Source organism: Hoplias malabaricus, chromosome 5 (assembly GCF_029633855.1).
Source record: "Hoplias malabaricus isolate fHopMal1 chromosome 5, fHopMal1.hap1, whole genome shotgun sequence".
Classification (NCBI taxonomy): Eukaryota; Metazoa; Chordata; class Actinopteri; order Characiformes; family Erythrinidae; genus Hoplias; species Hoplias malabaricus.
The window spans coordinates 12,609,916-12,681,709 of record NC_089804.1 but is presented as its reverse complement, the minus strand read 5'-3'; the positions used below and the strand labels follow the sequence as shown (position 1 = coordinate 12,681,709).

At 38.9% G+C, this 71,794-nt stretch overlaps 4 protein-coding genes across 8 annotated transcripts in view; all 4 read right to left on the bottom strand.

Moving 5' to 3' along the window:
• Window positions 1-17,287, bottom strand: part of cc2d2a (coiled-coil and C2 domain containing 2A) — a 28,852-nt gene extending 11,565 nt beyond the window's left edge. For 3 of the 4 annotated variants that reach the window (XM_066671108.1, XM_066671111.1, XM_066671109.1), the window contains exons 1-20: window positions 17,198-17,287; window positions 16,290-16,395; window positions 15,779-15,854; window positions 15,345-15,401; window positions 11,851-11,931; window positions 11,378-11,513; window positions 9,817-9,908; window positions 9,406-9,498; window positions 8,754-8,843; window positions 7,967-8,194; window positions 7,703-7,862; window positions 6,928-7,064; window positions 6,292-6,423; window positions 3,924-4,133; window positions 3,439-3,545; window positions 2,978-3,118; window positions 2,436-2,592; window positions 1,146-1,405; window positions 843-1,020; window positions 118-271 (exon numbers count right to left, since the gene is read on the bottom strand). In XM_066671108.1, the coding sequence (XP_066527205.1) occupies window positions 118-271; window positions 843-1,020; window positions 1,146-1,405; window positions 2,436-2,592; window positions 2,978-3,118; window positions 3,439-3,545; window positions 3,924-4,133; window positions 6,292-6,423; window positions 6,928-7,064; window positions 7,703-7,862; window positions 7,967-8,194; window positions 8,754-8,843; window positions 9,406-9,498; window positions 9,817-9,908; window positions 11,378-11,513; window positions 11,851-11,931; window positions 15,345-15,401; window positions 15,779-15,854; window positions 16,290-16,303 (2,503 nt within the window). In that variant the 5' untranslated portion in view covers window positions 16,304-16,395; window positions 17,198-17,287. The remainder of the gene's footprint in view (window positions 1-117; window positions 272-842; window positions 1,021-1,145; window positions 1,406-2,435; window positions 2,593-2,977; window positions 3,119-3,438; window positions 3,546-3,923; window positions 4,134-6,291; window positions 6,424-6,927; window positions 7,065-7,702; window positions 7,863-7,966; window positions 8,195-8,753; window positions 8,844-9,405; window positions 9,499-9,816; window positions 9,909-11,377; window positions 11,514-11,850; window positions 11,932-15,344; window positions 15,402-15,778; window positions 15,855-16,289; window positions 16,396-17,197) is intronic. The other variant, XM_066671112.1, reaches the window with a different exon arrangement.
• A 4,407-nt stretch (window positions 17,288-21,694) lies between these two features.
• Window positions 21,695-24,116, bottom strand: LOC136697872 (complement C1q tumor necrosis factor-related protein 7). The gene is made up of 2 exons (XM_066673174.1): window positions 23,885-24,116; window positions 21,695-22,323 (listed from the first exon to the last, which is right to left on the bottom strand). The coding sequence occupies exons 1-2, from the start codon at window positions 24,114-24,116 to the stop codon at window positions 21,695-21,697; spliced, it is 861 nt and encodes a 286-aa protein (XP_066529271.1).
• Window positions 24,117-29,477: 5,361 nt separating this feature from the next.
• LOC136696982 (protein NLRC3-like) lies at window positions 29,478-40,701 on the bottom strand. The gene is made up of 11 exons (XM_066671817.1): window positions 40,612-40,701; window positions 40,325-40,394; window positions 39,981-40,182; window positions 37,873-39,649; window positions 36,226-36,399; window positions 35,289-35,456; window positions 33,568-33,741; window positions 32,991-33,158; window positions 32,694-32,867; window positions 32,175-32,345; window positions 29,478-31,949 (listed from the first exon to the last, which is right to left on the bottom strand). Exons 1-11 carry the CDS (start codon window positions 40,677-40,679, stop codon window positions 31,787-31,789), a joined length of 3,309 nt encoding a protein of 1,102 aa, XP_066527914.1. The 5' UTR covers window positions 40,680-40,701; the 3' UTR covers window positions 29,478-31,786.
• A 3,323-nt stretch (window positions 40,702-44,024) lies between these two features.
• Window positions 44,025-71,051, bottom strand: cpeb2 (cytoplasmic polyadenylation element binding protein 2). Of its 2 annotated transcripts, XM_066671042.1 has the most exons (11): window positions 68,678-71,051; window positions 65,205-65,474; window positions 59,626-59,716; window positions 55,945-55,995; window positions 52,849-52,872; window positions 51,033-51,203; window positions 50,777-50,866; window positions 50,277-50,395; window positions 49,467-49,581; window positions 49,104-49,285; window positions 44,025-48,574 (listed from the first exon to the last, which is right to left on the bottom strand). In XM_066671042.1, exons 1-11 carry the CDS (start codon window positions 69,599-69,601, stop codon window positions 48,347-48,349), a joined length of 2,265 nt encoding a protein of 754 aa, XP_066527139.1. In that variant the 5' UTR covers window positions 69,602-71,051; the 3' UTR covers window positions 44,025-48,346. The 2 variants fall into 2 exon arrangements, with proteins under 2 accessions (XP_066527139.1, XP_066527140.1); XM_066671043.1 differs by lacking the exon at window positions 52,849-52,872.
• Window positions 71,052-71,794: the final 743 nt, after the last annotated feature.

The following is a 71,794-nucleotide window of genomic DNA, read 5'->3' as shown; positions in this document are numbered from 1 at the left end:
TAGGAACTCTGAAAATAATTTTAGATATTCTGCTGCAATCTCTGCCAACATGTCACAAGATAGTAGAGAAGAAAGAGTATCATACACGGTTTTCATAATTTGTTTGTCTGTATTTACCACTGCCAACCCCTTCATGGTTGAAGGTGACTCTTTGGTTGCTGCTGAACTCCAGTTCCTCAAATGGAGCGCTGCCTGTTAAGACAGAAGGTTCCGGAACTGGCACGCACACCTCCGCTAGCAGAGATGATGAAGAGCTCACACTTTCATATATCTGAAGGGGAAAATACATGTAAGGTCAAAGCACATAGACTGGGAACATGTATTTCAGTCAAAATGGTAATCAATTTTTAAGGTCATTAATCAATTAATAATCAGAAGATTTTTCAGAAGGTAACAGGAGATTACCGACTACACAGAAAAATACATAATTCTAACAGACTAAACAATTCAAGTCGTGGGGCATCCCAGATGTCATATTGCTTGTCTTTGATTATGTTACAGTTCACAGCCCATTCCAGATATGAGGGAGAAAAAAAAAAAAAAAAACTTTCAAAAGCAGGCTGAATTTGTATCTACCAGTCAACAATTCTGCAATTTTTAAGACAGAATTTTGACATGGTCTGGGTTGTAGTGAGAATGAAGCCTGCTCTAGAAAACACTCTCTGATGTATTTATGAAAACTAGTAGTGATACAAAATTTTAGCGGAAGAAAAAGTTTGTGATTCCCCACATTTACTAAATGAGTTTCAAAATTTTCTTAATCAATCAAACTCTTAAACTATCCCTGATACAGACACAGGTTAAAACAAATTAAAATTAAAAAATTTATTAATTCTAACCACCTGTAATTTGATACTTTCTGGCCAGTTCACTATCTTCAAGTTGAAAATCTGTCCAAAGTGAACCCTGAAGTCAGAGTTGAGCGTACGGCTGTCTGTTCTGGAAACTTCTTTGTCATTGTACAAAACTTTGATGAAGAGAGTACGCTTGGCAACATCTTCTCTTCGTGAAAATTCACCTCTTAAAACACAATCCACATGCAGTATATTGATGTTAAAACTACAGACTTTCAGCAGTGCTCAGATGTCATTAACAATTAAACTACATCTGCGCTTACTAAAAGACAGCAGCCTCTGTGTACATACCGTTTACACTGCTCATTAGGAGTGACTGGACTGGATGCAGTAAGTTCTGGAATCAGAACAGGTTCTCCAGGTTTTCTACGGATCCTACTGGCTTTCTCACGCACTTGCTGGACCAGACTTGCTATGTCAGGTTTCTCTGGAGCTTCTGGCTTCACTGGCTCCTCAGCCAACTCTTCCTCACTGTGCTCATCCCCCTCTTCATCCTCATCCATATCCTGAGGCTGCTGTCTTTTCTTCTTTTGTTTCTTCTTTAAAGCTTTCTGAAGTCAGCAGAGACAAACACACAACATTTTGTCTTAGACAGCTCCCTGTACTGTAAAAGTACAGTATATATCCCCATATCATACATAACTCTTTGCATTTTCTTTTAATACTGCTTCCTAAAATCACACTTAAAGAATCAGTGGAAACTTTCAAAAAAAGTTCAAAACACTACCATTGACTTATAATTTAAATATCATTAAAAAATTGTGTCTTGGTATCTTGTTTTGCAGAAGAAAAATGAAAATGCAGTCTCAAGCACGTAAAAAGAGAATTTAAATTCAAGGAAAATTTAATGACAATGTTCACCATTTTTTTTATATAATTCAGAGGATGTTTCCTCACTATATGCTAGCTCTGCAATCTCTGTCTCGTAAGCTAGGCTTTTTCTCTCTGCTCATGGCAGAGAACATGCATCTGGAGTTTTTAGACAATGGTGAGAACGTTCCAAAAGTTCTCATTGGAAAAGCATGAGTGAGATGAGCATTGCTGTTTCTGATTATCCATCCATCCATCCATTATCTGTAACCGCTTATCCAATTTAGGGTCGCGGGGGGTCCAGAGCCTACCTGGAATCATCGGGCGCAAGGCGGGAATACACACCCTGGAGGGGACGCCAGTCCTTCACAGGGCAACACAGACACACACACATTCACACCTACGGACACTTTCGAGTCGCCAATCCACCTGCAACGTGTGTTTTTGGACTGTGGGAGGAAACCAGAGCACCCGGAGGAAACCCACGCGGACACGGGGAGAACACACCAACTCCTCACAGACAGTCACCCGGAGCGGGAATCGAACCCACAACCTCCAGGTTCCTGGAGCTGTGTGTTTCTGATTATATTTGATATAACTAACTAAGACTGGAGACAATTAACGATTGAGTAATGATTTGAAAGATCCAGGCTGAGGGCCAATTTACTAGCTTCTTCATACCAGACTGATAATTAAAATATATCTTTATATCTGTCAAAATGTTAATATATTCTTTCCACTGTCCTGGGATAAAAATTACAGCCATGATACCTGCTTCCTTCGCCAGGACTTCCACTCTTCCATCTTTCTCCTGTAATCAATCATCTTCCTCTCATAATCTTCCTCCATCTCTGCCTGTAGCTCTGCTAACTCAGACATTATCTCTGCCTCCTGCTGCTGCTCATCCAGCTCCCGGTGCACCTCCTCTCTGAGGAAAACAGAATGTCACATGTAATTGTTCTTTGTAGTGTGTTGGGTTGGTTTATCAATACTCTTTATAGAGCCATGGTTTAGTTTATAGAGGTTTGTTGGAGTTTTGTGTTGGTTTACTGAGGTTTGCAGAGAAGAACTGGGTGGATTTTTAAGTTTTTTGAGGAGTAAATGGCTTGGTTCATTCATGTTTCATGAGTGCTGGGTTGTCTTATTAATGATTGTTGTGCATTTTAATTGTTTATTTAAGTTTAATACAGAATGTTGGGTTAGTTCTTGTTTGTATATTATATATATTATAATATTCCATGTTAGGCTAGAATTTTAAAGTGTGCTAGATTAATGTATCTTGCTGGAGTTGTGTTATATTCAGCAATACTCACTTCCTGAGATAGAGTTTGTAGGGCGTGTTCGTGAACCCCTGGAACTCCCTCAGTGCTTTCAGCTCTTTCCAAACTTTGATTATGTTTTTCAGCAGAGTTCTGTCCTTTTCCTGCTCAGAGTCTCGCAGCTGACGTGTGTGTCTGTAAAACATAGCACAGACTCAACATAATCCTGAATTTAAAATTGAGAACACTATTTGTAATAGGCTTCTGTAGGAGTACAGCCTGAAAGCAAACTTGGCTCCTACAGATAAGATGAAGAAATTGGTCTTAGATGCCAGATTCTAGACAAATGCAGCAAAAATCATTCTGTCACCTCAGCAAGACAGAATCAAATCTGTTACGTGACAGTGTAAGTCACACTTGAACAGCATTGATTTTTACTGAATCCTGAATGTGTAGAGCCTTGTGCAAAATAAACATAGCTAAAACATATAAAACATCTGTTTTAGATCACTTACCTCACTTCCTGTTTATACTCTGCAATTCTTTGTTGGGTCACATGACTAATGCCTTCCCCACTATGCAGCTCCAGCATGTTCCGAATAGTGTTTCTCAAACCGTTCAGCTGTGCACACAGATTCACACAAACTAAATTAAAATTGTATAAGTTTATCAATATATTCTACTGAAAAACTAAATATTCTCAACAGCAACCCTCCACTTTTAAAGACTTGAGGCTTTAACATCAAATGCAGTTCAGACTGGGACTTTACATGTTCAGTGCTATTAGCTTATTAATATATGAAAACAATTAAAGTAACAATAAGCTTGGGACTGAAAGCTTGACAGTTAGATTCCTGGACCTGCAGGAAAAAGAAAATGGGGAAAATAGGAGTAAAGGAACAGTGCTTTCTCCTCATTCAACCTCCTCAAATTAAGTGCATCTAATCCTTAACAAATATTCTCTTCATATATCCCATGAGCCTAATTGGAGTTCGGTTACCTTGTCAGTGAGAAGGGAGGTAAGGTTTTTCTGCTGTCTGTTGAGGTACTGGTCATACAGCTGGGCCAGGCGAGCTCCAAGCACATGCTCCCTGCTGAACAGGGGATGATGGGAGAATATAAGCCCAGAAACATCCACATCCAGTTGGTAGTCTCCCTGTGTGTCCCCGATGCCAGCGATGTAGCAGTTCACATATTTTGATTTTAGAGCCTGCAAAAGGAGACTATAATTCATACATTCATTATCCGTAACCATTTATCCAGTTCAGGGTCACGGTGGGTCTGGAGCCTACCCAGAATCAATAGGTGCAAGGCAGGAAAACACCCTGGAGGGGGCGCCAGTGCTCGACACACACTCACATATTCACTCACACCTATGGACTGTGATTATTGTCTGTCTGTAAAAATAGGCAGTCAGTGAGGTTAGCACTGCTGTGTCTGGTCCACTTGTGCCAGCACAAAACACACCAACACATCACCACCATTGTGACTGCAGCAGTGAGAACCACTGAAATCATACCTGCTCTGTGCTGGTTCTGGCCATTTGAGTGACAGAGGAGGACAAGCAATGAATGCAGAGTCACAAATGGACTGATGTCTGTAATTGTTGAACTACAAAATGCTATCCTTTTTTTAATTATGTGCTATCCATTTCCATGCAGAAAATGTCCAGGGATTTATGGGGTGGATTTCTCAAAAGATTACATGAACTATTATAACATTTTTCACTTTAAGTCCTCCAATCCTTTTTTGAGATCTGAAAGAAATGATTCGTTAGAACGCAGAGCCAAATAATTTTTCTTGTCGCAGACAAAAGCACTTTTTTAAAGCTCTTGTGTTTATTATTAATACCACATGTGCCTTTAAGGCTAATTCCAAGAGTAATGTTTTTTCAAGGACATCTAGGCAACAAATTAATATATTAATTCATTTCTCCATATGTTGCAAAGTGTATCATATCCTTCCTCTTTGTTTGGTTAGTACAACTCCACACTCTGAACTCAACTTAAGTCCTCCTTCCATTAACGACATCACCACACATCTGGAGCCACTCTCATGTCTCACACCACTCATTTCTGCAAATCTTATTGGTGGCCGTTGCTGCTAAGCAATAGTCTGAATGCATGCACAAAAACTCAAGAGTCCTGACAACTCAGTCCTGAGAAGATTTTGGCATGAAATTATCATTCTTGGAAAAAATATGTTGCCATACACATGATTTCATCCATTATCTGTAACCGCTTATCCAATTTAGGGTCGCGGGGGGTCCTGGAATCATCGGGCGCAAGGCGGGAATACACCCTGGAGGGGACGGCAGTTCTTCACAGGGCAACACAGACACACACACACACACTCACTTTCGAGTCGCCAATCCACCTGCAACGTGTGTTTTTGGACTGTGGGAGGAAACCGGAGCAACCAGAGGAAACCCACGCGGACACGGGGAGAACACACCAACTCCTCACAGACAGTCACCCGGAGCGGGAATCGAACCCACAACCTCCAGGCCCCTGGAGCTGTGTGACTGCGACACTACCTGCTGCGCCACCGTGCCGCCCCACATGATTTCAAATTAAGTGATTTTTTTTGTAAATTAATATTATTCTTGTTATTTTGTTAGCTTTTAAATAATTGTGAAATATCACATTTCTATTGTTGAGCTCAGCTATTGGCTCTTTTAAGGGTATGACAGGAGTTCATGTAATGAGATATTACAGCAGTATTCATAACTACAACTGCTTATCATGTATTCAGGGATTAAAGCAAAAATATTTTTGTGACTTAAAAAAAAAAAAAAAAAAAAAAAAAGTTTTTTGAGGTTTTCAGGTAAAAAAATGTAGAGGCAGTGTGTTCACATCCTGAGCCCCCAACACCTGCTAAACAAGTCATATTTTTACACTGTGCCACATGTAACCATTTCTGCTGGTTTCCAAAGCAGACATCTTTTTGTTGCAAAAAGGCTTTAACCTACATTTTATCTAAATACTTGAATACCAATAATGTTTTAAGGGAACAGATTCTCTACTGTTGGCCTATATGTGATTTTAATGCTGTTTCTAATCCATGAAAGAAAACCATTTTGAAAAATAATTGTTTAAAAAGATTTTAAATGGATGTTTTTTCATCTTCTTATAAAACCAGACAAGAAAATAATACCACTGCTAACTGCAGCAGCATTAAATAACCTCTTCATTTAAGTTCCTCTTTTAAGTGCAAAAGTTTATTCACGTTTTTTTTTTTTTTTTTTTGGCAGCAAAACCATAAGCCTGCCACACAAATGTCTGCTACCTTCAAGTGTGCACAAAAATCAAAACCTTATGTTTAAAGTTCACCAGAAAACATGATCATTATACGGCAGCCCAATGTACCTTTCTGAAGACGGTCTGTAGTGCTGGGTCAAGCTCTTCCTCCAGATGGAAAAGTGGTGGTCTCGTGGAAGATTCCTTTACAGGATTGGACAAAGCCAGAATTCTCCCATCATCTCCAAACCACTTCCTGTCCTGATCAAAAAGAAAAAACTATTGCCTTTCAATACGCATAGTAAAGATGCCAATAAAAAAATGGACAACATGGAAAGCATTTTGAAAACACATTAGAACACTTGTCAAGCAGCCTAGACCAATTCCCAGCAAATTAATGAATAATATCCACACTGCTCCAAGTAAAATCAAGATTGTCACTGTTTATTCACTTACATTGAAATCTTTATCTCTTTTCTGACAGAATAAAGCAGGCATATGTACATGATTTGGACAATAGAGTTTGTGGGAAAACAATCACCAAATATAAAAAATAGTGTTTTATGAGAATAATTTTCACCATAACCGTTGATGACTGCTGACATCTGGCATTACAATTTCAATTCAAAATAGAATCAGTTGCCATTTAAAAACAGTACCATATGTAGGTAGTGTAGGTGCTACACTTTCAAGTTCCCTTTTCTTACAAAAGTTTCAGGGAGAAGTAAAAAAAAAACCACAAGACTATCTAATGATGTCAGTCACCTGATTTTGCTTCAAAATTCTATTTTCCAGTATGTTCTGATTGGAAAATGAAACAGGTGGTCTCTCCCCAACATAAAGCCCCTCCTCCTCCAAGTAACGAGGCTGGACATTCTCCGGTAGCTTACTGGAAGCTGGCACTGAGACACAAGCAAACACAGATATACAGGTAAACAGGTACACCTACACAGATTCGATAAAGGGTGAAATAAAAAAGGAACAAACCCTTTTCAAATTCCAAAATTAAATCTTAATTTTAAACATTATTAAAATATATAAATAAATGAACCACACTGTAGCCAACTTTAAAAATTATTTTGCATTTTTTATAGTAATTGATAACACATGGCACAAGAGAACTTGATGATCATGTTAACAATATATATTTATTGTTTTGTTCACACATTATCGCCTGAAACAGATATTTTGAAATATTATTATAATTCTAACCTATGCATAGTATCCTCTCGAATAAACATATTGACAACTTAAAAAAACAAAACAAATACTTTGATGTATCTAGATTGCTGGAGATCCTTATTTGTTAAAAAATCTAAATTAAAAATTGCTGACTATTAAAATGATTCAGAAATGTAAAAGATTATTTCATTTTTTAAGTGCATTTTAAAATGTTTTTCACTTTTGAAAATATTGAGATATTGCTGTCCACTTTTGCTCCCTGTGCCCTTTTAAAGCCCTGGATTGTACAGTAATATCAGTGGGAATGTTCTGTCTTGTTTAGATTAATTTATCAGTAGACGTCCTACATCTATTTTACCTGGCCTCATACTGGGAATGAACAGAATCTCGCTCTCTCTTTGGACACGCATCTTGTATCCTATATACTCTGCTTTCTTCACTTCCAGGAAGTCCTGTGCTGACTGATCAATGATAAACAGGTCCTCCTCTTCATCTCTGACTAGAGGTGCATCTTCATCCTGAGTTGCAACCATAAAAAGCAAATTTTAACTAATGCTCTTTATCTTTAACGCAAGCACAGTGAATGCCTCTGAACACTTTACGTTGGTTTTTAGACTTTTACCCTGGATTCCTCTACTTCATTATCTCTGGCCATCTCTTCTTCATCTTCATCTTCTTCCTGTTCCTCTTCCCCATCCCCTGCTTTTTCTTCATCTTCTTCCTCTTCCTTCTCTCTCCTCCTAGATCTTCTCTTTGACAGAGCCTTGTGTCGTGTTTCTTGGGGTTCAGGGTCAAAGTTGAAGGTAAAGAAGTTGTAAGCTTCCTCAGCAGTGGGCAAACCAGTTTCTGCCTACTTAGTGAACAAAAGACAAGAAATCTACAGAAACCCCAGGAAGTAACGCTTTTTAAGATTTGTCTTTGGCACACATTTACACAGTTACTTGTGGTCTTAACGAAATTTGCTTCGGTCAAAATACCTTAAGGATCGAAAAACACAGAAGCATTCAGTCTGAAAAGCTGTGTTAAGCATGGATGTTTTGAAAGCCATATGTGCCCGGTTCTCTTTTCTCTCAGCTCTCATTTTCACTTTTTTTGCACAGTTCTCTTATTTATTCACTCTCATTTTTACTTGGTTGCTTTCTTTCTCAGACTTGTTTTAAGCAGTTTAACCCTGCCTTTGTACTCTCAGATAAAAGTGTGTCTACAACTGTAATAGGAGATGCTTAGATGAGGTCATGGTTCAATTCTAATTACACGTTTGACATTCATTTACCAAATGTAATGTTTTGATAATTATACAAATTCTGCCCTGCATTGGACTAATATTCTGTCAAACTTAGGCTAAATTACTAGAGTCTGTAGTCTTGTGTTAGGAACATTGCCATTACAATAACACAATAATCCTTCACCCTGCTGTCCCTGGTGATGCGACTTGCTGCATCTCGGAATTTCACTCTGGCAGCAAAGGAGGAGGCTTCCTCACTGAGGTCTGGATCAGCCTGCAGGACCAAAACAATGATAGACCCTCTCAGAAACATACAGTAATGTCAATGTGCACAAAATTACTGTCAACTCTAAGAATAACAACATCACATAATCATTTCATATTTGTTATATCTCATTTATGGCTCAATTAAATCACACTGCATGTGTGGAATCTAAACTTATAATAAATTTAATATGATTTTTAAAATTGATCTACAACTCCTTTTCCAGAAAAAAATTGGGATATTTTGTGAAATGCAAACAGACTGGAATGACCATGGACTTCCTGGGAAAAGCTCGTCTTAAACACCTTAAACAGCACGTTGCTCTACACTCAATAGGCCATATCTTTTAAAAAAAAAAGGCCAAAAAAAAAGGCCTGAAATATTTGGGATGTGCCAACTGGATAAGAAAAGAGACAGAGCTAAGTGGAATGACGGTGAAATACTCACGCATCTCATTAAGTATTCGATATATTATAATCCACACAAACACATGGACAGAAACTCAGCTTGTGACCGTAAACAACAAGATGCTATTATAACACGGCAAATAACACAGAACAAGTGGGCATACCTCTCTGTCAAACATTGTGTTTCTGTCTCTGAGACTCAGATGACTGACCGGCTCCAGTGAAGCCTCTTGCTGCAACAGGCTGGCAGCTTTTGACTGATAGAAGAAAAGAAAATCATCAAGTCTGTGTGTGCATAGCCTTTACATTCCTCTCATACTCGACACAAACTAATCACTCTTTCTACAAGAAAATTCAACTCAGTTTGAGTTAAGTCAGCCAAGAAAAAAAAAAAACAGCACCTGAAAACAATCATGGCCCTAAAATAAAGCTTTGAACTCATTTTCATCTATTTTTTTTTACTGTACAAACTAGAAAATCTTCTACTATTTCTAAAACAAAAATGAACTTAATGCAGCATTGTTTCATACATGTGGCAATTCTGTGCAATGAATTTATTTGTGGAATGAATTTACCCTGGCCACTCTTAGCTTTTCCCTCATGCGTTTCCTCATTGAGCTCTCTGAGAGACTGGGGTCGGACCTCAAACCTGGGAGAGGAGGAAGATCTAAGAGACAGAGAGATCATTCATTCACTATCTGTAACTGCTTATCCAGTTCAGGGTCGCAGTGGGTCCGGAGCCTACTTGGAATCATTGGGTGCAAGGCAGGAATACACCCTTGAGGGGGCGCCATTCCTTCACAGGGCAACACGCGCACAAGAACACATGCACACATACACACACGTTTGAGTCGCCAATCCACCAACCAACGTGTGTTTTTGAACTGTGGGAGGAAACTGGAGCACCCGGAGGAAACCCATACAGACACGGAGAGAACACACCAAATTCCTCACAGAGAGTCACCTGGTCCTTGGAGCTGTGTGACTGCAACACTACCTATTGTGCCACTGTGCCGCCCATGAGACAGAGAGATGATTATCTAATAAAATTGCTCATTTTGCTTACTTTAGCCGGACCGCCACTAGGCTTATAGCCATTATCACAGAGGTGTTTCTGGCATTTCAAAAACAGGAAAGCCCAAAATACATAGCCATGTCATTGGAAGGTCTGGAGAAGCTTTGGTGCTTCATATCAATGTGTTGTTTACATGTGGTTTGTATTTTGTGATTGTGTTGTACAGAAAATATGGAGGGCAGGACTAATAGATTCAGAAACGATAAAAGGAGCACAATGTTGTTCATAATACATAACACCGGCATTAGTGTTTTTCTACCAGTAGTGATCTATCACCAAAGAACAAAGAAGACCAAGAACATTTTGATTTTAAGAATTACAATTAATTATTTATTCAATGTAACAGGTTAGAGTTAAACACGTGAAGTTTAATGTGGCTGGGCACAGCTGTATTAATGAAGCCACGGTTCACCCTGAAGAACCTACTCTACTTTGGTTCCAGCTGGGAACGATTTTTTCTGGTTCACGAACCAGTTTAGGTCAGCGGAAATGTGCTGAATGGTTCCAAGTTTAGTTCACAAACTTGAACCATTCCCTTGTTTGTGGAAAAGAGCTATGTGAAATATGGCTGAGCTAACAACATTCGTTGTAGTAGCACCACCTTAAAAATTATGGCTGAACTAACAGCTGAAGATGAAATATCGTTCCTAGTCGCGCATGCGCGTTTCAACATTAGGAGTCAGTCAGTCAGTCATTCAGTAAGCGAAAATGCTTCTCCTAGGCTGGCCCGTGTAGACGGTCTGGCAAAAATACAGACATGCTATGTAAGGGTCTAACAAAAGTCACTTACTGCTTTTTGTAATTTTCAGATTACAAAAAGTTTTACATTTTATTTATGATATAAAGTTAACAAAAAGTTAATATGGAATTTTAAATTGAAGATAATATTAGACCTTATATGCAAACACTAGGGCTGCAGTGGTACATATGATTCTTGTTGCTTCCAACACTAAAGACTTTTGCAAACCAACAACAAATAAAATCAATCTGTCATCTATAACAACTTATGCCAAAATAGTCTGATTTCTGTATTGATAATTATTTGAATATTTTTGATTCACCTCTTTGTATTCTGGCGGAATGATCACCCTCTGCTCTGGTGTCCTTAGAAAGTTCCTCTTGCAGCTCCTGTACAGGTGTGACCTCCTCCTTCACCACCTCCTCTGAAGGACCATCCATTGATATCTCTTCTAACAGCTAAAAAAACAGGTTGTAAAAGTCATCTTATTGTAAAAAGTGTCAAGGATATTAACTGAGAGGGTGATAACTACTATGGTTAGGATTAAGGTTAAAATCAGACACCAAAGCATTTAATATTTGTCATGTATGTGAAAATAGTCACTGGTCAGCTAAATATTATCAACTATGCTGAAAGTTACGTACATTTACAAATCCATGGAATAACTGCAACAGCTTAAATGAGGTTTGGGATTTGGAATTTAGAAAGGTAGCTTTGATACATGTCATATACAGTGATTAATATAAAAAGTTATATAGTCTTATAGAGGGGAAAAAAAGAAAAAGTCTGTTTTACCTTCTGTTTTCTCTTCATTCTTTGAGTTTTTAGTGTGCGTCGTAGGTTTTCGCCTGGATCATCCCCTATGCTGGTCAGTTCCTGATGTAATGTATTATCACACAATGAGAATAACATCTCAGAGCTACATCATATACAGTTTCACTGCACTGATACAGCTGTGTAAAAGTATAAACTACTTTTTCGTTTATTACATGTACACTATGGACAAAAGTATGGGGACACACCTCCTAATCATCAAATTCAGGCGTTTCACTCTGGTCCAGAAGTCAATACAATCAAGCACATAGAGACAGTCTGCTTGTACAAACATTTGTGAAGGAATGGGTCTTTCAAAAGAACTCACTGGATAAGAATGCATTACTGAAATCAGTTTAGGATATTTCTTCCCTCTAAGATATTCCATGATCCAGAGTGAGTAGTATTATTGAAACTGGTGTTTAAGGGTTTAGGAAACACAGCAAGACCACAAAGTTAGATAGGAGCTCACTAAGTGCTGAGGCGCACAGCATATAAAATTCACCAAAGCTCTGCTGACTTCGTAACTACAGCGTTCCCACCTCCTCTAGCATTAACATCAACAAAACCTAAGAGCACTGGTTTCCACATCAGAGCAGCTGCATCCAAGCCTTATATCACCATGCACAATGACAAGTGTTAGATGCAGTGGTGTACAGCATGCCATCACTTTCCTCTGGGGCAGTGGTAATATGTTCTGCCAACTTAGTTGAGGAGGTATAAATGCTATGGGGTTGCTTCTCACATGTTGACCTAGGCCCTTTTGTTCCCAGTGAAAGGAAATCTTAATGCTTTAGCACACAGAGACATTTTGGACAATTGTTTGCTTTCAACGTTGTTGAAGGCTGTTCTCTGGTCCAGTATGACTGTGCCTCAGTGCACAAAGCAATGTCCAAAATGACACGGTTGGGTGAATGTGTCATGGAAGAACTTGATGGGCCCAAACAGATCCCTTACCTTAACCTCATCAAAAGCTTTTGGGAGTAATATATTTTTGACCTACCAAAGGCTTTGAAAGGGAAAAAAACCCATCCCACAAACACACACTCAAAGATTTTGCAGAAATAATTCCATATTAATGGCTATGAATTAAGAACGGGATGCCAAAAAAGCTCCTAAATGTGTAATGTGTAAGTTTCCCTATACTTTTGTCCATATATTGTATGTATATATTCAGTCAAAACAGTAATTATTCTGGCCATTAAAACTGGCAAGTTATTCATTGCTTTCAGTGTCAGAAGAAATGCATTCAGAAAACATATTTAAAAGTGATTTATTATACCCATTTTAACCTGGCATTATTTCCCCTAAAGGGTGTGTTCTCTCTTTGAATGAATTAACCTCGCAATTTTGTCTCATGTGAGTCCAGTTAGTAGGTGGATTGGCGACTCAAAAGTATCCGTGGGGGGGGGGGGGGGTGTTGCCCTGTGAAGGACTAGCGCCCCCTCCAGGGTGTATTCCTGCCTTGCGCCCATTGATTCCAGATAGGCTCCTGACCGACCGCAAACCTGAACTGGATATGCGGTTACAGATAATGAATGGAAAATTACCCTGCTGTTTTTTTATATATTACCAGACTGAAGTGACTTAAATCTGACTTTTTCTCTTAAATGTTACACAAAATTATTTCACAGCTGTGTAGACATGTCAAATCAGATATTTCCAAATCAGATTTTACTTCATTTTATATGTGGTCCAAAATTGGGTATATATCCAAATCCTTGGTATGTGGTGGGTCAGGATTGAATTAATTATTTGCCTGTACTCATGAGTTTAGTGTTGTCATTTGCAGTCATTAACGGCAGCAACATGAAGGCTGTGTTGTAAATGGTTCTGTGGTTTCTACATAGCGCACTGTGCAGGTGATTAAACTAGAAATACTGTACAATACTTTGGTGTAGAGGCTATTATTTAAGGACATACATTATGCACTACACAGAGATAAGGGACCAATTTGTGATGGGGTGCACATGCATGCCATTTCAGGGAACTTACATTTATGAATATGAACTGTTAAGACAGCCCAATCTGATCTAAGCAAAACACTGGAATTGATTAATTAAGAGGAAAGGACCCAATAATAAAGGCCAAATAAATACTAAGAATAATTTAAAATTACATTCTATTGTTTGGGATTCGGGTGGCACGGTGGCGCAGCAGGTAGGTGTCGCAGTCACACAGCTCCAGGGGCCTGGAGGTTGTGGGTTCGATTCCCGCTCTGGGTGATTGTCTGTGAGGAGTTGGTGTGTTCTCCCTGTGTCCGTGTGGGTTTCCTCCCACAGTCCAAAAACACACGTTGGTAGGTGGATTGGCGACTCAAAAGTGTCCGTAGGTGTGAGTGTCTGTGTTGCCCTGTGAAGGACTAGCGCCCCCTCCAGGGTGTATTCCTGCCTTGCGCCCAAAGATTCCAGGTAGGCTCTGGACCCATCGTGACCCTGAACTGGATAAGCGCTTACAGATAATGAATGAATGAATGAATGAATGTTAGGGATTCTATGTACTTTTGTGTTATTGTAAATAGGTTTTCTGCTGTTTTCTGACACTGGAAAACAAATAACATATATTCAATAACTTTTTAGACTGTAAATTTACTGTAAAATCGAACAGTGATTCCTGAATTTTGCACTTTACTGTTTCTGTAAAATATACATCACATATCTTCACCATCCAAAGAAAAACATGTATTTCCTTTGTTTTGTAGATTTCCTTTAGTTTACTACATAATTAAAAAAGACGTCCTTTGTATTGTGTGAAAATTTCATGATGGTAACATAATATAAATGCCCCATAATTACTTATTTTAATATATAATATTATTTAATATATAATATTATATTATTTTAATATATAAAAGGAATTATATCTTTTTTGTTTGTTCCTTCTCCTATAAAGTTACTATTTTGGAGAACATGTTTTTCTCTGGAGAGCAACAATATACAAATCCTTGGCAAGGCACTGCAGAATGAGGATGTACTCTGCCTTTACTTCTTACACTAGACTAATACACATTTGGAAAATATTCATTATTAGTGTTTGTAATGAGTTTGTGTGTATATCAGTCTCACCAAGACAATGTGCAGTCAATTAATTTCATACTGGAAATATCAAATTCAGAGGGAATCAGCAGGCAGAGGACACAACACCTTATCAGTTTACTGTGTTACAGTTGTGTGTTAGTGCACAGCAATTAGAAATACTTTGTTTATTAATTTTAAACAAAGTCAGTTAAGAGCTTTTAATAACTTCACAATGAGTCTGAATCTAAGAAATAGAAAAACAAGGACAAAAAGTCTATAAGATGCACACAAAAAAGGAAGCCAGATGGCCTAACAATCCCACAAGAGCAATCAGACAAGAAGCAAAGAAAGCATAGGTTAGTCTAGAACAGTGAAAAAGCAAGGTTGAAATCTGCAGTCTAGAACAAAGCAACATTCTATCACGCAGTTAGAACACAGGTTCTACAGAACAGAACCAACCTCCACCGCAGTGTGATCACTCTCCTTAGCCACATCGGAGTCAGAGGGAACCAAAGCCTAACAGGCAGAAGACACGTCTTCTTATCAGCTTAGCTGTATGATTGCGTATCTGTGTGTGTGTGTTTATGTGTGTGTTCATGAAGGCCCAGCACAGCAATAGGCATGTTGAATCATGCTCTTTAAACTTCACCACAGACAAAATAGCTTTAGAAGAAAAATGTAAGTTGATCATGTAGATTTAAACTCATCAATAACTCCAGATAAAAAAATATCTCAGTTCTGATGAATATGGTCTTATATACAGACTAATACATTGTATATATACCGGCAGATAAATAGAAAAATACACATTTAAATATAAAGTTATATATTTTAGAGACTCTGCAGCAGGATTTTTAGTCACTAAGTCTAAAGTCCACTGTTGCAACACTTACCTGAGTGTCGTCCTTCACTTTCCCTAAAGTCTCCTGTAGTGCCCTCCGTTTCTTTCGCAGCTTTTCCCGCAGCTCACTAAGAACAGTTAATATTCAAATGAAAGTCTAAGAAGCAGCAGGATGTTTATCACAATGATCATTTTGCATATATAATTTGCCCCCTTTTTAACCTGTTCTTCAATGATCAAGATCAAGATCCATTTTTTGGTCAAATTTGGGTGGCGGCTCATTTTGAGCACTGCAGTGACACTGATGTGGTGGTGTATGAGTGAATCAGGCACAGCAGTGCTGGAGTTTATTAAATACTGTGTCCACTTACTGTCCACTCTATTGTGTCTTACTGTCCATATCTAGCTTGTTGGTCCACCTTGTCTGAGACAGTAGATCATCTGTCGCTGCACAGTTTATGATAATCATCATCTAGTCCTTCATCAGTTTTCATGATTAGGGTGGAAGGGTATATTGTATGTGAATTGAATAAAATGAAATATAATTGTAAAAAAACAGTCACCTGGATGAGGACATGACGAAAAATGGTCTGTTTGGCCACTTCAGAAATGGTAGTCTGTCAGTTATGTCATTTCAAAGAACAGGTGCAGGATCAACACTTTCTCCAACTTAAAAGATATAAAATGTCACAGACATGTTCATCATGGGTTTGTGAGTTGAATTAAATATCACAATATTTACAGAAACATACACAATATACAACATACATTAAGTTTGTCTCTACACCAACACAGGGTTAGTATTAGAGCCCCGTTTAAAATCTACAATCAAAAATACGGAGTACAATGGTTTTTTTCTACCCTTTTATTCACTGCACTGTATTAATCCGGTTAAACGGGACTCATTATATTTTCTGAATAATAAAACATAGTTGCTCATGCGAGTAAATTAATAAACATATAGCGACACATACAATAGTTCTTAATATATTCACCCATATTTTTTTTTTTTTTTCAGTATTTCTGTGTCTCATTTTCGAATAACGCTTCTGCACATTTTAAAGACGGAGATAGATTTCCTAGGGTTAAATAAATACGGAACACATGCTTTGTAAGACGGTATAACGAAACGAGGCAGTATGTATATATAACGTCAACTAGTGATAATAAACTCGAGAAATAGGTTGATATTAGCTAACTTCTATTACAATTCTCCGTTCCACCTTAAACAACACAGCGGCTACACACTGTCGACTGATGCTGTGAAGTTAACTGCTGTATCATTTAAGGTGGAACAGATCATTGCGACGGTTACTTCAGCCTCGTAAGAAAAAAACAAACGACCTAAAGAGAACGTATTTGGTAGAGAGGTGGCTATAAAGGACTCTTTCATTATGTTACATTACAGCGGAGACAGTCTGTTAGTTTGAAGCGCTTTAAAGAGTGTTTCTCGTCTTTCCGCCACACTTACTGAAACTCCGAGGCTAACGTTCTGCCGCCGCCGCGCTTCTCCGCTGCTTAGTAACGGAACACTCTGCTCCTCAACCGAGCACGACAGAGCAATGCTGGTTTAAAATAGGCTGGACCCTATTCTCAGTCTGTCTTCTCTTTGGCCAGCGTGTCTGTCAATCAACAAAAAACCTGTGCGGTGAGATACTGGGTGCTAATACACACAATCAGCCATAAAATAAAGCCAAACCTCTGTTTCTACGCCCATTTCCTTTTTTAATCAGCTCCACATACCACCTAAGTGCAATTTATACAGTTTGTTTGTTTATTATTGTTTTATTGTCCACAGGTATTGTTTAGTGATGTGTACTGACGTGGTGGTAGCGCGTTTGTTTGCACTGGTACCGTATTGAGTAAAAAAAAAAAGTGTCAAAAAGATTTTGAGCTTGTAAAACAATATTCACCGATGTAACGGAATTTGTAACTGAGTTTGAGCAACTGCATACAAGTAAATTTCAAATCCACAAATGTATTGGAATGCTCAAATTTAAAACAACAACAACAACAATAATAATAAATTAAATTCACAAATGTGGAAAAATATTTGTACTGTATAAAAGATTTGTATTTGTAAATCAAATGTGTGGTTTGTTTGTTTAACCAATCAGAAAACTGATTTGTTCTATTTGTAAAAAGAAACCTGAACTAGCATTGTTATTTACCTGACTCTCCACTGTATCTCTGGCTGGAAGAGCCATGATGGAGAATTTGAGGCATTTACAAACAGCGTGCCAAAGTTGAGTGACAGCAACAAATCAGTGTTCTGACTGGTTAAACAAACCTTGCAATCTGATTGCCAGCTAAAGCTTTCCTATTGGTCCATCAATTGACCGTCAAAACAGGGTCAAAAATCTGCAACTGCAAAATGAATTTCACACAAGCAGCAGAGAAAGTGAATGTGTGGATTTGCTCTGGCACATTTTAAGCCATTTGAGAGGTACTGATTCACACATTCACAACATTTAATTTACAAATTCATATATTTTCTACACATTTAAAAATTATTTCTATAAATTTCAAATATTTTTTCCTCATCTGTGATTTTAAATATTATTGTTGTTGTTGTTTTAAAATTGAGCATTCCAATACACTTAAATTTTACGTGTATGTAGTTGCTCAAACACAGTTACAAATTCCATTACATCTGTGAGTATTGTTTTACAAGCTCAAAATTTTTTTGGACCTTTTTTGAATCCATAATACAGACACATCAGTGCACTGTAGTTTTTAACCCCCTCAGTGTCACTGATGAAGGGCTAGATTCAGTGGATTATCACATAAACTGTGCAGCAACTGAGCCACTGCCTCTGTCTCTGCATCTGCGCCAACTAGCCTAAGACAGCAGCCAGTCAGTGCATTTACAATCTCTAACAAAGCATTTACAATCTCTAACAGTACTGATGTGTCTGACCCACCTATACCAGAACAACACACCAAATGCAAAACAAAAGCTAAAGTGTCACTGCAGTGCTAAGAATGTTCCACCACCCAAATCACACTTGCTCTGTGGTGGCCTTGCTGCCTGGGGGACCTGACCATTACAGAACAAGGTGAAAGGGGCCAACAAACCATGCAGAGCAACAGATGGACAGCAGTGAACTACAATATGCATGTATGAAATTAGTGTAAGTAGAGGTTATAAATGTAAAGTTTGCCTAGAAACAAGAAGAGAGCTGTAATATTATGGCTGATGGGTGATATATTCTTTTATACATGCTATTGATAAGGAATTGTGATTTTTTTTTTCCTGTTATGTCCCAAACATATTTTTCCTGCAACACAAATATATATGCCCTACAGTAATGAGAGTGACATAATGTATTCCACAGCTTTTGGAACTACAAAAACACACCTGCTGTGTTTTATTTGGCTTGAAAATGTACATTCCAGTTGATGCTGATCATGTATGGGTGGAATTTCCCCTCAAGTTATGTGAGTCTGTATAAGTGAAGCCCTGGTAAAAGGGCAGCCAAGGCCTAAGTGGGCTTGAGAATAGAAGGTTGCCAGTAGGGGCTATGAAGTAACAGTGCTGTCTCCGCCCTCAGTCCATGGCTAAATTTCCATTGAGCAATCACTAGGTGCTGGGATAGCTGCCCGCTGCTCTGGGTGTGTGGGTGTACTCACTGCCCCAAGTCTGTGTGTGCGTGTATATGTTCACTGCTATGAATGGGCTAAAGGCGGAAGAAACATTTTTGGTATACGTTGTACAATGGCTGTAAAAATAAATGCATGTTTGAGAGAAGCACATTTAGTTTATTGACATCATGAAAAAAACCAATGACTATTTACATGGCTTTAGTGTATACACATGTAAACCACTGCAGTGATACTTATTTGGCCATTTGTTTAAAAGTACCTGCAAACTGGCCCAAAAAATGTCACTTGCTTGCTAAACTTATCAAAGCTTTTAAAGATATTGCTTTTGTTTGTTTGTTTTGAAGTGTTGAATGTAGACTATGGTTCATTATGGGGATGGTTGCGAATTGTTTCTGGCCTTTTTCTGTGAAGAGGGGAAAAGTGTATCTGTATTTTCCTGTTTGTTTGGGGAAAAAAATGTGCGATATGATGCCCCTTCTGGAAGGGAGGTTGAAGTGCACCAAAAGAATAAAAGGAGAACTCCAAATGTGTAGTGGAACTCCACAGTGACCTGATGAAGCCTAAGGACGGGACATTGTCAGATTTGTGAGTCTGCTCTTTGTGAGCTTTCCTAGTTTTTTGTACAAAAATAAATCTTTAAAAACTAATATTTTGAGTGTGGATTATTTCTTGATTTTGAAGATAATTGCATAAATATAAAAAAAATCTATATTTATGTTTGTTTACATACACCTTATTTTTAAAATACATAATTTCAGATATAACACAGTAGAGACCAAGCAAAATAATATGTCCCAAACTTTACAAATAAAATTACCTTCTTGGTACAATGAGAATAATTTGATATTCAACAATATTAACCCAAATATCAAAATAAATAAAAACATATGTTCAGTGTGTCAGTATAACATATATACATACACAACCTACAAACCCTATTTCCAGAAAAAAAATAAATGGGACAGAGCAATTTGTCAATAAAAACAATGCAATCATTTAAACCCTATGTTTAAGTGTAAAAAGTAGAAAGAAAGTATTTCAGCTTTTCAAATTTAGAAATTTGAAAATCATTTTTATCATTTGCAATCATTTTGAAAGTTATCCACTTATATATATATATATATATATATATATATATATATATATATATATATATATATATATATATATATATATATATATGCCAAATTTGAATTTGGTGCCAGACACACATTAATAAAATACCATAGTAAAAGAAAGTGCTACAAAAATAATTAGAAATTTGCAATTAGTTAAATGTTCAGTGACATGAATGTGTTTAAAATATAGCATCTTTCAGAGACTTTTGGAATTAAAGTGTTCTTCACTCTTTAAAAAACAGTGAGAGCAAATATTCAAGCAATTCAAGAATCACGTTTCTCAATGTAACATAGCAAAGAACCTGGGGATTTCATCTAAAGTACATTATATTCTTTAAAATGTCAGATTTCAGAAAAAAATCCAGAGAGTTCCAGAGAAATCTCTTTATCTAAGGGACAAGGCCCAAAACCAGTATTGACTGTCTATGATCTTCAGGCCCTCAGGTGGCACTGCATTATAGACATGTTTCTATATTGGAAATGCATTGGCTCAGAATCTTGTCCCAAAACCACTGTGTGTGAACACCAATTGTTGCTGCATCCCAAAATGCAAGTTGGAAATCTATCATGAAGAAAGGTCTCTGGGCCCAAGCTCATTTAAGACATGCATTATTTCATGAGTGATTAATCATGAACTCCTACACCGTGAGTGATCATGAATATGTATGACATAGGTATGTCTCATGTGTGCCTTAATGAAGGAGCAATGTCTTCAAGGCTGGCTCCTGAGATGGTAGCAGTATGCGGACAAGCCTTGTTCTGTTGAAATAGCACACCAGAGTGTGTGTTCAGAAAAGGTAGGGCCATTGGTGGCAGAACCTCATTAGTATAAATTCTGGCCGTCAAAGTACTTGTAATGAAGATCAAACGTTATCTGGCACTGGACAAAACTGCAAGCTACACCGTGACCTCAACACATTGATTTGTTGGTTGTTCACAAGAGAGGGACTCATTGCTGAAGACTACCTGCAGCCAATCTGAAAGACTCCATGACAGTTTGGCATGACATCATTGCAGTCTATGGCAATGTTGACATGATTAAGGGCAGTCATCATAACAATCTGTGTGCATGTAGTATTATGTTGTGCAGGCATTATGGTGCTGTCATTAACAGGACAAGTCATGAAGAGCATCACTGATTGCTATATTATATTAACCTATATTAAGACATTATATTTTCATATTTGCATTGTTTATCGGCTACCCAAGGATAATCCTCATATAATGATGTATATTTCTTGCTACTAAGCGTAGTCTTCTGCCAGTGCATCCAGGTAATTAGTATCTGCATAGAGCAGAAACCCAGAAAAGAGGCTGTCTGCCCAGCCAGGGTCCGAGAACAAACCATTCTGGTCTTTGTAGAAGATCTCCAGCCACACCTCATCTTCCGGGTTAAGGTACATCACTGTGGATCCAGATGCCACATCATGGTTTCCAGTATTAGCATCAAAAGTTTTAATGCGGTACTGTCCGTTCTGGACCAGGCCAATAGCCAGGTGCTTATTGGCCAGGGTGATATCATAGCAGAAATAATAGATCCCTGGGTACGCGCAGACAAACTTGCCAGTCTGTGGGTTGTAATGGCCACCCTCATCAAAGAGAACCTTGTTGAATTTGATAGGCTTCTGCTCAGCTGGATAGCTGCTGGTGATGCCCACAGAGAAGGCAGATTTTGGCACCAAACTGCCACAGCGGCACACTCCAGGGATGCCACGCGGACCCCTTTGTCCTTTTTGTCCTCTCTTTCCTGAGGATCCCCGTGGTCCTGGTGGTCCTGTGTCTCCAGCCTCACCCTCAGGGCCTCGTTTCCCTACTTGGCCCCTCTCTCCATGCTCACCAAGTTTACCTGTTTGCCCCACTCTCCCTTTAATCCCTGAAAAGAGACAGACAGACCTGTTAGACTACTCCCATCATGCATCTCACCTGTTTTTGATTGCTATATTCCTAAAATTATGATCAAATTTGAGGCATACTTTAGGTCTTTAAATACTTTTCTATCCTTTTCTATGCTAAACACACGTGTTCTGTTGTAAAGTTGGACTAGACTTAGACGGTCTTATTAGGTTATTACATTAAAATATAACCCTTAGTAGGGGAGTGTTTGTAGGGTTTCAAATATTCTGTCCAGGCAGTGGGAGTTTTTCTACTCTTTTAAATGGAAAATATCCCTCTCTGGACTATTAGAGCATAACAGGTGAACATTCTTGTTTACAACAGATGATGATATGGTCACATTTTTCATTTTGGCTGAAATACTCTGAAATATACTCCTTTAACCAGAAGCTTGTCTATTCATTCTGGTCAGAATCATGGTGGGTGGGAGCCTGCTCAAAATTATTTGGTGTAAGACAAGGTCATAGCCTCTGGAGGGACTTTTAAAACGAATAGAAATGATGTGGTCCTGAATGGCTTTCTGTCATTAACATATATGCTTGAATATTTGTGTTAAGGGCTGCTTGGGCGGTGCTGAATAAACTCTTATGCCATGGTTGAAACTGAGTTATGGAAACTTTTACATGTTCCATCCTGCACGTGATCTCACCTGTCTGTATGTAATGTGTGTTTACTGAGGAAAGGTTTACTGGAGGCAGAATAATAATAAATATAATATTGCATTTTCAATAGGTTAACATGAGGTTAAACAACCTTCTATAATGCATCTATCTTTTTGCTCCAAACTATGCTAGCAGAAAAAAAATCGACCATCCCCAGGCCCATCTGTTAGAGGAATTTTGAGCTTTGCCAACAGATCTGGACGTAGAATAAAGAAAAAGCCCAGCAGTGATGGATTGTGGTTTCAAATGATGTGGTACATGTTTCATAATGATATAAATGAATATATCAATCTGTCTCAGTGAAATATGATCATCTTAGGGATAAAAAGGTCACTCAGAAAGTTTAGAGCCACAAATACGACTGTATTATTATTATTGGACCTTCTCCTCTCTGCCAATGTGTCAATCAAAAAGAGAGGCATAGTTTTAAATGTTGATGATTTCTGTGCCACAGCCAAAGCTGCTGTCACTGTAATGATAGAATATAAAAGACAGATGAAGCTAAATATTTAAGCAGTCAGATCAGTTTGAGTGAGCCTGTGCAGTTTTCTTAGCTCAGTCAAAAACACATTTGAACTTTAACAGCTAGACATTTATCTTAATATCTTATGCCCCTCTGTTTATTGTCTTGTTCTGTTTAGTTAGTGTCTCAGGTATATAATCACATGTGGGTTTATAATTAGGTCTCTCTCTCTCTTTTTTTTTTTTTTTTGTATTTTTACATTGCTCCTATTTAATGTGCTGCTGTACTGTGTTGCACCATGGACCTGAAGCACTGCATTTCACTCTGATATGTTTGGATTATATTGAGGAATGGCAATAAAGGCACTTGATTTAAGTACAAAATAAATGCATTGTTTAAAATGAAAACCACTGCACCTGCTTCCCCCTTCTCTCCTTTCTCTCCTTTCCTCCCATCCCTGCCATCTCTTCCTGGGATTCCAACATGACCGTCCATCCCTGCTGGTCCAGTAGACCCCGGCTTCCCTGGAGGCCCTGAGAGTCCCGGGATGCTACAGATGAATCGAGGCTGAGATCCCTTCACCTTGGTGTCCAGCAACTGACCAGTCACACACTGACACAGACACATCATGCACACAATCAACCTCATCCTCAGACCTGAGAAAATACACAGTCACATCACACCTAAATGTTAGAACAGACCTTTCAGGTGAAGTTAGTGCTAGTTTAAAGGACCCATGTTCAGTTATTTTAAACTTCCCTTGTTTAACTCTCAGTTGGTCCCAGGAAGTGTCGCCACTGTAGATCTTCCACACAGTCAAAGTAGCACAGGTTTTAATCTAAATGCAAACCTTCTATTCCACTAAGGCTTGGGACAGACACTGGGAGCATTTACCAGTACAACCCTAGTGGCTGGGTGAATATTGCCCTGGACCCTCAAAGCCCTGGAGTTGTGTGGCAGTGACATCACCATGGTGCAGGCATGCCACAAGGGCAATAACAAGGTGTTCTTCTAATACTGTTGTTTTCCAGGTTTGTAATGTATTGCAAGACCTATGTAAATTGCATATTGATATTATTACTATATTTTATATATTGTGCAGCCCTAAAACAAGAGAACAGTCAAAACTATTTTTGTCTGCACCACACTGAGCAAACTAAACTGAACAGATGAGATCACAAAACTCAAATATGTTGCTGTTGAGTAAGATCCCAGTTTACATTCCATTCCCTCCACAGTTGGACAGATATTCATTAGGCCTCAGCGCCCTAAAACACCAAACAAAGAGGTGAAATGTTGCTTTCCACAAATACGGTGTTCACTGACATTTTACAGCCCTGTGAAGGACTGGCGCCCCCTCCAGGGTGTATTCCTGCCTTGCGCCCAATGATTCCAGGTAGGCTCTGGACCCACCGCGACCCTGAATTGGATAAGTGAAAAAAAAGAGCCACTGTGTCTTAGCACTGTAGAAACTGCACTATGTAACTTTTGGAGACGTGTAGGAATTCAAGCAGTTAGTGCTCCCCTAAATTCAGTGTCTGTTTCATCTATATCAAGACTAAGTCAATATTACCCGCCTATGGAGCAGGAATAGAACAATATCCTCATCTCAGTTCATACTTTTCAATCTTTGGAGGTCTATACTTTGTCAAAAGCCTCCACATGCCATTTCTTTGTCATGAGCAGAGAGAGAAAGCCTAGCATAATGGACTGAGACACTGTTTTTTTTTTACCCATTTACAGACACTGGTGCTTTGTAAACACAGCTCAGTTTTGATCACGAAAACAAACTGGAGAGCAGCGAGTGGTGAGCACTACCAAGTGTGAAATAAAGGGGTATACAGGTCCCAAGGCATTGTAGTGGTGTTTTAATATCACACACTTTCTCCTGGCTAAATGCAATCCTCACAGCAATATTCCAGCATCTTGTGTAAATTATTCTATAAAGTAAACTGTAAATGCACTAAAGGTGCACTGGCTGACACAGGCCCCTAAGCCATGATCCCACTGTCCTTTTAGTACATCTTATAAAACAGCACATGGTTTTGGTGGGAAGATTTACTCCACTGGGACACAGTATGATTACACATCACACTTTGCTTGGCGAGTCACATCAAGACGGCCAGATGTGTGTTGTAGCGGACAAAACGATGATGTGTGCTGGAACATGTGTTTCGCCCATAAAACACAAACACACTCAGCTTCCCACACACACTCTGAGAAAATTCTCAGGGCTTTCCTTGTTGGTGAAACATGTTGGAGAAACATGTTCTTTCAAATGTTTGATCTCATAGCCCTCCCTTAACTGATGCTGTCGCATTTATAATTTCCAAAGGCTTGGCCTGTAATTCTGTACAGACTCAGACTGTTACAATAATTGTAATTCAGAAACATAGTTACAGGTCTTTTGCAAAGACTGACTCAAGTCCAGGTTGTGTCATGTGTAAAGACTCATAATTTAGGTTTAATGACATAGGAAATTGCCTATTGTATGCTTGGAACTTAGCCCTTACTTGTTTCATTATATGTTTTATTAATCAATATCATATGAGATAGAGTGCTGTTACAATGAATGTCATGTGGGTGGGTCATGCGGTATCATTTGGTGGGTTGAATGCAGAAAATAATCACATTTACGTTCGTATTCAGCAAAAATTGATTGCAACAGCTGTGTGATTGTAATAAGCCACAGCAAATTATGATTAGATCAATTGTTTAATAATTCTTTTGCCTTTGCCCATGGAAATAGTTCAGCAACTGGTTTGGGGCAGGACCGATGCCAAACAAAACATAAACATTTTCCTTGCTACTCTGGGTAAGCCAGCATTACCTCAGACCACAGGAAAGGAGCAGGTGTTTATGGGCATGTTTATGTGAGGATCATCAATGGAATAAACATGCTCTGCACCATAACATGCTGTGACAGTGGAATCTGCTTAATACAGGTGATGATTAAACCCTCTCTCATATGAAATTGCTAATCGTTAAAGCAGAGCAATATACATCCGTAATTAAAAATCCCAGTGCTGCTGCACTCTTCATCAGTGCTAATGGAATGTCTCTTACTCAGTCAGATTACTTGGTTGGAACTTCATTTCCTGGTGAATGGAAAGAGTTAAAGGGAAGAGATAATATATAGTTCTTTGTGCAGCACCTACACTCTGAGTCGACTTATTTTTGAGCAATAAAAAATGAACAGGAAGGGGGCAGAAAAAACTGATATTTATCATTAATTTCTTTTCTCAAATGAAAAGCATGTGTCGCCCTTCTCTTCTGTAAACAATATACTATATTTTGGAACATATGCTGCATTTAATTTCTTTCTGCCATAAGATCATTAGTGAGCACATTTTCTATCGCTGGGCGATCAGTTCTGGATAACAAACACCACTTCAAATCATCCCAAAGCCATTGTAGCTCCAAACATCTCATTCTAGTACATTCATTGCAGTACATTTCTACTTATCAGCGATGGGTGTATATTCAGAGAGATGATTCCATGTCTACAAATATATGGACACACTGCTAGAATTGCATACAAGACGAAATACAATTGAATAGACAACTTAGGAGCTAAGCAGTCTTGGAAATGAAGAAGATACCTGCTGCATGTCTTGTACCGAAGCAGTTTGATAAGAAAATTAGATGTATGAATGAATTAATTGGCAAACATGGGTCTTTCTGAGTAAATTACACAAACAAAGCCTTGGGACCATACGGAACAGAACATTGTCTTTGGGCGGTTCACTCAGTTACTCAATAATGAGAGTCTATTTGTGAAGGAGATTACGGGGGAAGATGACGGCAAGCAGCTGTAAGGAAAGAATGTAGCAGCAGAACATGGTCCTCAGAGAGAGAGACAGCATTTCCATGACAACTACACAAACAGATTGATCAGCTGTAACAGATGCTACACGTTTGACTGATTTGAAATTTGCTGTGATGTCACTAAAACCTTCATATTTACATATTAATTATACGATAGTAATTTAGCCCCGCCCACTCATGCTGAAGTTATACAGTATTTACGGTAAGAAAAAACGATATATACATACATAGAGAGACAGAGAGAGAGAGAGAGAGAGAGATGTTTTCAGAATGTTGATTTTTATTTTAATTACATGACAAAATAGTACCAGATCCAATATAAATAATGTGGAGGAAAAAAAACCTGCAAATGGTATGAAGTAATGAAATATAATCTTCTCAGTTGAAGGCACAACCCCATGGACCACTCTATAATGTCCTTTATGAATCAGTTCAGAGTAAGGTATGATGTTAATGTGATGATATGGAAGGACATCTTACCTTTTCAATGTGAGCAGTTGTCCAAGATGCTGCCGTTTTTCTGCTGCTGTTGGTTTTATTTTCTTTGCAGTTTCAGACGTTGCCTACTTGATCACCGGCGTTTCTTTCTTTTCCCTCTGTCTTTCCACTTTAACTTTTTTCTGTCTTCTACTATGTGCCGCATCTGATGGAACTGTTCACATTGTAAAGGCAGTGTCTCTGGAATTTTATCAGCTGCCACTTTCGCTGAGTTTGTTTAGAATACTTTTCCTCTGGTCTCTTTCCTTCTAATAGACTCTCCTTACGTCTCTGCATGTCTGAGCTTCAGCTTGTTGTTTTTGCCCTCCTTGCTCCATCTGTCCCCTCCCTTCATTATTTTCCAAGAAAGATGACAGACAGGCACTAAATCCATGATGTTAGCACCTATGAGGTCAGTCACAAGGAATCAATGAGCTCATAAAGGTACACTGCATTTCAGAAGTCTAGAATCAGTGTTTTTAAAAACTTAAGACCAGTTTGGTCATTCAGAAATTCCCCGATTTCAGTTCATTGCAGTTATTTACTGTGAGTGAAGTCTGATTAAGAACAGGTATTTGCAAATCGATGCCCTAAGGCAGTTGTTCCCAACCTTTTCTCCTTGGAGCACTGCACGAGTATCTGAAGGAAACTGATGTCTCCAAGCCCACAAACACAGCCCCAAGAAGACTTTAGACAGTAGAGCTGAATGGGAGTATATCTTTGCTAACTGCACTGAGATAGAGCCGTACATTATTTGGATACAGATGAATCATCGGCAAATTTTAAGCTTCTCAATCATCCTAATTCATAAAATAGTGATTCTCTGACTGCAAGAAACACAAGGCTGAGCTGCAGTAAAAGAATCGTTTGGCTGATCTGATGAAACTGAGAGCGCAGGTCACAAAGGTGTGGGTTACAATAAAGGCTATTTTGTATTTGTATTTTGATATAATTGTATTCAATGATACAATTATATGTCAATGAGCGGCACGGTGGTGTCGCAGGTAGTGTCGCAATCACACAGCTCCAGCGGCTGGAGGTTGTGGGTTTGAGTCCCGCTCCGGGTGACTGTCTGTGAGGAGTTGGCGTGTTCTCCCTGTGTAAGCGTGGGTTTCCTCTGGGTGCTCTGGTTTCCTCCCACAGTCCAAAAACACATGTTGGTAGGTGGATTGGCGACGGAAAAGTGTGAGTGAATGTGTGTGTGTGTTGCCCTGTGTGTGCCCCCTCCAGGGTGTATTCCCGCCTTGCGCCCTATGATTCCAGGTAGGCTCTGAACCCACCGCCACCCTGAACTGGATAAGCGCTTACAGATTATGAATGAATAATGAATGTATTCAGTGAAATATATGTTGGTGCCTATTGTGTAATATCTAAAGCTACATTAATTCACAATGTAAAACAACAAAGACAAACTCTCTGTGATGTGAGGCACAGCTCTTACAGAGCATTCGTCTCCTTAGACCTGATGTATATTTGTACGAAATGAACACATCTGGAGACAAGCTGTTTTGTTGTGCCTGTGTTTTGTTTTGTTCTAAAACCCACCCCAAAATTAATTTTATCCATCCTCTTTCGACATTGTCATGGAGATAAATTTCTTTTGACCTTGATCTGAACTTAGAAATAATAAAAAAATAAAAAAACAAAGAAAACAGCAAACAATTTCAAAACAAGACAGAAATTTATTGAAACAACAAGCAGACTACAAAGTTGATCAAACTGTACAAACGGCTACAGGATCTATGTACCATTTAACTGGCTTAATATCTACAATACATGTTGGAGGTGGGGCATCCAAATGTTTTCCCATTGGCTTGTTCTTTTTCTCCTGTTTCACTATGATTGGTCCACTAGTATGCGCCTTGCTTTAAAAGTATAGTTAGTATCGTTTTTATTGCCACTCGATCCTATATATTTCCTTCATTTCAAGTAATCAGTTTTCCTATCTGAATTTGACCATTTCACAAGTTTATATCTGGATCTATCAGACTAATGAAGCATTTTATACCTTATAGCGCCACACTGTGGTGAAAATACAGGTTGTTACATGTGAATGAGTGAGTGAGATGGTTACCAACAAAAATGAACATTTACTGTATTTTGTAACAGTAATCAAAATTTACTCTAAACATATTCATTATCTGGGACGTTTAACAGCTAGCCGTATGAAAACTCATGGGGGATATTAATCACAATGACTGTGAGATGTTGTATTTTATCTGGTTTTATGTAACTGGAACCTCCCTAGACACCTTTCCACAGTTATTACCAAGTCATTTTTTAACGTCATTTGGAAATCTTTTCTATGCATTGTGTCTTGGAATTCTTACAGGAATACTGACAGATATGAGCATTAGTAACCACACAACAGAAGATAATCTTGACAGATGTGACTGATGAGAGATGACCACAGTTATGGGAATATGGAGCTTTGCCTATTTTGGGCTTTCCCTCCTCCATCATACAAAGTTAAATCTGTCCATGTTCTTCATCCAGCATAATCTCTATTCACTGCATCCAAAGGATATTTTTATGACTTCCCTTAAGAGCAGAAATTCCAAAAACTAGATTTAACATTTTATTTGTTGTTATGTTGAATTCTGTTGTGCAGGGCTGTGTCCCTCAGCCTTACGGGTTTGGAGACAGTCCACAATTTTTTACTGTGCTGATGAGTCATCAGGGTTCTCAACACATCATGTTTTTTTTTTTTATAATTTTTGTTTTCATCAATATTTTCAAACTATAAAAATGTCAGCAAATCCTGTCTGCTAGTCAGGCCAATAAATGAACCTTTTTAAGTTGCTTAAACCTGCTTCTTTTAATTTTTCAAATGGCCCTCCAACAAAACCCAACCCCAAAATTAATGATCTTTTTCATACGTAAATGATACATGAAAAGAGAGGTGTTTTCTCTAGTTTCCAGAGACTAAAGTGGCACCACTATAGGTGATAATTAAATCACTTTTCCATTTTGGCCTAGTGTTTCTTTAATAAGAGGTTTGGACACGTGTTGAATCTCTTAATCAAAACCCCAAGCTTGCACAATCAATCAGGAATCTGTGAAAGTCACACCCACGCCACTAACCTACTCGAGCCCCCCACCCCCGATCTGGTCACCCTATTAAACTCGTTACTTGCTTGTTCATTCAGTTTTCCTCAAACTGGCAACCTGGCTTCACTTCTGAGGAGGAGGCAGAGAGCTCTCTCCACTGTTTTGAAACGGTATTATAGTTCCAATTTTAAACGCTGGGTGTCAATATTTGAGATTGCTCCTTTAAAAGTCGTTAAAAGGTGTTATATTATATCACGGCTGATTATAAACGTGTTCATATTAATATCAACGTTACCAAAGTGGGAATAAACGTACTGTCTGAGCTCGTCGTTCATAATCCCGACAAGCAGGTTTGTTTATCGTCAGTTACGTGGAATCAAACAACCTGTCTTCCTGTTCCGCTATTAACGCAACCACCTGGAATATTGGTCCCAGAACGTACCCGGAAGTTATCCTTCTCGTGCCTTCTCGTAAATTTCATTTAATTTAAAGTGTTATTTGGGGGAGGGAGGGAGGGAGGGAGTGAGTGAGTGAGTGAGTGGGCGGCACGGTGGCGCAGCGGGTAGCGTCACACAGCTCCAGGGACCTGTAGGTGTGAGTTCGATTCCCGCTCCAGGTGACTGTCTGTGTGGTGTGTTCTCCCCGTGTCCGCGTGGGTTTCCTCCCACAGTCCAGAAACACACGTTGGTAGGTGGATTGGCAACACAAAATTGTCCGGTTTAGTGTGTTGTCCTGTGAAGCACTGGCACCCCCTCCAGGGAGTATTCCTGCCTTGTGCCCAGTACGAAACAGATTGAAATCATCATTTGTGATAATCAAGTGCATGACACAGAGGCAGCAGATTATTCATTTGAGATGCAAATCTATCACTATAGTGATATGAATGGTGAACTACTTCTTCCATGACAAACACTGGTCCCTTATACTGACACCATAAAACAAATCTTGGCTAATGACTTTCCTCACAGTGTGAAATTGGTATTTGATACTGAGCAGAGAAAGATGGGTCCATTTTGGCCAAGGTTGTTTCTACTCAGGTCCAACTCTAACAGGCCAGTGGTGTTTGAACAGAGTGTTGAGGCCAAGATTTCACAACTGCTCTCTGTGAGGGCACAGTTGGAGAGCCTTGAGAGTAGAAAAGAGAAAGAAAGGAACATAGTTACTTGAAAATGATGTGAAAATTTGCATTACTGGTGTATTTTTGATAATGATTAAGTCTTCTGTTCCAGCAAAGGTTTGAGTTACACTGTAGGTCACAGTAATATGGAAATATTTCATATGGAAATTTATTGCAGATATTTCATAGCTTGTCTGGATTATAAACAATTATGCAGATGTGTGTGACTATACCTCAGAGTCTTCAGGGCAGACAGCCCACTTTGTAGTCCAATTGAGAGAGCCCTTACTCCCTCGTCTCCAATCTCATTATTACTCAGACTCAGCTCTTTCAGACTCCAGTTCTGGCTGAATGTTGTGGAGAAGGCAGTGCATACGTCGGAGCCAAGGTTACAACTTTCCAGGCTGGATAGAAAAAGCCATCATTATAATCATGTATAGATATAATTAATAATCTTTAAACGACTTATATTGAGAGACTGAGGTTTTCTAATGAAGAGTCCAATGTAGCTCACATGTACTAGGAGTTTTTTCCCTCTTTTTTAGTATCTAAATGTCTTAATCATCACACCATGCAGAATTTAAAAAAAAAACTTGTTTAATCGGTTACAGATACAGTATGACACACGTATCTGTAAAAAACATACTAAATAGGCTGAAGATGACTGCTACTGCTGCTGAAATCAAGTGTATTTTCTAAGCTGCACTTTTAGAATATTAGGATCTCTGATAACGCATGTGTTTAGTGCTTACCATAGACACTGAAGGGCACAGCTGGACTGCTGCAGTGCTGAAAGCAGCTCCCACATCACTGCATGGCCAGGGAAATTTTTACTCACATCCAGCTCTCTCAAGCAGGTGGGATTTGATCTGAGAACTGAAGCTAATGCTGAAAATCCTTTCTCTGTGAATCCGCAATTAGACAGCCTGCAGAGGGAGACAAATCTCATTATAAATCGCATAAAGTTATTTTTTTTCATACACTTTAAAAACAAACAAACAGGATATTAAGTTGCACATAATATGATAAATAAGTTAATTTGTACAAACTTTAATTTCTGTAGCTGACACTTCTTCAGATCGAAAGCAAGCATTTTCACTCCTGTGTCCTCTAGGACATTGTCACTAAGGTCAAGAGAATTAAGACCCCACGACATAGAGGTGGCTGCACCTTCCAGAATTTTACAGCTCTTCCAAGTTATGTTACATTTTTCTAGGCTGAAAAAGAACACCACAAATCTTTGGAATTTTTGCAAATTTTATAATATTATTACTGTGAGTGGCAAAAAAAAGTATCTGATATATTTATTAGTTTGTTGTGAAGTATTACACTATAGCTTTTTGTCCAACATTTTGAGACTGTGTCTTTTAGTAAAGAACATTCTGGTTAACTAATCCATGTAAGACAGCATACTCAATATCTAGTAAATAGAGTGATAAATTGAGAGGACTGACAAGAGACAAGAGTTTTCAGGAGACACTTATGAACTCCAATTCCTAAGTGTCTCCTGAGCTACACTCTAAAAATAATTAAATGATGGCAGAAAACATCAATTTTTTGTACAATATAATAAACATTTAAGCATCCTTACGAGAGTAAACTAAAACTGGTGCCTCATGAACTTACCACAACTTTTCAATTTTACAGTTTTCTTTGCTCAGTAACTCAGAAAAGACTCTTACTCCCAAATCCCCTATGCTATTTTCACTCAGATCCAGATTTCGAAGGGGGCAGGGTTTGGCATTTATAGCTGATTCCAGAAAAACACAGCCTTCCTTTGTCATGTTACACCCCGAAATCCTGAAATGAATGATGAGACGAAAACACTGAAATCACAGACAGTATTTTTCTGATTTAAGTACATCACCCACAAGTAAACTGTAAATAATAAGTAATGAGAGAGAATACGTTTACAATATAGAATGTCGACCTAGAGTTAAGCTTCCCTCAAACAGCCCTTTGCTCCAAAGATTGTTAAAGGCTAAACACCAGCTATATGAAAGTGTTAAACAAATAAATACAGTGGAATAACTTGAGTTCCTAACTTGTGTTTATTGATAGTCAGAAAACATGTTATTTCTTACTAATTGAAGGAATAAGGTTTAAAAAACCATTGCCCCCCCAACAGTGTTCCGAAACTCTAATAGGCGTCGTGCCTGTGACGTAGATGGTGGACAACAACTTTAGATGTTGCACTTAATTTAATGCAAAATGACGAAAAGGTGTTGTTTATGGCTGCAATCATTCAATGTACAGTGGGACATCTGTGCACAAATGGCCCAAAGATCCCAAAATATCCAGAAAATTGACTAAATATGTCAACTTTAAACGGGCACTTTGGAAAGGACCATCCGCTCACTCCGTTATCTGTAGCTCATTTCACTGGCGCTTTTCCAACAATATGGGCATGTAAGGACACCAACGAAAGGTGTTCAAGAGCCTCTGTAACATGGAGGTAAACAGGGAAAGGACACTTACTTCGCCTGTTTTAGTTGGTGTTAATTAACGTTAGCTTGACTTGCTAAACTCGGTGGCTCAGATTATACTCGGCTACGTAGCTGCATTACGGAGGTTTATAGTGTCGGATGAATTCGAGTTTGACTTCGATCACATTTACAAGAATAACGGTACCTCTAAATTTGAGTTTAGCTTATTGCTAGGCTATTGTCATGAATAATGTTGGTTATTTAGCTAGATACTGTCATAACAGTCAGTCATAACAGTGTTTTACCGCGGTGTTGTTCAGTTGTTGTCCACCAGTGACGTCACGGTTGCGTTCAAGCGAGCTCTGGTTTTTCCGTCAATTTATTAAAATTGTCAGTTTTAAAGCAAATTAAGCTGCTATTTTCATTTTAATTCATACTTATATATGTCAGTAACTACAATAATGTGAAATATTCATGGAGGTCCATTAAGTGGTGCTTAGCCTTTAACTACTGACTTTAGCTACTGACCACAAATTCTCTTCAAGTGAGTCTATACTGAATAGTGGTCAACTTTTAGATATCATTTCGGAAGAAAAGAAACACACCTTGAGCTCAAAAAAGAACTACAGCTGCCCTCAAATGATACCACAGTTTCTGTCAGAGCTTAAAAAAAGCCCCGAGATGTGCTTCAGAAAATGTGTTTTCTGCTTTTTATGTTTTCCTGAGCCCAGCTGTCGAATATACATTCACATTATGTTAATTCTGACATAAACACATCTTCAGACAATAAGTGATCAGCTTACATCATTGCCCTCAGACTGCTAAATATGTGCAGAATGAAAATGTACTGATAGTGATTGAAATAAAACAATTATGTCATTATATAAAGAAGGAGCACGAGAAAATGTTCTCAGAAAGTACCTCAGTGTGTGAAGTCTACAGTCAGGCAGCAATGCTAAAAGCTTAGAAAGGGCCTCGTTTCCAATGGGATTGTAGCTCAGGTCCAGCTCCCTCAGATGGGTAGGGTTTGCTTTCAGAGCAGAAACAACGGCTGAACAGCCATCTTTTTTGATGTCACAAAACTGCAGTCTACAATAGGACACAGAAACAAACGATTAAGAAAATGCTATAACAATAGGGATCAGTCTGTTCTGTTGTGAAGATAGTTCCCGCTACCATACTTATACATTCTGTGACTTTTTGTTGTTGGTGTTGTTGTTTCTGCATATTCTGTCCTGCCTCCTGACACAGGACTAAGGGATTGTGGCCAGCCTGACCTCAATGAAACAGGAAATCAATAATGGCCTCTTTTCTTATGGCTCATTCATTCATTCATTACCTGTAACCTCTTATCCAATACAGGGTCGCGGTGGATCCAGAGCCTACCTGGAATCATTGGGCGCAAGGTGGGAATACACCCTGGAGGGGGCTCTTATGGCTCAGTTATGCTTAAAATAGGTGAAAGGCCTAAGAAATTATGACAATTATACATACATTTAATTTTATATATTCAGAGTGACATCCATGAATACAGGGCGGCACGGTCCAAAAACACACATTGGTAGGTGGATAGGCGACTCAAAATTGTCCATAGGTGTAAATGTAAATGTGTGTGTGTGTGTGTGTGTGTGTGTGTCGCACTGTGAAGGACTAGGGCGCCCCCTCTAGGGTGTATTCCTGCATTGCGCCCAATGATTCCAGGTAGGCTCCAGACCCACCGCGACCCTGAACTGGATAAGCAGTTATAGGCAATGAATGAATGAATGAATTTGAATAAATAATAATTTGATCCTTGAATAAATTTCAAAGACAGTTCTTTAAAAATGATAAAAGGTGCCCAGTAAAGATAGGATCTTACTTCAGTGTCTCCAGTAGACAGTGTTGATTCCTAAGTCCATTGCAAAGCCACTTCACTCCTGTGTCCTGCAGGTTATTATAACTCAAGTCCAGGACTCTAGTAAGACAAGATTTTGAAGCAATAACAGCAGCCACCGAAGTACAAATGGCTTTTGTAAGGTTACATGAGGACAATCTGTGGGGGAAAAAAAGTTTACTTTAAACATAAGTAATGAAACATTCAAGGAAAATGTAATCTGTCCTATGACTGGTTATACATCTTTAGTTGTGCACTGGAGCTATGAGGCTTGCAAGAAATGGGAGCTTTTATCCCAACAATTACTCCATATACTCAAATTAGGGCTGGGCAATAAATTAAAAAAATTCAGACATTCAGAACTTCTAATCGAGACAATCTTGCCTATATCGATTGTATCTATTTTTTTTGTTTTACTTTTTTTTGGGTAATTCTGTTATGTCCCCACTGTGTGTTCATGTACTGTCCCTTTAAAACCATGCTATCAGGCTATTGTCATGTGATTCTACCCCATCTGTAACCTAAACGCTGAGGCCGACCGATTGACTCGAGCAGCTCATACCAAAGAAATACACAGCATCTGTGGTTCGGATGTGCTGAGTTTTGACTATAACTAAGACGGCAGTGAACAATAAGTAAATGTAAATGCTGAGAAAAAACTGTTTCAGTGACCAAAGCACAATCACACACCAAATATAAACAGTGCTCAAAAAATAAGAGAGGAACAAGCTCTCAGCAACATTAGACAAAATAATCGTATCGCATATTCACAGTAAAAGCCTTGTCACTGAACTGTGAGGGTCAAAAATACAAAAACAAAATAATCGTTCATTAATCATAATCGTGGTAAAATGTATAATTAATCGTGATATTGATTTGCGCTTGTATCGCCCAGCACTACCTCAAACAGTAATGTGTTGTCTGACACTTTTTGGTATGCCATCTCTAAATATGGGCATAACATAGATGTACATAAACATACATCACATAGAGTATTTGTAGGCATCTTTAAGCCTGATTTAGTTCTCCATTGTTCTGTGTAGTTTTTATACACGGTTTGTATTAAACGTGTCATGTTTAGCCCCATAGCCCTAGATGCAAACACCAGCATATCTTAACTAATTACATTTTTTTTGACGACAGATCGGTGCAAAAGGCAGAAACCACCCTTTCATTTGCTTAGTTTATCAGTAAAATCTATACAACCCAATTTAATAATAAATTATATTTCTTCAGTATTTAACACATTGAAGTGTATATTGTCACCTGAGTACAAGTAGCATTGCCCATATATTGTGGCTGAGCAGATTGAGTTTCCTTCTATGCTCAGAATTTTTCAAAGAAATGTGCAGGTACAGTTTTCCAAATGTTTCTGGACAGTTCCGCATACTTTCACATCTCTAGTGTTATGTTTTCTCACAGTGGAAGGATGGACATAAACACTATTTTAAGGTGTAAAGCAAGTGTGGAGATTTTCTCTGTAGTTCCTGTTTTTAAACAAACTTTTAATAATGCTTTGAACCAATTTTGAAATCTCATTTTGTTTAAGTTTCCCTTTTTTGAAAGGGAAAGAGTGGTCTCTGACTAATGCAGAGTGCAGTATTCTTTTAATATAACGTTTGTGATACTGACATGACAGTTCGGGATGCTTTGGCCACAGGTGACAGCCTCCTGAATCCTTCCTCCGACGTGCAGTAATTTCTAAGCTCGAAAACATCCATTGCTCTATCGGTGGTCAGCAACACAAAGACCAGAGCCGACCACTGTCCAGGTGAAAGAGTCTCTGAGGAGAGATTTCTTGACTTTATGTAGCTTTGGATTTCCTGCACAAGAGAATGGTCATTGAGCTCATGCAGGCAATGGAAGAGGCTAATGGACATCTCAGGACTGAGATGATTTTCGAGCTGCAGTTTTATATACTTGACTGTTTCCTGGTGACTCTCTTTAGTTCTCACGTCTTGTGTCAGCAGATCCTGCAGCAGATTCTGATTGGTTTCCAGGGACAGGCCAAGAAGGAATTGCAGGAAGAGATCCAGTTGGCCGCGACGTGTTCTCAAAGCAAGGTCTACTGCGCTCTTATGCAGCTCAAAAAGTGTTGAATTCAAACAAAGCTCTTGAAAGTATGCATCTAGCTCCTGAGGCTGGCCTTTGCCGCTTACCCAGGTTAAGTACACAAACAAAGCTGCAAGGTACTCCTGAAAGCTCAAGTGCACAAAGCAGTAGACCTTACTTTGGTACAGTTCCTCTCTGAAGATTTGCGTGCACAGTCCAGAGTACACAGTTGCATCTTTCACATCAATGCCACATTCACGCAGGTCCTTTTCATAGAAGATCAAGTTTCCTGTGCGTAGCTGCTGAAAAGCTAGCTTTCCTAGAGAAAGAATGTTTTCTCTCATCAGGCCAGGATCCATTTCATTCCCTTCTATGTACTTATCATTCCTTTGCACTGTCTGGAAAATCAAGAAATGTGTGTACATTTCAGTAAGAGACTTGGGTATCGGACAGCTCTTTGCTTCACTCAGCAACCTCTCCAGCACTGTGGCTGAGATCCAGCAGAAGACTGGTATGTGGCACATGAGGTTGAAGCTCCTGGTTGACTTTACATGTTGTTTGATTCTAGTAGCCATACCCTGATCACTGATCTTTTTGTTGAAGTACTCTTCCTTTTCTGCATCGTTGAATCCTCTCACTTCTGTTACTTGATCAATACACCTAGCGGGTAACTGGTTAGCAGCTGCAGGTCGGGAAGTAATCCAGAGAAGTGCCGAAGGGAGCAGGTTGCCCCTGATGAGGTTTGTCAGAAGAGCATCCACTGACATTGGCATAGCTATGTCCGCACACCCTTTGTTGCTCCTGAAATTTAATGGAAACCGACATTCATCCAGACCATCAAACACAAAAATGACTTTATAGTCTTTAAGCACTGAGAGTTCTAAATCTTTCATTTCTGTGAAAAAGTAATGGAGAAGTTCCTCCAAGCTATACTGTTCCTCGCTCATCAGATTAAGCTCCCGGAAAGGCAAGGGGAAAATGAAGTGAACATCTTGATTGGCTTTTCCCTCTGCCCAGTCCAGGATGAACTTCTGCACTGAGACTGTCTTTCCAATACCAGCTATGCCTTTGGTGAGTACTGTCCTGATTGTTTTGTCCTGCCCAGGCAACGGTACAAAGATGTTGTCCAAAAGGATTGGTGTCTCTGCTGCCACTGAACTTCTATATGAAGCTTCAATTTGTCTCAATTCATGATCGCTGTTTAGAGCTCCACTTCCACCTTCTGTGATGTAGAGTTGGGTGTATATTTTGTTGAGAAGGGCTGGCTGTCCATGCTTAGAGATTCCTTCAAAAATTTGCTTAGTTTTGTTCTTCAGGCTGTGTTTTAGATTTTTCTGATGTGAGAAAACACGATCAGCTGAATAAGACAGAAAAAAAAAAACATTAAATAACACAAAATAGTCTGTTTTGCTTTAAATTTGTGGTATGAACATCACTGTGGGGAAAAACGCTAATTACAATATACCTAATTTACAGTCAAAACTAGTGGCTAAAATTGAAAGCTTCCCAAAATAAAAAAAATTAAAATACTTGATGCAAGGGTTGAACAACCCAAATACTAAAACATGTTATTACATTCATATAGATTGTTTTCAGATGTGAAGCTTTTATTAATAGTTATAACAAGATGAATAACATGTTCAAAATTCTGCATAGTACAGTATCTTAGACAAACATAATTGTCTTACTTTTGACCAGTTTTTCTATTAGGTCCGGCTCTTTCATGCCCTTTAAAATGTGGAGAGCAATCTTCATAGCTCCGTCTCTGGCATCTGTGCCATCGTCCTCTTCCTCTAAACTCTCTACACTTCCTGTGAAACTTGGGCTCAGAAATTGACCGATTCTCTTTATCTCTTCTTTTACAAAACCAATAAACCGCTCCTCGAATATCTATTATGAAGAAAAAATATATATTACATGGGAAATGATGCCAGAGCAAGTTCAATGGATATTTAAATGGCAAAAAAGATTTTGTAAATGTTCATCAGAAGTCTATAGCCATACGTACAGTTAAAGCAACTGCTAAACTCACCCTTAATGTGGCAGAGAAATATAGCTGTTGGTTTTGATCAGCCTGTGTGCTTGATCCCATAAGATGATCTCTACAAAAGCAAAACAAAGATTTTAAAGGGTAGGCTGGCTAATGTGCACCAGGTTTTATTATTTACAGTACAAAAAAAGGCTAACATGAGAAGTCTAATTTAATTATTGCTTGTACACTGGGCTATGGTTTGAGAAACAATTCTAATAAAATGACACCATGCTCATTGTATGGCAAGGTGCGTATAATGCAGGCGTATAAACAGTCCATTGCATAACCTCTGGTCAGCCAAGTAGCCTGCCTCCTTGATTGAACTAGGTGGACCCATCGATTGGTCACTCCTCATGGACAGACAGCTTGGAGTAGGGGAGTTTGTTCTTCTTCGCTGAAGGCTTAAGTGGAGACAACAGTATATTTCAGTAATGAAGAATAAACAAATAAGAAAAGGAGAAGCTTAAATTAAGTGAGGGAGATGAAACCCCAGTTTCTTAGACATGACTCACTCTTTAAATGTGACTGGTGGATCCATAGACTGGTCACTCTTCAGAGACACACAGCTAGGAGCAGATGAGCTTGTTCTCTCTTGGAGTACCCTTAAAAACAAAAAAATAATGATGTAAAATTTGAGACTTGAATGACAAGCACTCAGGGATAAAATATGCATTAAATGATTTTTAAAACTTTCCAAATAAATACAAGAAACAGACAGTTTTGAGACTTTACCAGAGCCCACAATTTGACGGTTTTTCTTTCAACGTAATTGGTGGATCCATTGAATGGTCAGATTTTAAGGACACACAGCTGGGCATGGATGCCTCTGATCCTAACTGCTTTTCACTGGACAAAGAAAACAAAACAAAACAAAAGTTGCTACATGAAAGATAACATCTTAGGAAATATGTCTAAAGAAAGATCTAGGTTAAACTGTTAAATAAATGTTAAATATGACTGAGCAAATCTATAAAAAATATATTAAATAAGCAGAGGTATTTCTCATATTAATTTTAGCTTCTCTTAATTATTAATATAATCATATATACGTTAGCAGCATTAGGCTAACATCACTGACAGAACAGTTCCTTTAAACGTAGCATTTGGCAAAAGCAAATACACTGACCCCAAATGTATTCAATAAGTGGAGTTAGGGGAGAAAAGGGCAAACGAGATGATGTGGAAATGTAATATATTTTTTTACCAGTGCTCAGGGGGAACGCCCCCATCCTTCAATGTGACTGGAAGCTCCATGGACCTGTCGCTCTTCATGGACACACAGCTGGGCACAGGAGAGTGGGCTCGCTCATGTTGAATCACCGCATCTCCACTAGATGACAACATTATGGTGTTTATTAAGTATGGGACATTGTTGATAAACATAAGTATCATTTAAATTGATTTTATGTTTTGTGGTGAACTAAGGTGATATTTCCTGTTGGATATTAGCTGGTTGTTAATCAACATGGAAGGGCATTTTCAATAAACTGGCATAGAAACAAATGGGGATCATATTAGCTGGTTCCTCACCAAAGACCTAGTACATTATCAACACACAATCATTGAGAGAATCACACTTCACCCTCAGTTCAGATCTGAACAAATCCCCCAACACTGGGACTGTAAGGATGAGGAGTTGTTAAATGTAAAGTGAGACATGGAGCAAGGCTAAAAACCTACTGGGAAAATGAAGTGGTCATTTCAAACGTTTATGTAATGAGAGTTTCAAATAACATTTTATATATTAAACTTGGTCTCTGATGTTTGCAGAGTGTATATTTTTACCTTTTGGCCCCTTGAAGGACATGTTTTATGGGTTTTTCATCCTCTTTGGGGCCCAAGTAAACCTTTGTTTCAGGGGTGTTTTCCTCCATTTTTTCTTCATGAAGATTACTACACTTCGCCTAAAAAAACCTGGAAGAATATGTACAAATGAAAATTACAGGTATTTGATGTAGTGTCACAGGTAATTTTACAGTCTGCTACAAAGATGGTAACCACACCATAATACACTAGTCCTTGGGCTAGACTCCTACATCAGTTGCAACAGGTCTACCTTTGGAACTAGAGCCTGTGCTGAATGTTATAAATGTAAATGTAATAATAATAATAATAGAAGAAGAAGAAGAAGAAAAACACTTCAATGCTTAAACACATATTCACTTAAATGCTCTTCACCTAAATGAGAACAAATATAAATTGAAAATTCCCTTGATCCAGTATTCCCTGTACAAAAAAGTTTTCAAGTCCTCCATTTTGGCAGCCACATACAAAACCTCCAAAACTCCACATACCTGTATAAAATTGTCTCCAATCAGAACTTACCTAAAGGGACATCAGTTTAAATATTTTCCAGCAGCAGGACGGACGGCTTGGTGAAAAGAAGTTCAAGCTAAGTACACAGTCTTGACGTAAACATTGAGTATGTAAGCTAGGCTAATGTTCATTTACCTCATATCTTCATCGCGAAATTCTAACACATTTTGTTTGTCGAAGAAAACGCTATTCGTCCATCAATTGATCCATTGTCTGTAACCGCTTGTTCATGTTCAGGGTCGCAGTGGTCAGGAGCCCACCATGGACGCTACACAGATTCTAACGTCAGCAACACGGACGGCTGCTTCTTGTTTCGGTTTCGGTTTCGTTTCTCGTTACAGCAAACAGCTCTGAACCGATTTTCCATATTAAATCACTCTTTAAACAAGGAGCTTGAGGCTGGTATATGGGACACGAGTCAAACGCTAATATTAAGATTTAAATCCCCGCCAAACACACACATTTTTTCTTGCATTGTCTCTATCGAATTTAATTAATTTTGAAAGTCGACTCCATACACACACAACACATTGTATTCCTGCTTTGTGGTGACATTTTGGGGGTCATAACCATGGAAAATGTTGGAAATGGGATTACAAATTCTAAACAGAATGATTACAGTTGATAATTTCAACCTACAATCTGTTAAATAGTTCTATTTAGGTGAGTGTATGATATCTGTTTTGTAATGTATTGTAGTGCCTTTTATATTGTAACCTTATCTCTAACCCTAACCTCGAAAAACATGGTAACAAACGACCCTAGTCTGTAATAAAAACACAATTTGATTGCAATATTGCCTCACTGTGATCCACTTGCACTAGCACATCACATACTAACACATGGCCACCACCTCGATCGCTGCAGTGCTTAGAATGATCCACCACGAAAATCACACCTACTTTGTGGTGGTCCTCTGGGGATCCTGACCACTGAGTATGCAGAGCTACAAATGGAATAGTTTGTAGTTGTATAGTCAGTAAAATGGACAGTTAGTGTAGAAATGAGGTGAGTGTAAGATCTGCATATATTGGCTTTTTTCAATATTTCAGTATACTTTACAGGATCAGTCATCGACTGATGTTCATTACAGGGCGCTGCAATCAGTTCATTACACTCAATTTTAAATTTAATAAAAAAATATGAGTATTGACAAAGCCAAGAGGTTTGTTTGATGGTGTTGTCCTGGTTCTTGGTATGTTTGTTCTTGGCAGGTTTTCCGTGGTTTTTATATTATTCGTATCAATATATAAATGATATTTTATCGACCAAAATTAAGACCATCAGATTACATCACGATATATATTTTGGCCGTATCGTCCATCCCTAAGAGACATAATAAATTAAGAAACAAGAAGTGCAGTCAGGACTCCAGCTGTGTCCAAACAGAACGGGTCTTTATTCAGGAAATGAAAGAAACAAGATTGTAATCAACACCCCATTTAAATACAAAACAAACCTAAATAAAAATCAACGTGATATTCATTTTGCATATCAAAGATCCATTCAGTAATAATTACAATCCGAACACTTCATAAACCACTTGAGGGAATCTATACACAAACTCTGATTTAGAAACTAGTAACATTAACAATATTACAAAGATTTTAGCTTTAAAAATAATTCAAATTAAAATAATATCTTAGCAATTAGCATCATAAAATTATATATTTATATATTTTCACATAAAAATACAAAATAATATTAATGACATATATGAAAAATTATTCCAAGTATTTTGCTACTATTAAAGTAAAATAAAAAAGAGTAAAATAAAGTGAAATGAAATAGAAATATGCATGAAAAAGTTTCTCCTTTTGTTAGCAAAATGCTATTTAAAATAACTACAATCATTTACATCAGTACAAAGATATCTGGATTTAAAAATAGTTGCAATGAAAAAAAGGGGTTTATCTTTTCTGACAGTAAAAAATGACACTGTGAATCAGAAATTTGCAAAATATGCAATGAAAAAAATAAATCTGCATTAAAAAGGTATACACTGTAATTCTCACTTTTTATACAAACATTAGAAACAGTATTGCACGTCACAACACAGATTCGAGGTTAGTCAGCCTTTCAAAATGTGTTATATTCAAGTTTCTGCGCATCAGTGAGGAGAGACCTGCTAGGACTCGATGCAACCGGGGGAGAGTCTCAAGTGTTTTCCATGAAAATAATTAATTATTAAAAAAAAAAAAACCCTCAATGTTTTCTTCGCAAAATAAAACTCAGAATGAACTTATATATTAATAATGTTAAAATGTTAAAACCAACTACGGTATATATTAATATATCGCTATACACAAAGTTGCATGGGTGTTTTTTTTTTAAAGAAAGCTTTCATTCAGGCTTTCTTTTTAAAGTATCTTTCATCAGAAACCCTGCTTGTGAACAGAATCATAAATAATTTTGGAAATGAAGGGTGTATAATAAGTAAAATAGAAAAATACAATCCAAATCAAAGAGTCGTCTACAAAAATAGTGAAATAAATATGATTTTGTACAAAAAACAAACAGCAAAGAATAAAACACATGTACAACAACAGTGTTCCACACGGAAAGAGGACACAGTACTGATCACAAACTCCACTGACAGTAAGAGTTAAAGGGATATGGTGACATAAGGGTGCTATTTCCTTCAGCCGTTTTTAGACAGGCTCAGTTCAGGAAAATGTTCCTTCATGTACTTTGGGGCACAGCTCACTAGTCCCAGTGCTACCATTTGTTCACCATTTTCACAAGAAAAAGCATTTCATCGCTGTCGGACAATAACCTTGTATCTTCACAATGGTAAATTTATAGAAGAAGGAAAATCTAAATGTTGAATGCAAGTTAATGTAAAAAATATTGAATTCAATTTTAAGGACCAATTCGTTTGGTCCATTCACCACGGAGATTTCACACAATGTAAAGGCCAGCTGGTGTTTCCATTTTATATCAAAAAATGAAAACGACATAAAATGAGATACAAGTTTTGCTCTGACAGCAAAGATTTAATCCACCCTTTCGAATGCCATTCAGTTCCACATATCAACTCAACTCTTTCAGAGTACACAACTGGATTAGTACTATCACCAGAATAAAATCTGGGCACACGGTCTTTGCATGATTTGATCAAATAAGTTAAATAAAACGATTATTAAATAATCTGATATAGTCATTAAAATCAGAATTACAATACGCTACAAATTAAAGACAAAAAAATGCTAACGACTTATTTTTGTTGTTAAAAGCTTTTTGGCTTTTAAAATTGGTCAACGGCTGGATGGGAGCGTACAGTAGAACAGATTTCTATCAGATAACATCGGTTTGCCAGGGGTTGTAGGATAGTAGTGCATGTTATAATGAGATTAGATCATTAAACTTTTAGGGATTGGTGACACGTCCACAAATAAATAGTTGAGTTAAATAAGAAAAGAAATAAATAAAACACACACGTCATCTCAATGTGGTAACAGTAGACACGTAAACAATCAAATCACAAATACTCAGGACAGCACACCAGGGCACTGAACGTTACCAAAGCCACAAACACAGGGATATACAGCCAAACAGAGAAGATAGCCAGACAGACAGATAGAGAACGAAAGATAGCTAGCAGCAAGTGAGCTAACTAGCGAGACTGAGAGATCTAAAGGGAGATTAGGGTGATATTGTTCAGCTAGGTAGCTGAGTAGCCAGTCTGGGAGACAGAGAAAGCAGAATAAATACAAGTGTAGTAATAAAGATAGCTAGCAACTAGATTGCTAACTAGCTAATTCCATAGAGAGCATAGAAAGACAGATAAAGACATAAACAAATACAGTACCAAACTGCTGCTAAACACAACAGCATCCATTGCTTAAAGAAAGATTGTCCCTAACACTGTCTACAGAGTTGCACTTGATTACAATAGGAGGGTACAGTACAATGAGACTTGTGCAGACTAAAATAAATTATTCACTACAAAAACATTTTACATAAAAAAATGTTATTTTTTCATTATTGATTGGGTTGCATTTCTCTTAACTCTCCTGGGTTTTAGGTCCATCTCCACCTATATAGTCTACGTCTACTGATTTTTACATTTACCACATAACCAACCACACAGTTGAAGGACAGCACGGTCCAGAGCGAAAGAGATGGAGTTTCCCTGAAGGAAAGCTGCCTTCGGGCACATAAAGGCAAAAATGCTTCCTTATAGGATCTTCTCCACACACTCATACCTACAGTAATGGATAACTAGATTAAAAATATTTTTTGAGTGGTTTAGTAAACCAGCAGCCTTTCAGCCAGCAAGGGCATATGATGAACAGTGGGGGGGTGGGGTGGTTAACTGGGGCAAAGTCTAGATGTTGAGATGTTCTAACTTTCCACTAAGTCGTAACTAAACTAAAACCTGAATCTAAAACTAGTCACACGACAAACAGAGACGAGACACACGAGCACTGGACAGCACACTGCTTCTTCACTAACCATTGATACACGAAATGGGGGAAATCACTAACCTAAGAACTAATGATGTTTTTTCAAAGAACGATGTATGTAAACAAATCATCACATCAATGCATGCAAAAGTTTTTAGTAAGAATTGAACTTTAGTATTCCTTAATATTCACCATTATTGATAGTATCTTATACTTGAGAGTCTAATTTTTTTTTGTCCTCTCATGCTACATAGTGTTGTGTTTACAGTAAAATTAATTTTATGTGTTTGTAATTTTTTTCTTTCCTATACATGTTGATAACCTCTATAGCCTACTGCATGCAAACAATGCAAAGACAACAAACATGCACTTATGTTTTTTCACATTCCATTCTTCCGCCCGTGCGAGAGTGCACACTGCATTTTGATTTCGATTTTTCACACGATTCTGTTAAAAGATGCCATCAGATATCACAACTATACATCTAGCAATTACATCAGAATTATAGCAGCAAAGCGTCTCATATAGCTTGTGATTAAATTGCCAAGAAGAGCAATAACAAACCAGATCCGCAGGTCTGAGGTATCGATCTGTTTTGCAGGACAAAAATGGAGAGCAAAATTTGAACTCTAATATTCTTTTAGAATTATCCTGTCGTAACTACTAAGAGCACATAAAAACAATACAGGGAAGAAAAATATTGTTTTCTATGGCAGAAACGCCTCGTTCTCATGCCTCCTATCGTTTTGCTACCTTTGGTTATAGACCCAGGGCAGGCATCAAAAGATTATGTCATCAAGGTTTTTCCAGAGACAATTGCGCACTTTGCCCACTAGAGGGGTGTGTGGAGGGGTTAGCAGCAGACAGACGGACAGACGGACAAACAGGCTGCCCCCCAAGCAAAAACATTCTCATATCTACTTTTTAAATCTCACATATAAAAATAATTTGAAAAACTACAAAAAATCAATCTCTTTTTTTGTTAATCTCCTTTTTTTTAAAAAAAAAAAAACATGAAAGTACCACAAAAACACTCCATTCTGAGCCTGAGATGTGTGGGTGGGGGAGAGGAGAAGCAAAAGGTGGGTGGGTGGATTGGTGAAAGAAAATGAGGCGTGTAGTGTGTCTGGCTGCTACAAAAGATAAAGATAAATATATTATAGATCTCTATATACTGTATACTGTTAGGTGCTCTATACTGATAGCTTGGGCTCAAAGCACTTTTTTCTTGCCGTACACACAGCGTTGTCTAGCCCCACCTCGGCCACCTCTCGGTTCTCAGATGCTCTGTAGCTCTTTAGTTCCAACGAAAGTGGATCTGGCGCGGACGGTCCGCTCCTTCCTTGACCAGTGGCTTATGGAACTCGCGGCCAGCGCGGGAGTGGATGTTGGCCCAGCAGAACTCACAGTAGTACTGCAGACAGGTGACATTAGCACAGAAGAATGGAGCAAACTTCCCTCCGCAGCGAGCCCCCTGACACTCATCACACAGCTGATCATCAAGAACATAGGGCTTCACCTCCACCTGCAGACAAGAGACTACAGCTTCAGCAGGGTTTGAAATGTACAGATCAGGTTTGAAATATAACCAAGCATCTGTATTCTAAGCCTCACTCTCAAGATCCTCATCATCATCTTATATTAACTTTTGTTATTTATCTTTTAGCTGATTAGGTCTGAAAATACACAAATGTTCTTTACTAATCTACTTTATTTTACATCCTGTAAATAATTATTTCATGATAAAGATATCTAGTTCATTGACTGAAATATCGATTTGCTACCATTGGTTATAGACCCAGGGCAGGCATCAAGAGATTACGTCATCAAGGTTTTTCCAGAGACAATTGCGCACTATGCCCACTAGAGGGGTGTGTGGATGGGTTAGCAGCAGACAGACAGGCTGCCCCCCAAGCAAAAACATTCTTATATCTACTTTTTAAATCTCACATATAAAATTGTGTAGTGATTGTACAAGACCAATCTGTTTCTATATAAAAATCCAGCTGGAAACATATAAAGAGTAATAATATCTGCATGTCTTGCTGCTGTACCCGCTTGTCAATGTCTCCATGCTGCAGTTGGACAAATCTGGCGCTGATGGCGGCGATGTAGCTCTGCTGATTGGAGAAGGCCACACGTCCCGCCCCCTTTGGGTATTTCAGCTCTGGGTCAGTGTCGATTCCTGCATAGCACACGCCCCCGTACAGGCGATCCATGATCATAGCCAGCTCAGCTGGACAAGAAAAGCCACATTTCAAATATTAGTCACGTCTAGGAAAATTTGAACAAAAAGTGATTGTAAAGCTGTAAACAACTTCTTTAATAATATCTTAATAATGAGCATGAAGCCTTGTAATAAACATACTAAATAAATGTAAAATTTGTACATTTTCAACATGTTTGACATGCTCTACCTGCTCTAAGAGGGCGTGGCACTCCACCCACAAAAATGGTCTTGCGGGGGTCAAGAGGCTGGGAACCGTCCATTACAAAGTCACTATCGCTCAGGTTCCAAGGGCGAATCTGAACCTGAAAAACACATCGAAAATATCCATAATTAATGAAATGCAAATCAAAACACAGCTAAACTGTCATTTCTTACTAGAAAATAAACACAGACATAGACATAGACATATAGCATTTTGTAATTTTATTGTCTACTGAAAGGAAAACTTGGCTTGTCTTAAAAGCATTTCAGCTTCAAACAGCAAGTTAAAAGAAAAAGTGTCATATTGTTCAGATTATTATTTGAAATTCAATAAAAGTGACCTCTTAAGGTTAAATTATTTTATTAAGAATTTTTTATATTACAGTACTGATGTCCTATTCATTCATTATCTGTAACCCTTATCCAGTTCAAGGTCACGGTGGGTCCAGAGCCTACCTGGAATCACTGGGCAAAAGGTGGGAATACACCCTGGAGGGGGCGCCAGTCCTTCACAGGGCAACACACACACATTCACTCACACACTCACACCTACGGACACTTTTGAGTCACCAATCCACCTACCAATGTGTGTTTTTGGACTGTGGGAGGAAACCGGAGCACCCGGAGGAAACCCACACAGACAGAGGGAGAACACACCAACTCCTCACAGACAGTCACCCGGAGTGGGAGTCAAACCCACAACCTCCAGGTCCCTGGAGCTGTGTGACCTGCTGCACCACCGTGCCGCCCTCTCACACAGGCATGTTCCTGGTATTTATTTGTTTAGTTGACTCACTGGTTTGTCTTTGATTGTGGGGCTGGACACACACAGATAGAGCTTTCCATCCTCCTCCAGACAGGCCTCGATCAGGGCCTGCACAGAGGTCTCCTCTTGGAACAGCAAAAAGGCATAACCTTGGTAACACAAAACAGACACTGACCGTCAGATGCTGAAAACAGAACAGCCTTCAATTATATGTATAGATATAAAAGAGATTCTGGGCCAGGTATCTGAGATTTGATATTTCTTTAAGCAGTATCCCTCACTTTTCTCTGCTTTTTAATTTTTGTCACAATGACATTTACAAACAAATACATATATACAGTCTAATTGTTAATGTCTGGGTGCCCACTGACAACAGGCATGTTTCACTGCTTTTTGCATAGTGAACAAAGGGTCATCCTCTAAAGGAACATCCCTGGATTAAGGGATTAATATTTATTTTATTAATAATATTTGGCTAATGCAAATGAGTATAATATGGAATTATGTTTGTGGGGGCAATGTATGAGCACCTTTTGGAGGGAAGTAAGATTTGCTCTCTGCTTTGTGTGGCCAATCAACCACCAGGTGTCCAAAACGCCGGAAACTCGAAGTGATCTCATCTACAAACGGAGATAGATAGAGTGATAGAATTGAGAGAGGGTATATAATAAATGCAAGGCTTGAAACACATAGTAAGAGATTTAAGGTTACTATGTTTTCCAATAGCTCAAGGCAAGGCATAAATGGCTGTAATTAAAAAAAATTCTTTCCCTCTTCTCAGCTCACCTTCATCTATGTCAGGGGGCAGACCACCTACAAACACTTTACGAGAAAACCTCTCAATCCGCTCCCCGTTCTGATGTGGGTAGTTGGGGGAACCCAAAACTCCTGGAACACCCTGGTTACCATGTCCATCGTCAAGGAAACCGTCTTCAATAGGAAACAGAGAGGAGCGTCCTGTAGAGAGATGAAAAAATAGAGACTGGTGAGGTCTAGGAACATGATTTTATATCATTTGACAAGCAGCCCCAAAACATATTAATGATCATTCTAGATGCTTAAAGTTGTATGCAAAAGTTTGGCCTGGTGAAAATCCAGAAGCTGGAACAGCAAATAAACAGTTTCAATGCAATAAAATGTGCAGAAATATGTTTTCTGTACTATTACTTTGAAAATCCTTCAGGGACTCTTAAACGTTGGCATACAACTGTCAGAGGACATGTCTGAAGTAAGCATGTGTGTTTGCGCACTTCATTAAAAACTGATTTACTAAAGCATCATGCATGGCTCATGCAAAACCTTGAAGACAGGAAGTGACTGGAAAAATCATTCCAGCTACTTGTGAAAACTGCTAGTGACGGATCAACAGAAAAATAATTTAAATTTAATAATTTAATAATTTATTTCGCTTTACACTCTATGTACTTGAACTGTTATGATGTGTGTTTGAAGTTCTAAAGCTTCTTTAGTTTTGGCACTGGAGGTAGGAGGCTCATGTAGCTATCAAGCAGTGGTAGTTTATGCTTCCATATCAGTGTATAAAATCACACGGTTGCCTTAAATTTTGCTAAGTTATTAAATAATCTTTAACAGGCTCAATGATATTTTGAGATAACAATATACAGCTATACAATGCCGAAACCACATGAAGTCTATAAGTGTATTCCAAGTCGATTCTTTAATGACTTGACATTATTTGAAGCCAATATGCGATGAATTTTGGTGCCTACGCACTAGAGGCTGACGGAGTGTCAAAAATTTACTCCCTCAGTGTATTTCTGTTAGGACGCTGTGTCAGCTCTCCACAAATGTGCCTGTTTGCAGAAAAAGAAGCTCAGTGGAGCGTCAGAAAGTTCAAACCATTTCAATTTAAGAATCGGATTCTGGATTGCAGGCACATTAACCAATAGAAACAAGGGAGGGTAGGCTAGGCAGATGCCAGATGCCAGGCAGAATACGGCACCCTGGCACATTGTGTATTTATATTCTGGTTTGTCAGGTTACTGTTAGTTTTCTTTCAAATGATCCAAATGTCTTGTTTCCTGCTCAATTTCGAACTGTACAAATTCCGCTCTGACTCCAACCATGTGCATACCTTCTAGATAGACAAGATCTGCATGTGTATGTGTATGCATCCTTGCATTGTCTAGTTGCATAGGCACCCTTAGGCATGCAAACAGCACAGTGCTTACAACTGGCTAAAGCAGCAAGTTTTGTAAGGACAAGCTATCCTCCAGTACAAAGGAAGATATATATTTAAAAAAATCACAGTCCGTCTGATGTCTAAACTTACCTGGTTATCTGACTTGTGATAAAGGGGACATTTTTAAATGATTCTTTGCTAAATAATTACTTTAAGAACAGTATGTTCTTGTAATTTAGGCTGTAATGGTTCTGCGTTCATTATCCCCCTTTTTCAAACTCAGACATACTACAATGGCTTTTTAATACACAAGGGATCTGCTGCAGGGCCACACAGTTAGATCTCACTCTCAGTTTTGAGCTGAAATTTGACACACTCACACAGAAAGACAAGTGCACATATTTGAACAACTTTGAGCCATGCTGACACACACAGCATGGCACAGGAAGTAGACTTTACCTCGTCGTCTCCCATAGCTCCTTGCTGCATGTAAACAGAACATAGTAGACATACCTATAACAAGCTTTACATGACCTTAATCATAACTTGAGCCTGAGATTACACACACAAACAATCATACAACATTGCTTAGGAGTTGCAGGTATCCCCAGTTATCGCCAGTGACAAATATGTTATTGTTTTGTTATTGTTTAGACTTGAACATGCGGATACTACAATTGGGCAACATTTTTAAAAGTGTCAATATGTAAATTCTGGTACTCTGACAACCTCAATGGATATAGAATAATACTTTAAAATGATTTACTTAATGACGCAAGGACAAAGAAAATATCTCAAAGGGGTTTAACATTACAACACAGAAACTTCCAGAAAACTGCCAACAGTGTGTGTTTGATATGAAACAAGCCAGCAGGCATTAGAAGTGACAGACCCCTGAATATGTCCCAAAATACAAAATATCTCCCAAAGTTGTAACTTTACAGGAGAGGGAAAAATCTTCTTAAATTTTTATGCAAGTGAATGTAAGAAGATTTTATTCCAAGTAATTCTGGAGCATTTCTATTGGTCCATTCATCATTAAAATGTGTTCAAATGATGAAAATGGAGATACATGTTTTTAATTGCACAACAGTGATACAGTGAGTAGGGAGCCAAGTATAGTGAGTAGGGAGACACTCGCCAATCTTAGTAGGCTTGCTCGAACTGGCTCTGTGCTGTGAATGCCAGTTAATACTTTTGCCTGACTTGCGTCATGATGACATGTGCTGATATAATCGCGAGTGCGGGGCGACTGAAATTTTTAGAGGCAGGCTCCTCCAATTACTCTTTATGAGCTGTAAAAGCTTAATCCTCATTGGATAGAATCTCTACTGAGGCCTTTGACGGTTGTTTCTTTAGTTTTTAAATGCAGATCTCTATAATCTATTTCATAGACCTTGTATGCACAGTAATAATGTCATGATCTCTCATAGCTCAAGTTTATTTATATTATTATTTTAATTATGATGTATTTCATGACATGGAATACAGTGAGATCTGCCAGAGCTCACGTGGGCTGCTACTGTGCGTCATATGGAGTGTCACTCTGTAGCGAACACTTGGGGAAAGGCCATCTCTCTCGTACTGGAGTCTGTAATGTTTGCATTCCAGCCAGTCACATGACCAACACTGAGTAATGATGATTCATGTGACTTTTACCAATAAGTTTGCTTAATCATGTGACTAAGCAAAGCAAACCAGCTTGTTTGGCATGAAACGCATGCTTTGTTTTTTGTGAATTTACATGTCATTTAGAAGTTGTACAAAACAAAACTCTATGTGTGTTTGGTGAAAGAAATAAAGCATTACATCTGAGAGCCAAATTAAATCCTAAAAATATATTTAAGCTTATGCTACACCAGATTTGTATTGTGCAAAGTGTAAGCCTAAATAGTCAGATTCCTGCCTAAAAACATGACAAATTAAGTGATTTGAATTATGAATTGTTACTATGTATGACATACTGTTATAGGTAAACCAGAAGAAAGCATGCTTTTCAAGATGGTTAATATTATTGTTTTTAGTTATCAGCTTCTCTTTGTGCTAACATGGTGACTATCAGTTTCAAAAAGCTAAAGAAAGGTTAAAGAAGCCTACAACAGACAAGAAACATGTCCTGCCTGACTGACTACATCTAGAGGTAGGAGGAAAATTATCTACCTATTTAAAGAGAGGATGCATTAGACGTATATGCATATCCTCTTTCAGTATGAAAGAAAGTAACCAGATGCTCCATACTCAACGCTCATACACAAGCACCATCAGTGTACAACACTAAAAATACAGGATCTGCAGTGAGTGAGGGATTATGGGGCCCAAAGTAAGTGCAGTCAATCCAGGCCTGACCGTGCACAGAGAGCAGATGTGTCCTTTGCGCTGCTATAAATGGACAAGAATTGTCTGAGCACGCGAACGCAGCTGCCAAGTGCTCCATCTGCACTTTCCTTAACCAGACACAAGTCAGGAGTAAATGCAGAACTGCTCTGCCTTCTCAAACACTTCCATTCCAGCATGCAGACAGATTTCTGGAACTCTTGAAGGTCCTGCACTGACTATGACATTTAAAGCCCTTAATGATCTAGCTCCAGCTTATCTTACTGATCTGTTAAAGCATCCAGACCACTTCGCTCAGTTGGGACAGGCTCATTACAAACTTCTAGGATCACTTGCATTTCAGATGGTGAAATTTAGACTGCTTGTTGAGAACCTGACCATTTGCACTTAAATTAGGAATCAGCAATTCTGAGCACCTTTACTGTCAGGATATTTAATAAATATGGGTCTAGGTGCAGAAGCTTTTCTAGATCTAAATCTGATATCTTTAGAATATACTGTAGAGCACAGTGGTGGACAAACATGATGCCAACATCTGCAGCACCCGAAGATATGGCACAATCTGAAATGGAGAGGAGTTGATTGGAGGAAACAGCACAAGACACATGAAATGGTGATATATTGCACTCAGAACATGTCAGAACTTCCAACAAACCTCTCCACTGGCCCCGTCTTAAGACTATACTATACAAATTGTAAATGGTGCTTAAAATGTGTTCTTACTCTGGTCAATTGAAAATATATATATTATCTATTAAAAATACTGGTTATCACATATGAGTTCAAGTCCTGCTCCGGGTGACTGTCTGTGAGGAGTGTGGTGTGTTCGCCCCGTGTCTGCGTGGGTTTCCTCCGGGTGCTCCGGTTTCCTCCCACAGTCCAAAAACACACATTGGTAGATAGATTAGCGATTCAAAAGTGTCCGCAGGTGTGAGTGACTCTGTGTGTGTGTGTGTGTGTGTGTGTGTGTCGCCCTGTGAAGGACTGATGCCTCCAGTTCCTGTCTTGTGCCCAGTGATTCCGGGTAGGCTCCGGACCCACCGTGACACTGAACTAGATAAGTGCTTACAGAGAATGAATGAATGGTCATCAGACAGGTTTTAATAATCTACAACACACACTCTGGAAGAAAAAAAAAAGAAAACCCACAGTATTCTAGCATGCTGTTGCTGCGTTATAGTTGACAGGGTCAATTGGGCTAGGGAGTGAGAATATAATTACCATTGAGCATGAGCAGGCCATCACCACCAGGATGTGGACATCCTATGCGGCCTAAACGTGAAAAAGAAACAAGACACACATACAAAGCTGCATGAAACACTGTTTTACAAATGTGAGACACCAGTTTTTACTGTGATGTGTAGAGTTCAGCAAAATAGGCAAAGTCTTCAGGGTGGGTATGCTGTAATCACCAGGCCATTTCTATATATACTTGAATCATCCAAGTGTGTCACAGAATGTTTTATAGAAACACATTTAATTTCTTTCAGGCCCAGTGGATAGTAATGGTCTAAACTTGCTCAGAAGATATTTGCCCAATGTAAACTTTTAATTTATTAGTCTGGATGCTAATGACCATCACATTAATATCACGATAATTGTTTTACAGTTTTATGAACATTTCAAGCCAGTCTCAGAGGTGTCAGGACAGTTGAAAAAACCTCTGGGGAGGATTTAGATCTTAAACCTGAATTTGTCAGCTCTGGTTATTAATGCAATATGAACATGAAGTCATTTCCAGAGGTCCTCAATGCTGGTCCTTCAATCTTTGAATTTGGATTACTTGCTAGTACTGGAAACCAGATTTAATACCCAAATATTAAGGCAAATTTGAAAGAGTTGTTCCTGTTGTTGGTAGGTTTACAATTTGATCCCTTGCAGTGCTAGAGCCATTTGTGGTCATGAATAGAAAAGACCACAACCGTCCCTCTATCCCGGTCACTCTATGGCTATTAGTGTTGTCCTCCAAAAGTGATGTTGTCTAATAATGCAGTCAAATAATACTGTGTTAGTGGCTTTTTGAAAAGATACAATGTTGTTATATATAGCTTGGAGGAATCATGTGCTGGCCCTCATCCTCATGGCTTTAAAGAGTCATGTGACAGGGAAGAGCTTACTAGCACACACATGGACATGACTAAATTGTAGAGAAAACTGGGCATCGGGCCATCTGTAATTTCATCAACTTTGTTATTTGTCTTTGTTTTTTAGATACGTCTGGAGAAATCACACAAATCTTGAGGACCTTCAAGATATCTTAATACTGAGTTTGTGAGGCTGTGTACTCTAAGAAAACACACATACCATTTGTTGTGTGTTTGCCCACTCAAACGTCTAAAAACAGCACACAAGTTACAGTTCTGTGAAGTGAGACTTATAAATCAATGGCAACATATTTGTGTTTCTCTAGCCTAGTGTCATGTATTTCTACACAGCCCAAGCATGAAGCCTTCCGATGTTCACTGAGCCATTACCACCATTACAACCCTGGATAATAGTGATTCATGCAGTGATCCTGCCCTATGCTTTTTACAACTGGCATTGTGCTCACTGCTCCCTTAAAACCTGACACACATTTGTCTCAAAACCTACCATGTTGCTAAGTAATCTGAAATGGTCTGAGGTTTGCTTATTTGGTTTTACATTAGCTTTGAAGTTACGTAGTTTATCACCAACCAAACCTGGATATATTTACCATCAGCATGGAATGGCATAAAAGCTAATTCAACATGAACTCTATGCTAGTTCCAGTATGGAGCTAAACAGTAGTAGCAGCCAGTCGGCAGGATACCGTTTAACAGTGCAAACCTTTTTAATGGTGACGAATTGTTCACAAACACTCAGCTCTATAGGATGTCTATAACACTGCTGAAATTTGCTATTATAGGCCTACAGCAGCAGTGACTGTTTTGTATATACTAGTGAAATTGTCACGAACTTATAGTATTACATTCTTCATATTGGGTCATCAATCAAAAACGAAGGAAAACATGAAGTGACAAATCTACAGTTCTGTTCACACGAGCCACAAATTCAAGAGAGAATCAGCCGATGAGTAACATATACAATGAACCACATTCTACCAATTTAGGAAATGTCTGTTGATTTATTCTCCCATAATTCACAGTTATTTTTAAACTGCAGCCCTCAAAGAGTGATAAACACAAACCCTTCTATGATCTGTCGTAATGAACTACAGTGTGTGATATAGAAGGAACCAGGAGCACTACACACAGTTCAGTTTTACTGTGATTTCTGTCTGCTGTAGAACCATTTAAATGGTGAGTTTAGTGAAGAATTTTGATTCACTTTCATTCACATGTGCACTATTTTGTTGGGCATTTGTCTGTGCATTGCAAAGTTTGAGGAAAATTGAGATCATACTATGTTTGTACAATGCTAATTAATGGGGCAATAGCTTTAAAGCTAAGAAAATGTAAAAATATTACAAACACCATATATGTGTAAAAATGACTTTTCAACAAATGATTGTATTCAAATGATAACTTTCTTTGAACATATCTCGTGAATTATTCGTGGTTGCCCTCCTCTCAGTGAATTGTGATGTTAAAATACTATACTAGTGTAGCTAATTGTCTGCTTTGGTGTTACTGCGATGCAAAACACTGCTCAGGCAGAAGAATCTATCTCTTTCTTCAGCTTCTTATGCTTCTATTTGGCCCTCCCATTGTATTTTGTGTGTGTGTATGTGTGTGTACTATTTATTACATTTCAATTAAAAATGTAGATAATAATCAATGGATTACTCTTAATACTGGGAGAAAATGAGTTGTAGGATAGATTTAGAATGTGTTATCCTCCTTGCACTCTGGCTCTCTCTGCAGTGAGCACTGCCCCGTATGTCTGCTCCATCTGCTCATGCAGACAGGGTGAGAAAATGGAGAGAGAGAGAGAGAGAGAGAGAGAGAGAGAGAGAGAGAGAGAGAGAGAGAGAGAAAGAAAGGGAGGGAGAGGGAGAGGCACTGCAGCACTTTGCCACTCCCATACTATACAGTAACATTCTGCTTCAAGTCTACAGCAGACCAGGACACTCTATGATTACAAATGTGTTGGCTTAGGGAGGTCCCTCATTCCTCACTCATTGTTCTTAAAAATCAATTGTTCTTAAAAATGCACCGCAGTCAAATATTTGGCAGAAAATGGCAGAACATTTAAAAGAACCCTAAATATAGCTAAATATGGCACCAAAAAAAGGCTGACAAAATGTGTGGAATAAATGAGGCTTAGCACTAAAAGACAAATATGCAAAACAATGATAGAGACAGTTGGTTGAAATGTCATTGTGTATTAAGAAGCAAAGATTGTTGATAGAGACAATGATTAATTTACATTTTCTAACCCCAACTTATTAGAAATTCACAAACATCTGAAACTGGATTTGAGAAGAACTTTTCACTGATTGCACAGTGGTAAAGTCTAAAAGATAATGTGTGCAGGTTAAGTAAACTAAGGAATTCAAATATATATATATCATTTTATATCATATCGTTTTAGATGAAAAAGATGTTATTGCTTGTTGTACTACACTTTCCCAAATGTAGCTGATATACCAAGACATACTGAGATTTTCAAATTATCTCAAGACTTTTTATAATAACATCTTACATTAATAATGTTTCAATAATGACATAATTAATAATGTAGTTCTTCCAAGGGTTCAGGTTGTAGTAAACCAGTCCTATTTTCCCCTGACCAGTTAGTTGCAGCTTCTGCCCAGTTAGCAGCTATCAGTCAGGGGCAGCTGCCACTGGCTGCTACCTCCTGCTGCCAGCTGCCACATACACACTGAAACCCCACGCTGCAGCTCTCCCTGTGAGTGTTAAAATGTGTGAGTGATAAAATGCTTTATAGGGGCCACAGGAAGCCGGATGTGAATCTTACCCTTGAGAGGATCTTGCTCTGCACGGATGATGTCAATCAGAGAACTCTCCAGTGAGTGCATGTTAAGACTGTCATACATTCTGCTCCGATCCTAAGAAGAGAGAGGGGGAGAGAAGTTACAGTGTTTAAATTGGACCCATAATTAATATTTCCAACATTACAACATCAGTGAACCAAGCAAAAATAAATTACACTATATGGAAAACATAATATAATTCTGGACATGGCCAGTATTCTAGCACAATACACAAAGGCACACCATGGCAACCTGTCGCATGAGCATTATAGGATTACAGCGAGTGCATTAATGTGGCTGAGAGCAGGTTGGGACATTCCTTCTGTGCGAGTGCATGCGTACATTGTGTTTACCAGAATACCAGCAGAGAAAAATGAAGACCTTTAGGACACCCTGCAGACAGTGTGTGTGTGGAGGCCATATAACATCTTTCTACTTAGCTATAACTGTCAGGAGGGCATGCCCTGCCGATTAGAAAACAATTACACAGATGTGTCTGGACTCAGAGGGAATGATCATTGTGCAAACACAACACACTGCTTTAGTTTTTAAACAAGTATAGGTACACACACACACGTACACACACACACACACTGTGTGAGCTCTCAAACTGTACCAACCTTTATTGTCCACAGCCTTTTAAACTCTTTATTCCAATTTTATTGCCCACTTTCACAGATTATGACCTACACTCACCTGAGCATCCCTGTTTGAGCGTGCTTTTATCTTAGGAGTGATCTTAATGGAATACGCTTGTTAAAATCCCATAATCTTTCTAACAACGAATGAACGTAATAGGCTGTACTGATCATTCTACAAATAACATCAAGCTAGGCTAACTGGTGCCTACTAGCTGTGTCAGTGTTATTCCTTTTTGGCCGATCTGTCCAAGTGGCCCCTAGGCTCTGTAGCCTAAGAATAAATGGCTTAAACCTTAAAGAACCGCTTTAATAACTATGCAATATACGCAAAATATTATAAGTAGTAATTCATTAACCGCTAATGCCAATTTCAATATGTCTTTCAAATATGCTTTGTCATATATCAGTTAGAAATATCAGATAGTCCTAAAATATCTAACATAGTGCTACATTAGAGACGTTTAGAATGACATACGGAATCAAGCATTCTTCATGTCCAGCAAAAACCTGCCTAATGTAAACTTGATACTCTAATTAACTACTACAGTACTGGATTTTCTATTGGAACTGACAGGCACTATGTAGTTTACATAATGAACAGACATATTATACATGCCAGAGTTCATCTATCTTTTACGTGTAAAGAGTCAGTTGTGGTCATTGGTCATCTAAGTCTCTTACAGAGCTTATAAATATAGTAAAACTTCCTGTTGCAATAAAGCCGACATGCAATGTGTCATTTAATGTTTTTTAGGATTATTAAAACAGTTTTGCTTATTATTAATGCACACACTGAAATACTAATCTGACTCAGAAAGCTTATAAAACACAGAACAAATGTGCCTTTACATGCAATACACTGTGCATAAATATTACTGCAATATTCCCAGTGTATCCCTTATATTTAAAATCTCACATGACACTTGGCTAAGAATTGAAATGAGTTCTGTGCTAATCTCTGCCTCGCTCAGTAAAGTGCATACGGGTATGTTGTGAAGACATACACGTTATAATCTTATGAGAGTGAAGTGGCAGCAGTTTTCACTGCTTGCACGGCATTTTCCTCAGAATAGGGTAATGCTTTAGTTGTTGACCAAAACCCTACACCATATCATGACTCAGCACTCTGTGCACTCATGACCTGTGCAGTGGTGACCCGGCATGACATTGGTGATTTCATGTGACAACACTGGCAGCTTCAAAATGTCTACGATCTGACCTGAAATATATCTATGGGGAACACTGATTTCAATAACAATAAAAGAACAAGCATTTTTGCCATTCACATATCCATGCTGATATACTGATATACAGTGGAGTCCAGGACTCTGGCATAGCTTGCTGGAGCAGCAGGCCTGTGATGGATAATACCAGATTACAGCGGCCCGTCTCTTGGTCCCTCCCAAACGCCATCGGCTGCTTAGAGTCCGGCTTTAGCGCGGATCCATGAGAAAAAAGAACACATGCACTGGATACACTCCCTTAAGCCCAGGCAAATGTACCAGTCTTATTTGCTTTTAATCTCTTGCAGTGGGAACTCCTGCTTCTCTCACTGCAAACCACAAATAGAGGCTGATATCATTGGCATCAATGGTGGAAATATAAGACTATGGAGGGCACAGGAGTGTCTGCTGTGCAAAACATTCACTCCTAGGACGGACTGGCCAATGAAAGACTGAATGAATTCCCACTGTGACGCTCTAACTGTTAATCATGTTTTCATTCTACAAATAGTGAGAAAAACTTCAATCACACAATCCAAACTTATGGCCCTATTCTGCAATCTAAAACAGATGTAGTATTCAAATGTATTGATTGCAATTGATTGGAATATTTGCAGTATTCAGACCCCAATACAAATCACAATCAAATATGGCCATGATTAAAAAGACAACAACGTACGTGACCTGCCATAGACATGATGACATTAAGAGATATGGGTGTTCACACTGTGTGTGAAATATGGACATTTTGTTCAGTGTGGAAGCTCTCTATTCAGTGCAGGTTGGCTCTGTGTGTATCAGAAATGCTGAGGAACTGTATAGCTTTGCAGACTTTTGCAATAGTTCACACTGAAATCCTGCCCTGTCTCCAGGAGAGATGTCTCCAAAATGTATATATTGGCACTTTTCCACTGCTGGTATCTACTCGGCCCAGTTTTTTGCTTTTCCACTTGGCAAATGTACTACCTGGTACATGGAACTGGCACTTTTAGTCTCTACTTAATGCCAATTCCAAGTGAGCCAAGTAGGTATTAAAAGTAAACATTGCAGAGTGTTGACTGGCCAGAGATGTTCCTGGCATCTGTAAAATCTCCAAGTTACAAACCGGCTCACAACAGCAGCTCATAAAATTATGCCATGGTCTTTTGAAGTGGTTAAAACACTGCTTGGATTGGTGGCTGACTACTGCAAGAGCTGGACGTGCACAAATGTATAACTCTGATTGGCGTGTTAAGTTCCAAAAAATAAAAATGAGTAAACTAACGTTACCTCTGCCATTGTGTTGTTAAAGCATGCGAGACAAACCTCTGTTAGAGAAGGGTTCTGTTAGAGAAGAGTGGCTACATTTCACCAGAGAGCCGTGGTAGTCGAAATACAACCAGGTAAAAGCATATTGAGCAGTGCCGAGTCGAGCCTGGTAGGTACCATGCAATGAAAAAGCTACATTTCAAACTTTAAAAACTGACATAAATTGCACATTACATTCCTGACTTTATAGCTCCAGGGCAAATGCTAATTTCAGACATTAAATATTATTAAAGATTAAATTAATAAAATTGTGTGATTTCTTTTTTTTTTTTTTTTTTTGCTTCACGCAGAACTCCAGATCCCCAGCAGTGCCAAGACCCCCACACACTCTGAGTTTAGACATATGCCACTGCATGGAAGGTGCTAGCACAGCTAAATATAGAGCTAGCATTAGTACTAGTTACCAAAAATAAAGAAGTGAGAAGCAGCTGAGCACCAGGCATGGAGAGACACACGACCCAAACACACAAACACTTCCAATCTAAGGATTTGTGCTTGTTATCTGTTTTGATAAAGTCCTCATTAATGTTTAATAAAAAAATCCAATTGCAAATAGAGAGGAAAAGCTCTCTCAGTGACTCTCACAAAGTCTCCAGACAATCACAGTGTCTGAAACATGAATGGTGATCATTGTTTAGGTGATTTGTACAAATAGATTATAGGTCATGATTACAGCAAATAATGTAATCCTGAAAAAGATGTAATGAAATCATCATCGTTAGACTGATAATGTATCTATGTATTTTGACACCACTCTCCATGTTTTTGTCCTTTGCTCCACTGCCCAGCTGCTCTCTCCCTTTTCTCTTTCTCTCAGACTGATGATGACTCATGTTCTGTAGTTCTGGAGCATGAGGCAAAAGGAACACCGGGAAGGAAGGAGTGCAAAGTGCCAGGAATGCAAGGAATTTTAAACTGCAGGAAGGGTGCAGGAACAAGGAAGCAGAGAAAGCAACAAAGCACACTCAACTGAATGTGAAAACAAGCCTGGGATGGATACAGTTCTTGAAAGATCCTTTTAAAGGACTCTGGGACTCTGATTTCATGCCCAGCTTGTGCTGAGTTCCTCCAACAGGGCAGACTGTGGATTGGTGGATGCTACACCTGTCATGCAACTCAACATGTACATTACGCTGTGTAAAGCTCATTCCAAACTAAAGGACAAAAACAATCATGGCTTCTTTATGGTCCACAGAGAGTGTAACTGTTACAGACCAATATGTTAGCAACAGAAATTACTCCAAGATTACAGCTATAATATAATGTTAAGAGAAGCGGACACAGGACTGAAAGTTTGCTGGTTCGATCCCCTCAAGTAGCACGAAAACTGTAGGTGGGAGGAGTAGAGGAAGGGTGCTCTCTCCTCCACCAACATCCACGGCTGAGTTACCCTTGAACAAAAGCACCTAACCCCCAACTGCTCCCTGAGTGCTGGAGATGGCTGCCTTCTGCTCAGGGTGTGCATGTTAACTTCCCCTAATGCACTAGTTTGCATAGTTAAAGCAAAGTTTAAAATCAGTTCACATTCAAATTTTCCAATAATATGTTCATTGCATTACTTCTTAAAGAGGGTCACACCTGCTTTTGTTATTAATGCTAGGCTACGTTGCCTTAGGCAGCATATAAGCCTTGTTGCTGCTTTAGCATGTTAGCAGTACACAGTGGAAACAAGCATACAAATGCAAGTTCACTCTTCTTCTACATGCATGCTATTTCAGGGCAAATTTGTTACAGGACTGAATCAGATTATTTTTCCCAATGTTAAATCCAGGATTTTCTGACAAGTAAATACAGCAGACTGAATGTATACAGGCGAGTGTATCTAGGTGACCGTATGAATACAGACGAGTGAATCCAGGTGACTGTATGAATACAGATGAGTGAATCCAGGTGCTCAGGTGTAGTTAAGATGCAAATGAGGTGGCCTTTCTATCAGCAAAAACAATGGTCAAAAGATCCCCTTACACACTCGCTCTCCTCCATTCTCCATGACTCTTCCCTATATTCATGCTTGCCATTTCTCTACCCTCTTTTCAAACTTGTACTAAGATGTTTAGCATACATTACAGCCTAGAAAATATGCCAAAAAGTAAGAGTCTGTTTAACCAAACTCTGAATTAAAAACCATAAATTTATACAAAGCTATTCCAAGGCTCATTCAAAAACACAAAGGTCTCAGAAAGAAAGATACATATGAGAAAACCTGTTCTGAAAGTAGTGCACGCTGCACCAAACAAGCATGACATTGTTTTGGACCAAAAAGACTCTCAAGAACTGCTTAAATTTTCCACCAATTTATTATAAAGGAATTCTAAAGAATTCTATTCTTTTTTGCCAGTATCTGTTCAGTTTCTACATCACATCTCTCTCTCTCACACAGACAATTTGTACCTGCAGAGGCAGCAGAGTGTTGCTGTTGTTGTCGGTGCGGAATACATTCTCGTCCACCCAGGTCTTGGGCCCCAGGGATGCAGTGGAGCGGGGGAACTTTGGAGGGGCGATGACACTGCTGGAGAAGGGTTTCTTCATGGGGGAGATCTGACTAAGGGAGCCAGGCACGCCCATGCCACCCCCACGACGATGGTCTCTACCCCAACAAACCCCACCAGAGCTCCAACCACTGCCCTGAGGACCACCCCACAGGGACTGCTTCATCAGGGGCTACAGAAAGACAGAGAGAGAGAGAGAGAGAGAGAGAGGTGACAATTTGCAACTTCAAAATGTAACACAATATGCATCAAGTGGTTTTTTTTGTGTTTGCGTATTGTGTGTGTGTGTGTGTTTGGCCGTGGGTGATTCTGCTAGCACTGAGGTAGTAAGAAGCTTTAGAGCTTTACATCTAATTCTAACTGACTCCAAACAACACAATCTCTCTTTCACACATATACACACATTCATCGCTTACAAATGACACATTCTCTGAAGTACACACTTCAACATATAGTTGGGTGTGTTTGTATGCAAAGTATGCTGCAAAAGTAAATACTTCAAAACCATTGGATAGAGACTTTGTTGTACTAGTGAAAACACTACATAATTTAAAAAACATAAAATACAATGCAAAGTACCAAGATGTCTTTAAAAAACAACAGTTGACATAATTAGAGCTGGTTAAAAGAACAGCCGTTCAGTTCAAATTTCTCCTGTCTTCAGCCATTGCAAACATTGTTTTGAATTCCATCAGCAGCACACTTTATTTAATTTAATGAAATATTGATCAGCTAAACCAGGTACAACATGGAAATAATGGTGGATTTTCACAAGCAGAGGCTTTATTTTACACTGCACTCTATATGCTACAGGTTGTTTCTGTTTTTCACTCAGTTTGCATTTGCCGCACCCATATACACAACCTAGATGGGCTAAGTATATAATTAACCATTGGAGTGTAAGAGTGTGTGTGTGTGTGTGTGTGTGTGTGTTTTTGTGAGAGGACAAAATGAGTGTTTTGGTGGGAACTGATGACTGATTATAATATTGCTGTCTAGACACAGGGAAAGAAAGCATGATCTGTTTTCCAAATTGCTGCAATTCACAAGTCTAAAACCACAATGCATACATTCTGAAGTTCTGTACAAACACACATTCTATACAATGTGTTTAGAGACTTGCTGCATGCTGTCCCATATATACACATATAAAAAACACTTAGCACATATGTGAAACAGCACATCTTTAACCTTAAATAATGTTAATAAAGGTTATTGTATTGTTTTTCTGTAAGATCAGGGCCGTTTTGTCTTAACACTATTACAACACACATACGCACACTTCTCTCTATATGAAGAACTCTGCCCTTGTCTTCAATTCACCATGATACAGCAACAGTCCTGAATTGTAAGCAGATTGAGCAAAGCCAGAATATAATTTCTACAGTTGTATTGTATTCTGAGGCTTTTACCAATCATTGTATATTAAAACACTGGAATCATGTGATGTCCTCCTACTCTCCCCCCATGAATGAATGTGTCAATGTTGTGTGTGTAATCAGATACAAGATTAAAACCATTGACATGTCACATGAATAACATTGATGTAAGATGGTCATATTGTTTTAGTCAGAGCATCTTACAAAAGAGAAAATGATTGTGGGGTGTTCCCAGTATGCAGTGGTTAGTTACTACCAAACCTGGCCCATGGAAGGACAAACTAAGAGGGAATTTGAGAGAAGAGCTGAGGTGAAAGGCATTAGATTAGATGATGCTAGCCTACATTCAAGGATCCAGATCATTATACTGGATCCAGTTTCAGGGCAGTGTTTATTATAGTGTTATAGAATGAGAAAAAAATTGGAGAACTTCATTTACACAGAAATATGTTTGTTACGTCTAACACCTTTTTCAAAATAGTTTATTTTAAAGCCTAAGCCCAGAGTACAAATCCAATAAAGTATTCCTTCATTCATTCATGGTCTGTAACCGTTTATCCAGTTCCGGGTAGCGGTGGGTCCAGAACTCTGGAGGGGGCGCCAGTCCTTCACAGGGCGACACACACTCACAAATTCACTCGCACTCTATCTTATTCAATGCTATTGAATTTTTGAGCTTAATTATTTGTCACATCATGACAATAATGGGTGAAAATGGCTAATCATTACCTTCTCATTCTCGTCAGAGCCCTACACCCGCTCCACCACAAACACACACACAATCTTAAGGTCAGTAGATTGTCAGGAGAACCCTTTGTTACATCCTTTTAAGTATTAATAACAGCACTTTGTCCTGTTGAAAAATGATTACCGTTCACAGAACACTTCATTCATCACACAACATTAATAACAGCAGCCTGCATGGCTGCCTACGTTAACATTAACACACAAATTTCACGCCGTAGCTATATTAATATGGGTTTGTACTGAGCACACAATAACACTGTTATTTCATTATCATTACATTAGGTAACTACACAGTAACACGGGAATGGGCTTAGTCATGGTGGCCAGTGCTGAGAAGTGCTGCTTGTTTAGTTCTTCATAGTTTTTGGTTTTTAATTCATCCTCATAAGATACCAATAAATTATAATCATGGCTCAAAACAACGTGTCTAGACACTTGATATCAAGGATAATTTCATTTTACCTGAATCTTCAGTTCGATACCTGTAATGCCCATGCCTATCACCATGCTCAAGGCATTGTGGGTATTGTAGTTCTTTCCCCACTTCTGCTCAGGGATATCCGCATTGAAATATCTCAGCTTGGGAACTACAATTTAAATGGTTGCTAAGCACATACTAGTGGATACAAGTAGTTGAGTAAATTTACATTTAAAAACCAAAATGTGAGAGTTTAATGGTAGATATTTAACTTAAATCTGACAAAGATGTTGGCTCTTGTATTTAAACCATCTGTAAAATAATTCAGGCAGTGTTTTACTGTACATTTATTGTATATTGCTCAGTACTTTACACTACTATGAATTTACATTATTCAAATGCATACATTTCCACATGAACATTGCTGTTCATTTTACTAACAATACATGATACAATTTGTTGAAGTAGATTATTCACTGGGAGATGAGGAAACCATAAACTCAGCAGCGCTAGCATATATTTTAAACAACACCCTTTTTCAGGGTAAGATTAAGTTACATTTTTCATCACGTCCAACAGTCTGTGTGCTGTGTTTTTGGTACAAATCAAATATAGACATAAAATATAACCCAGCACTGCACCGTTACTTTAAATAAAAAATCACCCTTGTATGTATCGTGTGTATACAGCGGTATATCGCCCTGCCCATTGCAGCATATTTTAACGGCCACTCTAATGGTCTTTAACGGACACTAAGGTCTAAACTGGTGACACCGCTGAAGGTAGATGATTATGTTAGTATTTTTCAGTCGTTTTGTGTTTATTTCTCACCTGGTGATGGTTGTAGTTATTCCTCTGCTGCAGGAAGGCTCCGTGAGGCGGTGGCGCTGTGTGAGTGCTGCCCGGGGAGCGACGGCTCTGCGGCGGCGGTGGCTGCGGAGAAAAGGGCCCACCAAGGCCCGACACATTGACCGCGGCAGCGCACGGAGAGAAGCCGGGAAAAAGACCAGGACTCAGTGCAGGGTACAGGCCGTTGTCGGGCTCGCTGCTTGGCGGCGGAGGCTGTGGTTGTGGGCCAGGGGGCGGGGAGCTACTGTGGACCGACCAAGGTGCTGCGAAGCCGGGCAGGGGAGGCGAGGCCGCGCCGCTGGCCATGTCCTGGAAGCCCGCTGCGAGCCCGTTGCTGAGGTCCATGCGGAGGTGCGGCTCTTTAGTAACGTTAGCGGGAGGGGGCGCTTTGGCCTCGGGCTCGGCAGCCGGAGCCTCCGCCTGGAGCTCGAACAGAGGAGCGGAGGATGGAGGCTGCGGCTCCTGAAGGTCAATGGCCGGGCAAAGCGCAGTTAAGTCTTCGCCGGAGGAAGAAGCAGAGGAGAGAGTCAGCGGCTGAGGGGTTTTAAGGTCAATCGTGGGGCAAAAAGCGTTAAAATCACCACTAGAAGAGGAGGCAGAGGATGAGGGCTGCGGCTCCTGAAGGTCACTCGCCGGGCAGAACGCCTCGAACTCGTCGCTCCTCTGGCGCTCGTCCCGGGCTAACGATAGCGCTAGTTTGTCGTCTCCGGCTCCTTTCCCTTCGACAACGCCGCCTTCGAACTGTTGTGAACCGGTCACCGCAGAAGGCTCATCCGAGAAAAAAGCCGCGGACACGGAGCGAAATGTGGCTCCGCCGAACAGAAGTGCGGCGCTAGTAACGTTGACGTTACTGCTGCTGCTGCTGAGACCCGCCGTGTGCAGCAAACCGAAGCCGTAATCACCCATTTATTTCAATGCAGAATAAAAAAAACGTCTTTCTAGCACGGCCTTTTATATAAAAGCGACGACACTCCTCCTTTCGCTTGGCCTTAGGGGAGATAAAATAACAAGAAAATACAGTGACCTCCTCTAACGCATTGCCTTTAACTTCCTCCACCTCTCTCTCTTTCACACTCCGCAGAGGAAGAGCTCGCTTTCTTAAAATGTCCTGAAACGAGAACTATCACGGTCCCCGAGGCTGCATTAAGTCTGTTTCGTTGTTTTCGGAGGGTTCTTGTTAATTTGTGCCGTTTTTAGCCTCCAGCCCCCCCTCGCTGCCTCTGTGCTGCTGCAGCACAGACATACATAGACACACACACAGTCAAGCACACAGATTAAAACCCTCCTGTTCACACGTCACCAGCACGTCATCGTGTTCTTTTCCCCCATGGCCCCCCCATACCTCCACGCACCCCCTGCCGCAGTGTGTGTGTGTGTGTGTGTGTATGTGAGTGAGAGACAGAGAGAGAGATTGTCTGTTGTGTGTCTTCCAGTAATACATCACGTTGTGGGGACCAAAACCTTTTTACAGACTCAAATTGTGGGGATTTCTCTTCCTGATGTGGACCTCAAGCTGCTCTCTAGAACATAAATCACAAAAAAACCTAAAGGTGAAGACATGTTAGGGTTAAGGTTAGGCTAGTAGTATACATTTAAAAAAAATGAAAGTAATGGACCCACAACGCATTAAAACAAACTTGGTGTATGTTTTTTTTCTACATTTACAGGCCCAAAATATCCATGAAAACCATACACCAACGAAACCTGAGCGAAGAGTCTTAAACATCGAAGTATTTAATATGTTTAACACTTCTCTTTGGCTAAATATGTATAAATGTAAACGTGACATGATTTCACATTGTATTAAGTATACACACCATTGCTATAGAGAACATTTGGTGTAGTATTTCACTTAAAGGAGCAGAAGGAATACATTTTGGTTACTTAGGTTATTGCTGGAGTTGGGTTAAGTTTAGGTTTTGGTGACAGTAATGTTAGGGTTTAGATTTTGGTGTAGGTGTAGGTTTAGTTGGCTACTGTAATACAGATGTCTATGGAAGTCCTCACAAGTCTAGAGAGACAAGGCTGTGCATGCTGTGTATTTGTGTGTGTGTGAGAGAGAGAGGGCAAAGAGCTGGTCTGAGCTTGAACGACTTTGTGACTGCCACGTAAATACACCAAGTACATTCATACAAAGTAACCAAGGGGTAGAACAGTAATGAAATTCTCAAGGCCAATGTAAAATAATGACAGTTTCTCCTTTTTGAACATTCCTGTCTTTGAATACCCCTCAACACCCACTATGTACATAATACAGCCTACACAGGCTAGCTACTAGCCTAATTTGAATCTAGTGTTTTGTCTTTTTATATTCAGCAGTTCCTTCAATAAAATGCAAAAAGCATGACCTAAATAATGAAAGTTAACACAGCACATTGTAAAATGTCTTAGTTTGTAGCATATATTGTCACTGAATCAGAGTATCCATGGCCCTGTGAACTGTGAGAACACAAACAGTTTAGCAATTAGCATAAACTAATTTAGCAAATAAACTGGTGGTGGTGGTGGTTCATCTTATAGATCTTTATATTTGCATCTAATATGTGCTATTCATAAGTATATTCATACTGGGCTGATGAAATTGCAGATATAAATGTTTAGGAAGATAAAATATCTAAACCAGGAATGGACGTAAGGTTTCAAGAAGAGTGTTACACACACGGTTATGTGCAGTACTATTGACATGCCTTGTTAATATAGAACACATTTTTATGCAGAATTAAGGTTTATTTGCTGAAATGAACATATTTGGGAAAACATAATATGTTGTATATGCAAATGTAATGTTATGGCACATCTACTCTTCTTTTCAATATGTTAAATTTAGCAAATAAATTGAACTGATGCAATGAGAAACTGATGCATATCTTCAATATGCCACATGTCAATATGATCCCTCTCAAGGATATGCCTTTATTTTCACATAGACAATCTAGAAAAAAATCATTTGACCTGGGGTTCCCTAACATTTGCATGGTACTAAACCATTCTGCATCACATTTGGACATTTCTCCTTTGGTTGCACCTTCTCTTCTGAGCAACGAGCTCTCACAGGCACATGTGTAACGTAGCGTCACTCTCACTGCAGTGACGCTTGAT

Coding starts and splice junctions, on each gene's coding strand:
- LOC136697872 (XM_066673174.1), bottom strand. CDS start 24,116: ATGAGGTTGATTGTGTGCATGATGTGTCTGTGTCAGTGTGTGACTGGT. Junction 22,324..23,884: donor AGGAGAGAAGGGGGAAGCAG/GTGCAGTGGTTT, acceptor GTCTCTTTTCAG/GGATTAAAGGGAGAGTGGGG.
- cpeb2 (XM_066671042.1), bottom strand. CDS start 69,601: ATGGGTGATTACGGCTTCGGTTTGCTGCACACGGCGGGTCTCAGCAGC. Junction 55,996..59,625: donor AGAGCAAGATCCTCTCAAGG/GTAAGATTCACA, acceptor TTTCACGTTTAG/GCCGCATAGGATGTCCACAT. Junction 51,204..52,848: donor GAGCTATGGGAGACGACGAG/GTAAAGTCTACT, acceptor ATCTCTCTACAG/GACGCTCCTCTCTGTTTCCT.
- LOC136696982 (XM_066671817.1), bottom strand. CDS start 40,679: ATGAGGAGTGACCAATCGATGGGTCCACCTAGTTCAATCAAGGAGGCA. Junction 35,457..36,225: donor TGTCTACTGGAGACACTGAA/GTAAGATCCTAT, acceptor GTCCTATTGTAG/ACTGCAGTTTTGTGACATCA. Junction 32,346..32,693: donor TGTGCCCTTCAGTGTCTATG/GTAAGCACTAAA, acceptor TTTTCTATCCAG/CCTGGAAAGTTGTAACCTTG.